Source organism: Homo sapiens, chromosome 4, assembly GCF_000001405.40.
Source record: "Homo sapiens chromosome 4, GRCh38.p14 Primary Assembly".
In the NCBI taxonomy this organism is placed as follows: domain Eukaryota; kingdom Metazoa; phylum Chordata; class Mammalia; order Primates; family Hominidae; genus Homo; species Homo sapiens.
This window is the reverse complement of record NC_000004.12, coordinates 33,463,621-33,535,709: the sequence shown is the minus strand read 5'-3', so window position 1 is coordinate 33,535,709 and position 72,089 is coordinate 33,463,621. Positions and strand designations below refer to the sequence as shown.

General features: G+C 35.0%; 1 long non-coding RNA gene across 2 annotated transcripts, besides 2 other annotated features; it reads right to left on the bottom strand.

Moving 5' to 3' along the window:
- Positions 11,909 to 12,511: an enhancer, noted in NCBI's record as "NANOG hESC enhancer chr4:33524821-33525423 (GRCh37/hg19 assembly coordinates)". NCBI's record gives its function as "activates a minimal SCP1, AML or CMV promoter by ChIP-STARR-seq in primed H9 embryonic stem cells {active_cell/tissue: H9 hESC(primed)}" and the evidence as "EXISTENCE:reporter gene assay evidence [ECO:0000049][PMID:30033119]".
- Positions 15,276 to 68,168, bottom strand: LOC105374391 (uncharacterized). 2 transcript variants are annotated; one of them, XR_925178.3, is made up of 3 exons: positions 67,980 to 68,168; positions 60,552 to 60,676; positions 15,276 to 15,396 (listed from the first exon to the last, which is right to left on the bottom strand). It is a non-coding gene; the product is annotated as an uncharacterized LOC105374391 (long non-coding RNA). The 2 variants fall into 2 exon arrangements; XR_925179.3 differs by lacking the exon at positions 15,276 to 15,396 and adding an exon at positions 57,695 to 57,893.
- Positions 41,312 to 42,511: an enhancer, noted in NCBI's record as "MED14-independent group 3 enhancer chr4:33494821-33496020 (GRCh37/hg19 assembly coordinates)". NCBI's record gives its function as "activates an origin of replication core promoter dependent on BRD2, BRD4, P300/CBP and CDK7 cofactors, and independent of MED14, by STARR-seq in HCT116 cells {active_cell/tissue: HCT116}" and the evidence as "EXISTENCE:reporter gene assay evidence [ECO:0000049][PMID:35650434]".
- Positions 68,169 to 72,089: the final 3,921 nt, after the last annotated feature.

The following is a 72,089-nucleotide window of genomic DNA, read 5'->3' as shown; positions in this document are numbered from 1 at the left end:
AAAATGAAAAGAAATAAAAATGCCCCGAAAAGAAATTATTACAGATCAGGTACCACATATTCTATTAAGGTCACTAAGTATGGAAAATAAAGCCGGTAACCACTAAAAGGGAAAACTTTAGACTTAAGGACACACTTTCAATTACAAAATTCATTTGGTGGAGGATGTGTAAATATAGCAGGTTTTATCAATGGTTTGAGTGTGATTCTTTCTTCATGTGTTCAAATATTAGAACATTACAAGAAATAATAATATAAATACTATTATTTAAATTCTTCTTAAACCTGAGTAGCTTGTAGAAGTATATTTTTTATGGTAATGTCCCCCCTTTTTTTAAGCTTGTAAGAAAATTTTACTATTGTCTTTGCTCACAGTCATCTTTTCTCTCCTTTCACATGAGTGTTTGGTTCATGCTTCAATTTTCTGCTGTATAAATTTAATAGATGTAAGGCAGGGTCACATTCTTATTCCCTACTACCAAAGTTACTTCTACACATCTCCCGTCTTGCTTTTAGAAGCACCCTGCCTTTTACTATATATCTGGTTGCTATATACATCTAGCTCAATGAGTCTCATTCTTAGGGTCAGAACAGATCCTGCATTTTATGGATGGCCATCAGTGGTTGTGTAATAGCTTTCCCTCCAGGAAGATATAGTATGCAATCACACATAACCAAGCATTTCTCTTTAGCTGGGCTTGAGAAACTAAATAAAGCAATCATATACAATTTTCAATGGCTATAAGCACTTACACTTTGACAAGAGGTTTTTATGTTTTCTATGCATTTTAATTTGGGAAAAGGGCATTAGAGGCTTTTAATTTTACATCATAATTATTGAACAAAAAACAAAATGAAACACGAAAGAGTGTAGCTCTTATTCTATGCTGAAAAAAGAAAATTATGGTTAAAAACACAGTTTTTTTTTTCTTGCAAGCTGTCCTATAAAAACTAGCAAGACTTAAAAGGTCATATATGTAAATAACATTTCCCAGAATTTGCTTAAGTCAATCTGCTTATGGTCTGATAAATCCTAATTATTTTCTTCTCTCAGATGCACGTTAAAGTGAAAAATTCCCTCATTTTATGATTCTCTGGTATCTCATTTATCCTTATATTTATATCATTTCTATAAGGCTTTGATTTTAGCCTAAATGTAGAAGAATATAAAATTCAGTAAAACAAGCAAACAATGATTTAAAAAAAAAATGTATTGTACTTGTGAAACTAAAATTATTTTTATAAAGCATTTACAATGGCAAGTCATAATAACATGGGTATAAATAGAACACTAAACTAGTAAATAAGACTGCAAGTGTCACAGAAAGTTTTTGGACGGACCCCAATTGATTTTAAAGAATAGACAGAATTTTGCTGTGCAAAGACAGAACAAGGCATTCTAGACAGGACACCTTGAATGTCCATGAGACATCATGATATGTTTAGAAAGCAAATCATTTTACGTGTCTTGATAAGAAGTGCTGTGGTAGAAACGCTAGTTGTCTACCAAGTATTAATTTCCTTTCTCTATTTGTTTATCAATGCTTTCTTTCTCTCTTAATCACTAGAATATCCGGTTGCTCTTTGTATTTCCGTAAGACCATATAACTAAGATTTGACCAAAGATATGCAGGTTGAGATGAGTTTTCATGCAAATTAAGCATGGGGCACAATTTTCTTTGCCTCTTCCTCAGTCTTGCTGCCTGGGATACAGGTGACTGGATTTTGTATGTATGTATGAGAAGTAAACTGATATCTGCTCTAAAAATTAGAAGCTAAACATAATTTTGACTGATACAAACTGCATATAGAAAGTAGTAGAAAGACCTGTTAAGCAAAATCATATGATGAGTTTTCTTATGTGTTCAAAATTTTTTAAAATATTTTCTGAATATTAGGGCATCACTAAGTACTTTTAAACAAAGAGATATTATGGCTAAATTTAAATTTTATAAATATTATATAGTAATAAGTGAAATGCATTACAGTATGATCATACTAGAAATAGGAAACCACATTTAAAAGCTAGTAAAGTAACCTACGTATATCCTTAGGTCTTTACTTGATTGGCTAGTATCATTCATCAAGATAAGTAATGAGGAGAAAGGTAAAGATTACAAAACATAATGAGTTCAGCTTTGGGTATTTTGACAGCGACCATCTATGGGATACTCAAGAACAGCGATACAATTCTTCCCAATTCCAAAAGAAAATTCTGTAGAATTAGTAGTCAACAAACTCTGTATGAAAAGATATCAGTAAAGTGACTAAGTATTTGACCTATTTGCTGAAAAGTCAAGCCAAACTTCTCTCCACAAACCAGAGAACTATTGATGATAGATTAAATTTTATAAAACAAAATAAGTTAAATAAACCCCTTCTTATCTCACTAGCATAGACGCACTAGAGCTAAAGTTCCCACTGCCTCCTTTAACTTACTAATTTTAAAGAATGGATCACTGTAATGTGGACATGGGAAACATTGAAGATGTTTTCCTACTTAGCCCGTAGTTCTATCCTGTAACTAAACTAACCTGTAAGAAAACAGTGTTCTCTTATGAGATCATTCTTAAACTCTTTATAACCTTCAGAAAGTGTGTGGAGAGTCTGAAAAGAATATTAAATATGAAAGGAATGCTGTGATAGCATAGATTAATCCAATAATAAACTTTTAAGCTAATGACTCTTAGAGTACAATTTAATAATTTAGTAAATGACTCAATTCCTATTCCTACAGACCTCTGAGATATAAATTTCAATTCAGTATTTCTCTGGCACACTAAAAGTAAAATGCATATGAAATTCGATGTTAATTTCTTATTCTAAAAGACTTTGCAATAGACCAATTCACTTATCTTCCTCTTCTGTGCCATTTATTTCAATTGAATAAATACAATACATTCTTCCCTGTTTTGATTGAATAAGTGAGACAGAATATGCCTTTGTAATTCTTGCATTCATCATAAGAATGAGTGTTTTTAGAAGAGACAAAAGAGAATCAATGCATTTATTTCTAAATTAACGGGTATATATTCTGGGTTTTTTAAAAACAAGGATGGGGGCTAATTAGTCATACAATAATTATTCCTAAAGTATAAGTATTATAGCTAATTTAAATTTGTGTTTGTATTTATTTTGAAATGTGAAATATGGTCACTGATCATCTACCTCACATTTATAAAAATATCCTGTGCAGAAATTTTAATATATATTATATAAACCCATAAAATAAAATATTATAAAGCCACTAAAATTATTATATAAATGCTAGCATATTTAATATCAGGAAAGCATGTTAACAGTTTTTAACATGCATAAAAAATGTATACATAACAATGTCAGCAGAATCAATTGCTTTTCAAAAAATACACACTTAATGCATACATACTTAAATTCAAATGTGTTTTCTGCACAGTTTTTGTTATCTAATTTTTGAGTACCTGTACTTTCTTCTATGAAGATATGTCACTTATGATACAAACTAAATTCACTTAGAAAACTGGACAAGACAAGGATGCCATCTCTCACCACTCGTATAGTATTGGAAGTTCTGGCCAGGGTAATCAGGCAAGAGAAAGAAATAAAGAGTATTCAAATTGGAGGAGAGGAAATCAAATTGTCTCTGTTTGCAGATGACAAGATTGTATATTTAGAAACCATCGTTCTCAGCAAACTAACACAAGAACAGAAAACCAAACACCGCATGTTCTCACTCATAAGTGGGAGTTGAACAATGAGAACATATGGACACAGGAAGCGGAGCATCACACACAGGGGCCTGTCGGGGGGTAGGGGGCCAGGGGAAGGAGAATATTAGGAGAAATGCCTAATGTAGATGACGAGTTGATGGGTGCAGTATACCACCATGGCATGTGTATACCTATGTAACAAACCTGCACATTCTGCACATGTATTCCAGAACTTAAAGTATAATAAAAAGAAAGAACAAAGAAAATTAAAACCCATGCAATAGATTTTTAAAACATACACTAGAAAATAAAATAAAACAAAACTGCTGAAAGCTCTGCTTCCAAAATACTTGAAGGAAATTTATTCAGATATAATCTAGTTGATAGGAAACATCAGGAAAAAAGATATAGCTTTTGTTATCCTAGGACAAGCCATAGTAACCTTTGCAGTGATATAACACTTAGACCTACCTATCTACAATGTCAACATAGCTCAATTGATGTCTTAAATATTCAGATGCATTTTCATATAACTCAACACATTTTGACTAAAGTTAATTTCAATAAAATGACAACTTATATCTGCATTGAAGTAATTAATTTTTAGATTAATTGTGGAGTGTCTTTCATGTGAGTCTAACTGTGTCATTCCAGTTTGTTTGTTTGTTTTGGCTTTTTTTTTTCTTTCGATGGGGTGTGGAATTGGAAGCTAGAGAAAAGTCGCAGTGGGCTATTAAGCATCTTCTACTTAGAAACCATGTTTTAGTTATCAATTGTTGCATAAGAAATTACTCAAGACTTAGTGTCTTAAAACAGCAATGTGTTACTATCGTTCATAATTCTCTGGACTGCTGGGTGGACTGTGACTCTGGTCTTAGCTAAGTGGATTTTGCTTGGAGTCTCTCTTCAGCAGTTGTAATTAGTTGTTAGATATGACTGCTGTCCTGCGAAGCTTTCACCGTGCGGGAAGGCCAAGGAAACTCACTTACCTGGCTGATGCTGGCTTTCAAATGCCTGCTCAGCTGCAGTTGTCACCTGGAGACCCTGTGCGTAATTTTTCCATGTGGCTTGAGCTTCTCAGAACATGGTAGTTGTGTTTCTGTTTGTTTCCCAGAACTGGAAATTCCAAGTAATGGAGGCAAGAAGCCACAAGCATTCTACGATCCAGCTTCAGTAGTGCTGCATTCTCATCTGCACTGCAATCTCTTTGTTAGATAGGCCAGCTATTTCAAAGTGAAAAGGGATTACACAGGGGGAGAAAACCAGGAGTGGATTATTGGGGAAGAAGGCAGGAAGAAAGGTGGCATTTTTGAAGAATACCTTTCACAGTCAGAAAATTCATAAGCCATTGAAATTGTCATTGACCAATGCCACTTTAAAAGGAATACTACTTTTAATAAAAATAAAACTCAATACTAAGAGGAGCTGCAAAGTGAATTGTTTCCTCAAAATGTTTTTAGCCCTGCCTATATTCCTTAGTGCCAATTCTTCCTTACTATTTCTATTTTCTTTTCTGCTTTCTTCCTATATTTATTTTAATTTAATATATGTTTTAATAATCAAATACTATGATGAAAAGTAAAGCATCTAGCAGGGTTCCTGAGAGATAAGTTGGGTTTGGTTTGGTTTGATTTGGTTTATGTTTATGTGAAGCAAATACGTCCACTGTAGTCACTATCAGTGTAAAACAACCATGTATTGGATGAGTGTTGGGGATGTTTAAGTCCCACATGCAATATATTTCAAATGTCTGCTTTATATTTAAATATTTCTATTTAAGTATTTTCATATTTCTACTTAAATATATAGTAGACATTTGAAAAATATTGCATGTGGGACTTAAGCATTCAAATTTTTCTACCAGAACTTTCTCCTCTTTTCAAGTATAATAATTAGTCATTTTCATGATTTGACAAGATTAATTGTTTCTCTTTCTTGATCCTGCCACTTGCCTTCTGGGATTTATTGCCTTTTTGGTTTGCTTTTGAAAACTCTGGCCACCCATTCCCATTCCAAATATTTGCCCTTCTTATATTCGTTCCTTAAACATAAATATTCTGTGGTTTTTTGTTAGTGACAAATAATAACTGGAGGAAATATTTACGATATAGCAGGACACAAAAGACACCAAGGTAAGTTAGTATAGTAGAAGTAAATTCATCAGTATGTGCAAGAGAAACATATAGTTTAATCAGATTTGAATGAGAGTGACAAAGACACTTTCATGAAGACATAATCAGGAAAAAAGTATGTAGAAACAAGGAATGGATTTTATTATTGAATTAAAAAAAAAGTGAGGACAGCCAAGAACTTAGCAGTGATTATAACGAGTAAACATTTTAGTTGCCTTGACAACAGAACCACTGCTTGATGCTAGTAATATTATGGTAATAGAAACCTAGGTAAATGAAGTAAGTAGCAAAGAAGAAATGGTTAGTCCTTGCTTGGGGAGTGGTCGTGGAGAAATTTGGAAGGATTTTCTGCTAAAAATCGTGTAGGAAGAATGTGACTACTAAAGAATAAACTTGAGACTGGCTGTGTAGGAAGAATGTGACTACTAAAAAATAAACTTCAGACTAGTTATTACAGAAAGAAAAAGACCTCCCATCCTCCCACCCACTCAAGGACAACTCACCTTTTCATTCTGGGTCAGTGCTAAGTAATACATCATGCACTTGTATTCATCCATGCTGCTGCCTTGGCTTGTTAAACAGGCATCAATACTTGGAAAGAAAGCCTAGATTCCAAAGACCAAAAATAGGAAAAATATGTATCCTCATCTCCTGGTGCTCTGTGTTGGAGCTCAGAGTAATGTAGGTTGTTGTTGCTTATGTTGTTCTTCTTTCACTATACTCGCCTTGTAGGACTGTCCTTCTACAGAATGGAATGTAGACAGAGTCTCAAGAATTTGACACAGCAAGCAGGAGAATGTGTGAGCATGTGTCTGTGGGACTCTGGTAAATAGAAGATTTTGCTAAGCTGAAAAATAGCATCCATCATGAACATCTGGGCAGTAATTTCTAGAAAAACTCACAGATTTCTAAAATTGTAGATCAATTCATGTTTTATTCTTTAATAGAGTTACTTCTAAAAAGTGGAGTGGATAATCTTTTAATGTCTGAAATGATCCTTGGAGGTAGATAATCCAAATGATGAAATGCAAAAAGTTATTTTAGAGGAGGAAAAAAAAGAATAATCCCAGAAGGCTAAAATTCAGGAGAGAAGGCTCCTTATTAAATGTCTGGCTCTAACAATGGCTAGAAGAAAAAGGTAGACACTAACAAGTCAGTATAAGGGGATCCCTCTGTAAGATTTTGCAAGTGTGAAGACAGAGAGTTGGAACATAAAAACAGGTATGCCAGAAAGGTAAATTTTACCTGTTCTCTAAAGGCAATGTATAAACCTAAATGTCAGAATCTCTGATAGGTTGTTGAGATCCTGCCTTCTACCTTTGTAGCCAATTATTTTTGACTGAGGAGATAACAAAAGTCCAGCTGGGGAAATGGTCTATCTCTTTTATGAAGGACTCTGACTTCATGAAAAATAAAGACAGATCTGACAAAAAAAAAAAAAAAAAAGGAGCCAGCAATAAAGCGACTCCACAAGCTAAAAATATGACAGAGGTGTTTTAAAAATAGCCTATTTTATTATTGACTTTCCTTGAGAAAGCTAAAGAAGAGAATGATTCCAAGGAAGTGTTTTACTGTGAGAATTCTGTTTCAAGATGTGTATATAATAAATATTTTTTGGTATGTGAAAGAGAGCTGAACTTAAGCACTGATTTTTGTAAGAGTAGTACAAATTATTTTGGTTAAAGTTAGTATTGAGACATTAAAGAGTTTTCTTAAACAACAGTGTAGTATTTCCATTGGTTAATGATAATTTCCTTCAAACAATTTGTCTTGAAACAGATGTGTGTCATTACGCCTGGCTTAATGAAACTCTTGTACAATATTGGGACGAGATGTGTGAGAATATAAAAAGTGTGCATTTCTGCATTTCCAGAACCATTCTTAATTTCCGGATACTAGAATTGCAATGGAAACCTAGAATGTAATGTAAAAAAATAATTTTTTAAAAAAAGAAAATGATATTCTTGCCCGTGATATAAGTGGAGGAGGCTGAACAGTTTGGCCCTTAGCTTTCTAAACCTTGCAGATAAACAAACAGTATGCTTATTTATATACAAACACACACATGCACACAAATGTGTCTATTCAAGTGTGCATGCATGCATGCATGCATGTATGTTTGGATAATTTTGGTATCTTGGCTATGTCCATAGTGTGTTTGGTTTCTGAGCTGGGATATGAAACAGGTAGGGTGCTGGAGCAGTATTTACAAAATTCTCTTGAGCAAAATGCTAAAGACAGAAAAGCATATTTTCAAGTAGAGACATTAAATAAAAAAACGGCAAAATGAAAATTCATTATATTGAAATGAAAGATATTAAAGCCAAGGTTAGAAGTGTCAGAAGCTTTGGTACAAGACTTGGGAAAGGAGCTGCTCTGGTAAAGATCATAGGGATGTCTGGTTTACAGTCTGGCTTTAAACCCTTGACCTCAGGTGGGTATGACAAGCAGCATGCCGAAATGTAAGAACTAACTGAAAAGATGAGGAAACAAATTAGGCACAACTGAGTGAAATTAAGTTGTCCACACCTCACTCCGAAGCAGAAGCGGGATCCACAGAAGGGACAGGAAGGAGGGAAACTCAGATGAAAAATTTCTCAGAATGCAGATCCTCGGAAAAGGGTAGCAGGCTGAGCTCTACCCAAGAGACTGATGATATGACAGAAGTATCCTGGCATCCTCATTCTGGGAGACTAGTAGAATGGATGATACAATGGCTTGGGGATGAGGATTAGCTGGAAGCTTTTGGTAGGGGTGTTTCCCTTACCTGAAGATAGCTAGCAACATGGGATTGTGTTACCAACCCCAGGGAAGTTAATCTGAAGTAGCTGAATTCTTAGCGATCACTTGGTTGCAGAGGAGACACCTTAAAAAAATGACATGCAGTCAAGAATTCTTTAATTATTCAAGTCTGGGGGGAAAGCCTATTTGGTGAACATGGTAATAGATTAGAAATGACATGCTGAGATATGAAAATCTGAACAGATTCCAAGTGTTGTGTAAATATATTATTTTTAGTCCAGCTACTAGAATAAGAAATACATTCAGATTTCAAGAGCCTACTTTATTTACCTCCTTTCTCTATGTTTTTTTTTCATCAAGAGAATTAAGAGATTAAGTAGACAGTAAGTGTTGGATATGTTTGCAAAAATTATAATAATAATTTGGATTTTTCCAAATGACCCAAAAAGTTTGTGTGACTAATTGGTAACACTATAGAAATTCTAGGCTGAGTATCAGAAACTTCTGGAATGAGAGACCTGATGTAAAAAATTATGATATTTGATTGAAGTCACATTTCAATGTCCTTTTACATTGATATTAGTATATTGAGTATTGAATAATAGAGTTAATATGAACACTCATGATGATAGGCTCAGAAATGAGGCTATGCTTCAAATGACTAAGATTAAGACGATGAAAAGTAACAATGCTGAAAAGAGAAGAAGAATGCTTCCTAATTGCTGGTATTGAGAATTTTGTGAGAAGGAAACAACAAAAAATTAATCTCAAATAGCAACATATTTATAAAAGGAAAATAAAAACATTTAAAAACAAAATATTTCCTTATCCCCATGCCTAAGCATACATTTTGGTCTTAAGTCTGTGCTTAAATATACTAATTTGCAGTTTGAATAGTATGAAGTTTCCATTGTAAGGGGGAATATGTCTTTTTAGGTACATTTCTAAGTTTTATTTTATTATAATCATTACTTAAAATATCTTTACAGAATATTTCAAATGAAGTGATCTATACTACATACCCTAAATACAGGTACAATGGCATGCTAACACAGACACACACACAAATCCCATATGATAATTGCCTGTTGATTCCTTTAGTTGAATCAGGAACAAGATAATTTATAGTTTGCATGGATTCTCCCTTGAATTTTTTTTCAAAAGTTAAGAAATATGAACAGCATGAAAGAAAGATATTCAGAACCCAGTGAGAACTTAGTTGTAGCTGTAAATATTGTAGTGAACTTAGAATGTACTTATAGCATATAAATGCAACCATTTAAAATGTGAGGCAAGGACCGTAAGATATTTAGAAATGCCATTTTATTCATTTTTTGTTTGTTTGTTTTGCAACATTACCTTAGAGACAAGTAAGTTTATATAGCTTATTCCATGATGCTGGATTTATAAAAAACAAATTTCCTATGATCTCAATAATAAATACATTTACTGACACTATGGGAGATATCAGATTGTTCATGTTTAAACAATTGATTATTTTTTGACATACAGAAATAGTTCATAGACCCAGAGCAACTTAACTTTAATAACTCAAATAGCATCCTTTTTCTTGATCATAGAGATTTCTAGAAATAATGACTTTATAGTGAATCAAAATTAAAGCTATATTTTAGTCGAATTATTTTTGCTAGTTTTTTAATGCAGAATAACAACACAGAGAAAATCTTGTCAGTTTTTCTGATTTAATGTAAAATGCTATGTGAATCAGAGGTAAAGTACAATGACTATACTCATTAACTTACAACAAACATATAACTTATTGTAATTTATTTAAAAAAATATAAAAGCCTCATTTTTCTAAATAATACTCTATTTCAGTGTCATTAGTCATCAAGATTTATTTACCATCTTTTTATTATTTGAATATAAGCAGCCATCCTGAATGTTGCATGCGTTCTGAATTATAAACTATTCATCTAGGGTTTCAGTGTACCTTACTGAAAAAAAGAAAGAAGCATAAACATTTTTTTCCTGGCACATGGAGTAAGTAATGTTATTCACTTTATAAATGAAATGAGCTACTTCTTGATTGAGCATTAAGTTGGTAAATAAAACTGTATAGAAGAGTGATGATTTATAGATGTTATGCAAAGTTTAGAAGTAACGGATGAAGTGAGGGGAATGCAAAATTCCATATCCTATTGTTCTGTATATTGCCAAGAAACAACTGTAAAAAAAGTTCTTCCTCATACCTGTTGATCTGCCTTGACTGTGATTAATAGTGATAATAATAATATATAATTATAGAGCATTAACTATGTTAGATATTTACTAAGCATTTTACATATATTAATTCATTTAATCCTGGCAACCACTCCATGTCTTGTTATCTCCAAATTATAGATAAAGAAACTAGACATAGAGAATTAGATAATAGACCGAGTTAGAATGGAGATCATTATTGCAAAAACAAACCAAAACACAAACTGGAACTTTAAATCTTCATAAGTATAAAATAAATATGGTCCTTGGACGAGTTAGAGGAATTCTTCCCTTGTGATCAATAGAAAAAGTTGATGAAGTCATTTTCTTTTTTTTTTTTTTTTTGAGACGGAGTCTCGCTCTGTCGCCCAGGCTGGAGTGCAGTGGCGGGATCTCGGCTCACTGCAAGCTCCACCTCCCGGGTTCACGCCATTCTCCTACCTCAGCCTCCCAAGTAGCTGGGACTACAGGCGCCCGCCACTACGCCCGGCCAATTTTTTGTATTTTTAGTAGAGACGGGGTTTCACCATTTTAGCCGGGATGGTCTCGATCTCCTGACCCCGTGATCCTCCCGCCTCGGCCTCCCAAAGTGCTGGGACTACAGGCGTGAGCCACCGCGCCCGGCCCGATGAAGTCATTTTCTAAAATAACATAAATAAGGAAGCTGCAGCAGATTCCCTCTGGGAGAAGTTTGTCTTCATATTTACCACAACCTGCTGAGAATTGTTCTGTTGTAAAGCTTGGGGCAAACTAATTCCACTATGACTTATGTTGCTGCTATTTTGACTCACATCACAATATGTAAGCACTTGAGTTTTTCATCCTCTACTATATTCTAAGTGTTTTACTACTTTGCACTTCCTTTCTCCTAGTCAATCCACTCTCTGTTCCCAACTTTCTCAAAATTTCTACTGTGCAATTCTAGAAGCCCAAAGTATGGCTGAAACATAAATTCTGTTTTGCAAGATACAAAGTAAAAATATTTTGCAACTACTCAGGTATCACATTATCAGATCAAAATTTGCCCAGGACAAAATTGAATAGATAATGAAGACATTATTCAATATTGTTAAAATGGGAGAGAGGGCAGAACTCATTCCAAACTCAACTACACTAAAACAGAAGGAAAGGGTATTTGAACAGTTAGGGTGAGCTAGTGGAAAAGTACTGAAGAACATTAAAAGGGAGGTTGATCAATGAGATGTGTTGAGCATGTTGAGTTACTCCCCAGTATGTAAATGTTTTTCTTTGTAATTAAGTCATCTGTGTTTGCTAATATGCACCCGTGGAAGTTAGGTGCCTACCCTCTCACAGTGACTGAGAAATAGAGGTATTATCTTCTTTGATGGTTACATTTCAAAGGGACAGCTTCCAGGTTCTTGAGAAAGACAATACAAGGTTGTTGTTTAAGTAGTACACAAGGATTTTATGAAGATCTAAATCTCAAAGAGGCAGAAGAATTTATCACTGCAAGTTTTCTGAAGTAGAAGTTCTAATAAAAGGAAGGTAAGACCTATTGGCAGAAAGAAACTTATCTAAAGTTTAATTCAGCCGAGGGAAACACAAAGGCCCTTGGGTCAGTACCCTCTCTCAGCCTGTTATGTCTTAAGTACAATCAGAGTTTTCTCTGAAGACAGGGAATGTACCAGGTTTTCACTGATTTCTTTCTCCATTCCCTGCATCCTGATAACCTTCTCAAGCCAATCAGTTGGGACAGTCATAGAGATGACCTTAATTTAATTTTTTTTTAGTTTTTATTATCTTGCTCCACTTCTTAAGATGATAGTGCTTTATTGTCTGTGAATGTGTATCAACTATTGTTTTTTATATTTTATCCTCTTTGGAGGAAAGTAAGCAGTTTTCTGTTTCACTGTGTTATTATTACTCCCTCTTGACCCAAATCAGAATCCCTCATTTATTTAAATATTTTCTATATTACTGTTACTTTCTACTTCCACTGTGCTAAGACATTATAAATAATATAAACATATTTAAAATATTTTTAATTTGATAAAATAAAATATTTTCAATATTGATTTTATTTATTAATGGTACAGATCTTTTTCCTACCTCAAAATGAACATTTAAAAATATTCTAAATTTTTTTTTAATCTTAGTTTTATTTTAGTTTGGTAAGGACACTACACATGCAATCCACCTTCTTCACAAAATTTTTAAGTGTACAGTTCCATATTATTGACTAGAGGTAAAATGTTGTACAATATATCTCTAGAGCTTATTCATATTTGCTTTTTAATTGCCTTACTGATTATGATGGTTTCACATACTTATTAGCATGAGCGACAGCATTAAGCATAGAGAAAGTAAATCAAATTTTTAGGAAGAGATATATGTATTTGTACCTTTATCTTTAGATGATTTTTTTGTTAGATCCAATTATTCAATTGCTTTTAGCTCAAAATGTTGCTTCCTATTGGCAGCTTGTACTAATAGTAGATAGACTATCTCCGCCATTTTCTTACAAGTTGATTTTATGTATCACTTCAGTGTTAACTTTATCAGAGCTTCTGAACTTGACTATGCAGTCAGTGAACTCCCCAACTCTAGTAGGTACAATTTTCACAGAGTCTAAACCATATGTAGTGAACTTTGCTTAAAAATCTTAAATGAGTTTAGCATATATTATACATCTATATTTTCCAAGCTCTACCTGCTGAGAGGGTCTAGAAGCAATGACACCGTAGTAGCACAACAAATACATCCAACACCACACCCAAGTCTTGGTTTCTAACACTACTCTCAAATAAAGGAGCCTGGGATAATGCCTGATTCGAGGATTGGGGCAGGGAATACGCAAGATGAATCTGGAGCATGTTATGATGTCAGAAAGCAAGCAAGTGTGCTAAAAACAACAACGTTTATTAATGGGGGTATGACAAAGGGGGCAACTATGAAAGTTTCTAATTGTCAAAGCTGGAACAATTTAAACAACAAAACAAAGAAAGAAGGATTGAATTAAAACAGAAGTATGAAGTAAATATTCATGTGTTCATAATGATATAAATTATAAAATACATAAGTAATTGGTAAAAATAGACAAATCTCCCATGAAAAAGAATCTCAAATACTTTATGTAGCTAATTCCCCATTAAGGTGATAGAACATAACTTTCCTTGAAGATAAATCTGCCGTTCAAGCTTCTGGACCAGCAGCAAAGGAACTAAGCAATACCATATAAGGCCCCTTAAAATACTAATTCAGAGGAAGAGCGATTTGCTAAACACAGCAGGATTATATTCTCTCAGATCTGTAGCAGAAATTGTACCCACAAAAAACACCAACAGCTTCACCCTAAGAGACACAAGTGGAAGCTAGAAGCCAGTATATGATAAACCAATCGCATAAAGGCCAGACCCACAGATGAGCCAAGATAACATTGTATCTTTTGTATGATGCTTCAAATGGGGCAGATTGAGTTATTTGACATTTGCCATGATTCAGGCTTCATTACCTACCTTGACTTCCTGGGCAGTTAAATGAAAGAAATGTCATGTGGGGACAGATAGTACAGCTACTCTGTTACCAAATTAGTATTTTGACTTGAAATTACAGATACCTATGTAAAGCACTCATACTTAGAATTCTGAAACTCAGTTTTAAGGAAATTTCTGAGGTAGAACACATTTTTATTTACTTGTATAATGTCAATGAGATTGAAAACACAATGGGTAGTAGTAGGTTTTATTATTTTTAAATTCTGTTCAGCTGTAGGGGGCCATAAACAAAGTTGTTCTAGTTCATGTTGACTGGTCCAAAGCTGAAAATTGCCTGAGATTTCTTACAAATACATCAACAATCTATATTCAATACCCAAACTGAATATTTACCAGTGTTACTCTATACACAAAATGAGCTCTAATTTCAAGCAGTGATGTGCAGAATGTAATTATAAAGTCTTGTCCTTTGTGCTCTAACATTGATTCCTTTGTTTTTTTTTTTTGTTTGTTTGTTTTTTCTTTTAGGTTTTCAGGGTTTATTTCATATTTATGTGGATGTATGCCTTTCAATTTCTATTTATAGTTTCTATTTATTTTCTATCTTTTGCTGTCCCTTGAATTCCTACACATTTATTATAGAATAAAAACTTTTATCTCTTCTAAAAAAAGAATGAGAAGTGAGGGACAATTGTCAGGTAATTTTTAGGAAAATGCCATCTAATCTTTTCCTAGCCATCTTGTGATATAATCTGAAAGTAGAAATGTTAACAGATGTCGTGACTCATGTCTAGTTTTGAATGTTCACCAACTTGTGAGCTAGATAATTACAATGAAGTTTGAAATGACTGAGGCATATAACATATATTTCAATTTAATGCCAGTTTTTAATGGTAAAAATTTGGTTCCACTGAAACTCCGTAATGCTACAGAGAGCTACTATTTTTCCAGGAAGTAGGTAAACAGCTAAAAGATATTTCTTTCTTTTTTTTTTTTTAGTAGAGACAGGGTTTCACCATCTTGGCCAGGCTGGTCTTGAACTCTTGACCTCGTGACCCACCCACCTCGGTCTCCCAAAGTGCTGGGATTACAGGCATGAGCCACTGCATGCGGCCAGGAAGATATTTCTTAATTGTAATTAAGATGTAGATGCATGCTGAAAAACAGCAAAAAAAAAAAAAAATAACAATGAAAGCAACAAAGATCATATTAGCTAAGAAGACTATATATGTCAGAGAATACTACATTTCAATCTTAATGTTTCTTTGACACTTTGTATTTCTTTTAGCGTGTTCCTTCCAGGTGACTGTAGTTGGCAGGAAGTAGGGAATAGTTTAATCAGTATTTTCCACTACTGTATTAATAAATAATTTTGTTAAAACCCACTCTCTGACTCCATACCCCTACTTCCTGAGCATTGCAGTGCTATGAAAACATAAGTGATTGGTTTTTTATTAGAGTGTTTCCAATAGGTTATGGTGTCTCAGCATATGAATGTCTTCCTTAATGAATGAGTCTTTTTATCTAAAGGGAGGATGCTAATTCACACCATATTTCTCTCTAAACCTAAGCGGCATGTATTAGAACTGAAGTGCTTATTGATTTAAATTTCATTGCCTGTTTATTATAAAATATAAAATAGTCTTGGCATTGTTTTTGAAATATTGATGAAATAGAATAACGTAGGCATGAAAAAACTAACATTATTGAAGTGCTATAATAAAATTTAATGTCACCTTAATGAACAAGATGAATTAGAAAGAGTGACCATATGGCTTTTACACACCTGTGCTCATCAGCATGTGCATATAAGGGGAGCTGCCAATACTTCAAAATAATTATTTTATAGGAAGAAAAAAAGTTAGGTATCCATCTATCAGGGATAATGCTATTGTTTAAAATGTGTGTGCATGTGTGTGTTGTTTTTTTTTTTTATTTTAGGAGGGAGAAAATATCTCTTTATAATGGCCTTTTGGGAAAAAATAATTTTAGACTTAGCAATTTTTTTGTAAAAGCCATATGTTATGATAACCTTTAATACCTGATATATAGAATATTTAACAGCTGGACTATCTAAAAGCTTTGTAAATTAAAGTAATTCCATATATGTGAAGTACAAACATGTATTCCAGATTAAGTCCAGATTATACGTCTCACTGAGGTTTTAGTTCACCTCCTAACAACAACATGCACCCTCCATATTATTATTTTCTACTGCCTTTCTTAATTTTCCCCCTCATTTATTTTACCATTTTTAACATTTTATTAATACTATTGTTTTTAATTTAGACGTTGAAGAGAATCAGTCGTCATTATAATTCAGTGGCTTCGATACACTAAACCTAGTCTCTCATTCCAAGTAACCAGCCAAGTGTGACAGCTCTCATTTTCAAACCTTGGATAGTCTACGTGAGAGCAATCATATGTGTCAGTTGGAAATCTCACCTCACAGCTATTGAACAGATGGATTTTAAGGGTATAGCTCCTTGAAGCATCTTGACAAGACAATCTAGTTTGGTTGTTAAGAAACCAGTGTCGATGTCTGAGCATGCCTGCATGGTTTTCTTCAAGAACCCAACAAGGCTTTCGAAATTCACTCAAATGTTTAAAGAACCCATACTATTAAAATTCCCTTTTATGTGTTTAGTAGTTTTCTGTTGCTGAGTAACAAATTACCTCATATTTAGCAGTTTAAAGCAACACAAATTTATTATCTCAGCTTCTGTGGTTAAGAATTTGGCGCATTTAATTTCAATCTTCGGCTAGGAGTCTCACCAGGCTAAAATCAAGGGGTCGACTGACTATCCTCATCTGGAAGCTAATCTGGAGAAAGGCCTACTTCTAAACTCTTCCAGGTCGCTAGTATAATTCATTTCCTGTGGTCATAAGAGGTCCTCTTGTTTGGCTAGGTGCTGGCCACGGATCATTCTTAGCTCTCAGAGGCTGATCTAAAGTCCTTGTTACTTGATCTTCTCTATCTCAGCAATAGAAAATGTTCTTCTCAAACATGAAATATCTTTGACTTTTCCTTCTGTGACCAGGCCTTTCTGTTTTTAAAAGGTCTGTGTGATTAGGTCACACCCACCAGCTAAGTTCCTTATCTTTAAGCCTACTGTGCCATATTACATAACCATGGGAGCAAAATTCATCGTATTCATAGTCATGAGAATTATATAAAGCCTGTATCAGAGGGGTTGAGAATCTTGGGGACATCTTAGAATTCTGCCTTCAATATTTGTAGATCAATGATCTCTATGAAAAGGAGTTCAGTTTTAACTTATTTGTATTACTTTATAGAAGGGACCTAACACACACACACACACACACACGAAACACAAATTATGCAACTGATGAAACTGATGAAGAATGTAATCCTGTAACACCAGTGCCATTGAACCAACACTTCACAATATAGGAATGTGTACACACACACAAATACACACATGTGTGCACACAAAAACATACACACACACCTCAGAGATATTAACAATATTTTTTAATGTCTTGGTGTTCAGGTTTATATCAATGTGAATTCTCAGTATGCATCAGCATAAAAATGAAAAAAACAAAATAGATTCAACATGTTATCTATACTTTTCATTAAAAAGTTATAATTTAACTACTTTTGTTAAATGAGAATTAACTGTTAACAAAGAAGTATTTCATAGTATAAAATATTTCATCCTTGGATTTCAGATCCAATTCAGCTGAATTCCTCCTATAGCCTAGGCCAAGTTTCTTTCTTTCTTTTTTTTGAGACAGAGTCTCAATCTGTCGCCCAGGCTGTAATACAGTGGTGTGATCTTGGCTCACTGTAACCTCCGCCTTCTGGATTCAAGCAATTCTTCTGTCTCAGCCTCCCAAGTAGCTGGGATTACAGACATGCACCACCACACCTGGCTAATTTTTGCATTTTTAGTAGAGGAGGGGTTTCACCATATTGCCCAGACTGGTCTCGAACTCCTGACCTCAGGTGATCCATCTGCCTCAGCCTCCCAAAGTGCTGGGATTACAGGTGTGAGCCACTGTGGCTGGCTGGCCAAGTTTCATACTCTCTCAAAGACTGGCTTTACTTATCTATAAATCTGGGACAATCAAATTATATTGAGATATCAAAATAATGCATATAAATCATTTAACAGAATGTTTATATGGTAGGCAGAATTTTTAAGATGTCTCCTATCACTTCTGTCCACTCTTGTGTGATTTCCTGCCCTTGAGTGTGGGGGACTTCTTGATGATAGAATACATCTGACTTAATTATGTTAAATTATATAGCAAAGAGAGTTCTCAGATGTAATAAAAATATATCTGGAAAATACTGTTGAGGAAAAGCAGAGTGTTGGGAAAAAAGCTGAGGCAGGGCTTGTATGTCTGAGATAATGTAAAAGAGTCTCGGAACATGTCCAGGGGCCAGGGTCTAAAACCCCTCATGGCCTTTGGAACACCAAGCTCCGTGCCAAAGGGTGGAAGGCTGCCCTGCCACACCACAATCTAAGTCCAGGGCATAAAACCTCTAGCGGCTTGGACGAAATCCAGGGCTCAGGGCATAAAGCCCCTCATGGCCTCTGGAATGTGTCTAACCTTGCTAGCTCCTTGCTTCTAGCACTCCCAGGCTCATAGATCGATTGTATCTTAAACTAGAAGAACATATTTCTCATTATCTCAAGTAGCAGAACATGTTCCATATGCTTCAAAGAAAATGCTAAACTGTCACAGCTGTAGATCATGTGCTTGATACAGCACTTTCTTTCAACCCCCACAGACTCACCACCTGCTTCTTTGTTTGATCACCAATAAATAGTGTGGGCTTCCAGAGCTCAGGGCCTTCGTAGCTTCCATACTAGTGTTGGCCCCCTGGTCCCACTTTATGCACTCTTAATTTGTCTTGTCTCATTCCTTTGACTCTACCGGACTTCATGGCCCCCACAGCCTGGTGTTGGGTCTGATCACCCCAACAAAATACCTTGATTCATATACCTGAGTTCATGTACCAAGAATTCAACCCAATCCAATCAGTTAAGTTAATGAAGGTGAAGAATATCTATGTGAGCCTGACCAACTTAGGAGAGGCATTAAAATCACTGCCCTTTCAAGTGTCAGAGATATACAAAGTATAAGAGGGTATAAGGAAGGGGTTATATTTCAAGGACATTTTACTTGCCTCTGGAAGCTGAGAATAAGCTCTGTATCAAAGCCAGCAAGTGAACAGTAACCTCAGCTGTACTACAACTGCAAACCACTGAATTCTGCCAGTAATAATGTCAACTAGAAAAAGGACCACAAGCTCCAGAAAGACACACAATTTAGCTGATATTTGGATTTCACCTTTTTAAGATCTTGAGGACAGGACTAAGTCATAAGTGACTGAACTTTTGACCTTCAGACTGTTAGTTAATACACAGGTATTGTATCAAACTACTCAGTTTGTACTAACGTGTTATAAGGCAATAGAAAGTCAATATTTTTTAGCTCATATCATGCATATGGTAAATTAATGTTATTATTACCAATGTCTTCCAAATTAATAATGCTATTTGAACTGGTTAGAAATTTTTAGAAAACATTGCATTTTTTTGTTTTTAAGTCAAAATCATTCTAAAAAATACCTGCCATAAGTTTTGCATTATACTCACAGAGTGGGCAAAGCAACAGAGCAATAATCAACATGTTCATAACAAGCTATGAAATCTATTAACTCATTATGAAAGCTCTTTGATTTTAATTAGCTTCACAGAGTTTTGAGACCTAAAGTACCAGTAATTTTGAGATTATGTTATGAAATTGTTAAAGAAGAAGGAAGAGGAGGAGTAGAGGAGGTGGAGAAGAGGGAGAGGAGGGGGAAAGGCAGGAGAAATGGGAAAAAGGAGAAAAAGGAGAAGCTAACAGTATTGTCACAGCCACAGACACCTCCAGGGAAAGAAGAGGTAAACCAAGAAGTAGATTATGTTGAAAAACACAAAGTAATTGAATTGGACTTACATGGCTTGAAAAGTGACTTCATAATATGATCTTTGGAAACTCATAACAAGGTCCTGTTTAAAATCCTTCAGTGTTTCCCCATAGACAACTCCCAGTGTTCCTAACATCTGATTTTGGATGCATTTCTATCTTCAGCTATTAGTTCCTTCCATAAAAGCTCTGTCAAACCAAAAAACTCTTCTTGATTATCTAAAAAGCATATATAACTATACCTCTCTAAAGCCTTTTACTCTTTCTTGAATACACTTTAAACACCTACTTAATAATACAAAAATCTCCAACTCTGCTGTCATCTTTTTTAAGTTCTCTACAGATTCTAAAGCCTGCCTTACTATTACACTATTATTACTATTTGAGTTTTAGGGCTCACCCTAGTGAATCTTAATTATTTGCAACTTTGTCTGTGTCCCCTTGTAAGCATTCGCTTGCACTTTTATTGCTTAGTGTAGTGTTTGCCATGTACATAAAGTCCTTAATAAATCTTCACGGAATTCATAAGGAAGGTTGAGACAATTTACCATGCCTGTGAAATGGCCATGGGATGCCATGCTGTGTAGACTCTACACAGAAACTTTCTCAAAGAAGGTGATAGACAAGCATAACAAAATGCCTCTCTACTTCAAACCTCATTCTCCCCAAAAGATAGACGATGTTTTGTTTTCTGATATTTTCCTTTGCCCCAGTTTTAATACAATACTAATTCTGTCGTAATAATGGAGACAGGGAAGTTATCTATTTTTACTTTAGATAAAAGGACAAGTTATTTGATTATATTTATTTTTTCATAGTATGAATTTTATCTGAGTTTCAGTTTTTTTCATTTCATAGAAGTCTGCTGCAATTTAAAGTTCACGGAAAGATGAGAAACTGAATCAGGAAAGGCACAGAATGTTATCATACAATAACTAATTGAGGCTCAAGTCTTGTAAAGGCCTTATGCTACCAGTAAAACAGTGAGACTGTGAGAAATAACAAGTACCACAAACTATTAATACCTAACATGTATATAGTACTTTAAAACTTACACATGATGCTGTCATTGTCAAAGAGACTCAGAAATGACAGGAAGAATATCTGATATTTTGTACCAACCCAGCCTCTGTTACTTTGAGTCTCAGCGTTCTGATATGTAAAATGAAGGGAATAGCTACAGGATTTTGACATTTTGCAGCAAGAAACTTACGTGAGTCTAAAACTTTCTACATCTGAACATGTAGACACTGAGAAACTTTATACAAATAGCAAATCCATAATTCAGATGTTTTTTCTTCGCTTCCCTTTAGGTCAGTGCTTTCTGGTCCCTCATTCTACCAGGTCTTATTCTTCCTAATTCATCAGTCTTGCTTCTTTAGGTGAAGTCATCACCCCACTCCACCCCTGTGAGGACAGCATTGCCTCTACTAGTAATATAGCCTCACTTTGGAATAACATTCACACTGTCTTTTCTGAGTGCAGGAGTTTATGTTCTGAAAGCCAGTCAGGCAAGAGGTGGTTAAATTTATCAATATAGACAATTCTGTTGGAGCTACCTCTGTTTTCAATTAGAAAGGGTTAAGAACTTTGCTTAGTATATCGTTATATATTTGATGCCTATCTATATATCTACCAGGTTAACTCTGTCTACTCTACATTTTCAACCAATAGGCTCCTCAAATATCAAAATAGATATGGATATAGAGATGGATAAATAACAAAGCAGTAACTGTCTTTAAAACTTTATAAAATTTGTTCATAGACAATTTCAGCTACTGGAGCCAGTTCTCAGAAATGAGCTCGATTCTTAATTTTGAGTAAGTTAGAGATTACTTAGTGAATGCAATTAGTTGGAACTTATTTTTATATTAACTTGTTCCTCTTAGTGGAATAGGAATAGTTTGTCAATCTAAATACTTATTTGAGAAAGACTGCTTTGTTTAGTGCTTTACATACAACAGGTGCTTACATAATATATGCTTATAATTAGTTTATGTCCAAACCACCAAGAAAAGGAACACACCTAGTTAACATACTACGTGCAAGCATTGGCAGCACTGTTTTAAATCCTACTGTTTGAGCAGATGATTGATTTGTGCCTCATTAAAAACAATTTAAAAGACTAGTTGCTCTGAGCAATTAACTTCACTGAAGCTTATCTTCATGGAGAAAAAATATTTTTCTTTTTTTCCAACAGGGTACATAAAAGGAATTTTTCTAAAACAGAAACTATGTTTACTGTCTTATGTCATACCACATTATTTTACTAACCCCACAAAGAATATAATGGAATCTGTTTATTCAGAAATTATATAATGCAATGATCTCTCGGGTCAAGCTTTAAGCATTCAATAATAATAATATTTTGTTTTCACTTCTATTCAATCATTTTACCAATTCTTACATCGATCCTTCAAAATAGGTGAGCAAAATAAAAGTTATCTCTATAATTATAAATATTTATTAAAAACACACTAAAATTGTAAATTTTAAAACTGAAAGGAACTTTAGGAAACCATTCGGAGAGTTATATAGTTTATGCATTTAAGTAGATAGTCATTGCTATGATAAAAAGAGTTGCCAGGGAATTAGTATTGAGAAACAAAATTTTAGTTCTTTTAATACAGTGATTAAGAGCCCAAGGTGAGAGCAACTAGAAGTTTGAAAAATAATTTAATCAATTTAGCAACCTTCACAGGAATCATTTTCTATATTGATTACAATTGTAGTTGAGAACATAGTGTTAAAAGAAAAACTTAAAACAATTAAACAGGGCTTCACTGAGCAAAGAAAGCTTTGAGAATTAGGAAGCTCTCAAACTGGAATAGGTTCAGAGTGATTTGGGGGCTGTCACATGACCGCAAAACATTTATGGACAGAAAAGGGAAGTGAGATACAGAAATAGCTGAATTGGTCACAAGTCAGTTTTTGGCGTCTTTGAATGTAGTTTTAACAGTTGGCTGTCTGCGACTGGCTGAAACTCAGCTGCTGTGATTGGATGAGATGTGGCTATTTGTAACAAGAGTAGGTTACAGTCTGTTTACACATTCAGTTAGGTTAGAGTTCACTATGTATGAGGAAATCTTTAGGCTAAAGTTAAAAATATGTAAGGAGTCAGCTTTAGGCTAAAATATTGAGACTTTGACCAAAACTTTAAGCATTGATGTCTTTATGTCACCATGATAAATGGACTTACTTGGTCTTAAACTCCACTGGAAAATAGCAGAACAGTGGGTTTTGTAAGGTGGGAACAATGGAAAAAAGGAAACCTGATTGATTACTTCAGGTAACTGTTTTGTAAGGATTAGAGCAGAGGGGATTTCTCTATTACACACTAATCTATTGTTTTCAGGTGAAAAAAAATTAACTGTTTTGGGATCTATCTGCTTCCTTAAAGTTTCAGTTTACTTATGTAGCATATAGTATTAGTGTCTCATTTTGGCTTGATCTGTGGACCTAGTGCATGAGTTCAATCCAAGAAAATTGCCTCCCATTATTTTGTTTAACAATTCCCAGTTTTGGCACTACTCCCAGTTACCTCATTCTGGGTTTCTGGTCTCCATCATTTTGGGTTTTGGTCTTACTTTGTCGTTTATAGGTTACAGTGTCCTCATGATTACTTATTTCTTTGAATTTTTGTCATTTCAATTGAAAAGAGACCGTTTGGCATTCTCTGCATGGCTGCATGTGAACATTAAAAACTTTTGAAAGAGTAAAGCACACCAGGGAGACTACTATTATAACTCTCAGGAGGATAATACCAATAGTTGGGAGTTTACTCTATAGCCAGGGTCCCCATGAACCAAACCAACTAAAATAAAGAATTATCATAATGAACCAGATGAAGAGTGTATTTGTTTTAACTGAGCAGCCCGTTTGTTAATCCCTTGCCACTGAGTCTCTGTGATACATGATGTATTCGTCCACGTGCAAAAGAAGTGTCAGCAACTGCACTGATTACTCCCTATTCAACCAGTAAAACAATTCTATTATCTAGCTCAACTTTAGCAAGAAAACTTAAAGAAGTCTGTTGTGAACGATAATCTTTGCAATAGAATCTGCTACACTGCCTATTACAAGGGATACATTTCTAATCATTGCCTCATTTGCATTTACTCCAAGTCATAAAAAAGGGACCTAATAAATGATGCCCATCCAGAAGGGTAAAGGCCTCCTTGCAACATTCTCTCTATTCTATGATGGAGTTTAAGAGGAGTGAATAAATATTCTGTTTCTGACTATGGAGAAACAAAGGTACCATTAAAATTCCTAGCCCACATTGAACATTTATATTCCATCCATCAAGGCCTAAGGCTTCCCCTGTATAAAATTATCTGTGAAATCCTCAACAAATAAAAATATACCCCATGGGTATACAAAAGGCCCCCTTTTCAGTTCTATAATTCATAGAATCATAAATAAGAAAGCAAAATTAAGAGAGAGAAGAGTTTCATGATGGCAGAAAAATCTTATCCTCGATCGTAGGAAAGCTGTTCATGTCTAAGATACTGTCTGCTTCTGGGGAGAAATTTGTCGATTAGCTTTACTTTAAGGTTTCTAATACATGCACAATTCCAAGAGTCTGAAGGGGCCGTACTGAGTTGTGAGATTACAGGACCAAGGTTTGAGGTTCCAAAATGTTGCTGCATTGTGGTGGCAAGTGCAGTTTTTTCTGATGGTTTACATAAAACCAAATGTCTGGGTTATAGATCCTGAAGGGTTTGATTGTCTTCAGTTGGTGGATCATGAAAGCTTCCTTTACCTAGTGAAAATACACTTTAATGTAATACATTAAAATCTTGCAACATTTAGTCATATCTGAAAGATACGTGAGGTTTTAATATTGGGGATAATTCTAGTGACAATTTTATAAGGGGTAAATTATATTTTCCAGTGGAAGTAAATCTGATTGTAATCAATCTGCAATACTTTTGACTGATGCAATCCAGTTGATTCAGTTATCTTTGTGTAATGTAATTGAATCTATAATACTCTATTTAATTGTTTTGCAATGAGTCTAGTGAAACAAGTACCTCCATCACTAAAGATTTCTTCAGGCATGCTCCATGAAGGAAAGATATTTCCTAATAACCTTTTACCTACTGTAATAGCATCAGACTTTTTGCATAAAAACACTTCTAGACAACCAGAAACCATTGAAATTGGCAGTTAAATAAAATCAAATATTCAAATAGTCCTTCAGGAGTTTAGCTGACCAAACATTGATCATTGGATCGATTGTGGTGACTGTTCTAAATTTATAAAAATGGTTTTTGACCAATGATTGACATTTGTTCATCTACAAATATATGATTGAATTAGGTAATATACTGGATTATTTTATCTCTGTTATGATGAGTCATGGAGCACAGAGATATTTATAATGGGAGCTTTAAAAACAGGATGAAAAAGAAAAGAAGACAGGAAGGAGCAGGGGGCCATATAGGTTCTCCATGAATTGATGCTTAAAATTAAATATTATCTGCTTAAATACCAATTTGGTTTCTCAAATTCAGGTGCATAGTAGTGTTTATTAAGTGGGTTATCATAGGATCATAGGTAATTTGACTTGGACCACGCAGTTTACACAAATTGCATATCTTAACAATTTTAATACTGGATAATTTAGCACGAAACTCTGGCAAGGTTTTTTCTTGGTATGCAATTAGTTCTTATCCTGCTGGGTTAGCCATTGTATAAACCAGTCCATCTCTACGTTAGAGTTCTGGGAATTCTCACCCAGTCCAAATGATATAATCCAAATTTTGTTAAAAATCTCCTTTCGAGAGTGATTGTCAGGGTCCTTTCTATTCTTTTCATGAACCTCCTTGAAGACACAACAGTTTAGGATTATAATTTCTTCCAAAGAGAGAGAGAATGCATCAAAATTAAACAATTAACAGTGTTCAGGACTTAATATGATTATGGTTAAAGATGCAATTGACAAGAACATTTGGGCTACAATAATTTAGAATAATAACCATAATTATGACTGATAACATATATCATGATGTATCAAAATTTTAGGACTCTCATACAATTTTGAAACATATAGTAATAACAAATCCATTAAAATATAACTCAAAGAATATTAAATATTATATTATATTTGACAATTCTTCCCATATCATTTAGCATATCATGTAAGACTGTTTATCTCTCTTTTGGATGCTGCAATGGTCCTCTTTAGTCCTCCAAAGTTAAAGTCCTCCTACATTAGTTTGAGGTCAAAAAAGATTTAACCTTGAATTTGAAATTGACTTGGAGAAGCTGGTCAAATATGTCAAAGATTTTAAACACTTAATCAAAATAGGATCACACACAAGTCACTATAAAATAATAACCATTCATTTTGCCAAAGTGATAATTATAAAATTTTAATTTTTAAGAAGCCAATATTTTATTTTATAGAGAATAAACTCAGTTTTCCAAACAATCCAAGACCTAATAAAAACAGCATTGGACAGAATTTTTGTCTCATTCACACCTCTCTCAGTCTTTTTTTTTTCCAAAAGGTTGATTTTAATGAAAAGGTGAACAAAAATATTTTAGTATGACTTACGACTACTACATGAAAATTTTGTTTAAAAGAGAAAACCAAATTTTATGTTTGTATTAGTGTATTATCAATACTAAAGCTAGTTTTAATAAAACTTTATAAACAAACTTTTGCAACCCCAGTTAGCTTTTTATCACACATTATTTCCATAAATCTTTTATAATCTCTTACATTTTTTCCATCCTCTTTTCTCACAAAAATAACTTAGCCTTATTGTTTTTTTTTATTTAATCAATTTGAAATAATCTTTGTATTAGTTCATTTTCACACTGCTATGAAGAAATATCCAAGACTGGGTAATTTATAAAAGAAAAACGTTTAATTGACTCACAGTTCTGCATGGCTAGGGAGGCTTCAGGACACTTACAATGGTGGAAGGGGAAGTAAACATCCTCCTTCACATGGCAGCAAGAGAGAGAAGTGCCAAGCAAAGGGGGAAATTCCCTTATAAAACCATCAGATCTCATAAGAACTCATTCACTTTCATGAGAACAGCATGGGGATAACTGCCTCCATGATTCAATTACCTCTCATCAGGTCCCACCCATGATACATGGGGATTATGGAAACTACAATTCAAGATGAGATTTAGGTGGGGACAAAGAGACAAACCATTTATTCCAACTCAGTCCCCTCTCAAGTCTCAAGTCCTCACATTTCAAAATGCATTAATGCCTTTCCCATAGTCCCCCAAAGTCTACCTCATTCCAGCATTAACTCAAAAGCCCATGTCTAAAGTCCCACCTTAGACAAGGCAAGTACCTTCTGCCTATGAGCCTGTAAAATCAAAGGCAAGTTAGTTACCTCCTAGATACAATGAGGGTGCAGGCACTGGGTAAATACACCAGTTCCAAATATAGAAATTAGCCAAAACGAAGAGGCTACAGGCCTCATGCAAGTCCAAAATCCAATAGGGCAATAATTAAAACTTAAATTTTCTAAACGATCTCCTTTGACTCCATGTCTCACATCAGGTCATGCTGATGCAAGATGTGGGCACCCACAGCTTTGGACAGCTCCACCCTTTTGCTTTGCAGGGTAGAGCCCCCCTCCCATCTGCTTTCATAGACTGCACTGAGTGTCTGCAGCTTTTCCAGGTGCAGGGCAGAAGCTGTTGGTGGATCTACAATTCTGGGGTCTGGATGATGCTGGCCCTCTTCTCACAGCTCCACTAGGCAGTGCCCTAGTTGGGGGACTCCGTTTGGAGGCTCTAACCTCACATTTCCCTTCTGCATTGCCCTAGCAGAGGTTCTCCATGAGGGCTCTGCCCCTGCAGCAAACTTCTGCCTGAACATCCAGGCATTTCCATACATCCTCTGAAATCTAGGTAGAGTTTCCCACCTATGTACCCACACGCCCAACACCACGTGTAAGTTGTCAAGGATTGGGGCTTGTATCATCTGAAGCAATGATCTGAGCTGTAGGTTGGCCACTTTTAGCCATGGCTGAGACATAGGGCACCAAGTTGCAAGACTGCCCAAAGCAAGGCCCTGAACATGGCCCATGAAACAATTTTACTGTCCTAGGCCTTTAGGCCTGTGGTGGGAGGGGCTGCCACAAAGGTCTCTGACATGCTCTGGAGACATTTTCCCCATTTTCTCAGTGATTAACATTTGACTCCTGTTTACTTATGCAAATTTCTGTGGTGGGCTTGAATTTATCCCTAGAAAATGGGTTTTTCTTTTCTATTATAACATCAGGCTGCAAATTTTCCAAACTTTTATGCTTTGTCATTTCTTGAACACTTTGCTGTTTAGAAATTTCTTCTGCCAGATACCCTATGTCATCTCCCTCAAGTTCAAAGACCACAGATCTCTAGGGAAGGGGCAAAATGCCACCAGTCTCTTTGCTAAAGCATAGCAAATATCACCTTTATTCCAGTTCCCAATAAGTTCCTCATCTCCATCTGAAACCACTTCAGGCTGGACTTTATTATCCATATCACTATCAGCATTTTTGTCAAAGCCATTTAAGAAGTCTCTAGGAAGTTTTAAACTTTCCCACATCTTTCTGTATTCTTCTGAGTTCTCCAAACTGTTCTAGCCTCAGGCTATTACCCAATTCCAAAATAGCTTCCATGTTTTGGGGCATCATTGTATCAGCACCCTACTCTCTGTGGCACAAATTTACTATATTAGTTCCTTTTCATGCTGCTGTGAAGGTATACCTGAGACTGGGTAATTTATAAAGGAAAGGTGTTTAATTGACTCACAGTTCTGAATGCCTGGGTGGCCTCAGGACACTTGCAATTATGGCAGAAGGGGAAGCAAACATGTTCTTGTTCACATGGTGGCAGGAGAGAGAAATGCTGAGCAAAAAGTGAAAAGCCCCTTATAAAACCATCAGATCTTGTGAGAACTCACTCACTATCACAAGAACAGCATGGGGATAACCAACCTCATGATTCAATTACCTCCTACTGGGTCCTTCCCACAATACAAGGGGATTATGAAAACTACAATTCAAGATGAGATTTGGTTCAGGACACAGAACCAAACCATATAAAACTTTAAATAACTTTTATACTACATGAAATTATTTCTTCTCAACAAACACACATTTTCATGCCTTTAAAACTTTCCTTGTCAAAAATATACCTTGCTTTCCTCATACACTCTGTATATAGAATTGTTTCTCTTATATTCACTAGTTTTAATTACTTATATCAACTACAATTTTTACTTTTAATAACCCTAATTATCAGTGAAAAAATCTAGAAAACATATGATTTAAACGGTTTTATATTAATATTTAAGGTTGAAAATTATTTCATATCATTCAGAAAGATATGTTTTCTCAATTTTTTGTTTATTAACAGATATAAATATATGTAGCTTTTTATACTATATAAAATGTCAAAGCATAAAAACTTAAATGTATATCTAATAATTAATGTTTCAGTATCTTAACTTGCTTAGAAATGACTGATATTTTATGATTATTTATTACTTAATTAAATATAATGACTTATTTCATTTTATTTATTTAAAATAACTAAAAATAATTTTTTACAATAACACAAGTATCATCTCTACTGTCTTCTTTTATTCTCCAGGGTTCCCAGTTGTCCATATGACAGGATAACTCTGAAGGACAGAGCTTGTCTGGATTCACAATTGACATAGCAGATATAAAGCTTAGGACAGAGTCTAGAGCTGTGAAGATGATGCCTGGAGGATACAAACCTTCCCACCTGGTCAGAAGGTACACTCAGGCTAGGGAAAACAGGACTTTGCCTTGCAGCTGGTGGCACATATGCTGAGGACATGCATGTGCCTCCAGGCCTCACCATGGCCACCTATCTAGAGGCTCAAAACCAAAGACACTAATCTCACAGTAAGGTGTGGGCAAGATGTTAGAGGAACCCAGTAGCCAGCACTTACAACTTTAGCTTATAGACAAATCAAGCATGTATCAAAAATATTACAGGAGCTGCAGTTTTATGACCCCAAAATATGTTTTAGGATAGCATAAACCAGTCTGACCATTAGGCCCAGGAAAAAAATGTCTAAATTATATTTAATACTGGCAATCTTGAAGACATTTCTGTTTTATTTTACCTACAATTTTAAAATTAGCTTTATTTACCAAATAATATCTGAAATCACATAGAACTACCATATACACATAACACATAAACATACTGACATACAGACACAGATAGAAATAGATCTTATAGCTTTCAATCAGATTGTGTGTTTTTTGCCAAATTCCAAATAGCTTTTCTTTTCCACATTCAGACTATCAATTTTTAAATTACCTGTTTATTTTCTTAAGCAATTATTAATTAGTAAATCATAAATTATCACTTCTAAATGGACAACTCTTAGGTGAAACAAGATGGAAAATTTATATGTCAAAAACACACAGCTAGAACTTTATGCCTAAATAGTATATCAGTTTTACCCAAACAAGGAAAGAAGGAGGTAAAGACCCAGTTAAGACAAGATGTCCTGAAAAAGCACCTTAAACTTAAATAAGACTTGTTATGTAAATTTAAACCAATGATAAGAGTTTCTAAGTGACTCAGTCTTCCCTCTCCTCCAGGTTCATAGAGGCAGACACCCTTACAAAGGGAGATTTCTTTTCTAGATGTAAATTTCTTTTACAAAAGAGTTTCAAAATATCTATCTAAGTCACAAAAATTTACTGAGTTCAGAGTGGAGACCCTTAAGGAAAAGGGCAAAGAAAACATTTTCTATGTCTGGACTCAGCATGAGTAGCTCCAAGAAAGAAGTGAGCCTACTTAACCTGAGGGCCTATCTCTTATAAACACTTTATCCTGCTTTTTTTTAACCTTTAGAGGGGAATGATAACTAAGCCAAAAGGTTAGTAGATTCCATTTTTCTTTGCAATTGGTTGCTTAAGTTTTTTGTTTTCCTTTTATAAAGTCTTTTAAAAGGGAGTTTCAGGCTTTTTAGAAGCTTCAACCAGCATCCCTGGATTAGCCTAATTCAGGAGATCTCATCTTGAAATGCATGTCTTAAAGTGCAACACTGCTCATATGGAATGTCCCACTGTAATTTTAAATTATCTATAGTAAAATTTTGCATTTTTTGTAAGCATTTGCTGCTTCTGGGGCCTAATACTTATACACATAAATGTAGGCATATCTGCAAGGTTGATTACTCAGTTCTTCAGAAATTAAGAATCTCATTTTGACATCAAAACTTGGATTTGGCTCTTAGATCCCTTTGAGCAACTTAGTCAATGATTTTTTCCTACCTAAGTACAGAACAAGAAGCAAAATGGATAAAACACAAAAATTCCCATGAATTTCTGAAAGCAAGAGCTTTCACTCCCTGCAATATTGCCATTTACTGCCATTTTTTTTTCTGACCCAGTCAGACATTCAAACTTCTAGCTAGACCCAATCCAGTTAACTATTAGATTTAATATGGTCCTGGACCCAGTGTGGTTTCTGTCCTGATTTCTGAATTCACTTCAAAAAATATTTGCTCAAACAATTTCAGATAGCTTAAAACACAAATCTGTGGAGCTTTACATATTTAATTAAGTTAAATATTTTGAGATGAGGAAATTAACCTGAATTATCTGGTTGGCCCTGATTCCAATTACATGTCTCCTCATAAGAAAAAAGCATTTGACAAGATCCATCATGCTTTCATGATTAAAACCCTCAGCAAAATCAGCATACAAGGGACTTACCTCAATGTAATAAAAGTCATCTATGACAAACCCCCAGTCAATATAATACTGAATGGGAAAAAGTTGAAAGAAATCCCCCTGGGAACTAAAACAAGACAAGATGCCAACTCTTGCCACTTCTATTCAACAAAGTACTAGAAGTCCTAGCCAGAAAATTCAGACAAGAGAAATAAATAAAGGGCATCTGAATCAATAAAGAGGAAATCTAACTGTCACTGTTTGCTGATGATATGATTGTATACCCTGATTGAAAACCCTGCAGACTCCTCCAAAATGCTCATAGAACTGATAAATGAATTCAGCAAAATTTCAGAGTACAGTATTAATGTATACACATCAGTAGCTCTCCTATACACCACCAGTGACCAAGCTGAGAATCAAATAAATAACTCCACCCCTTTTACAATAGCTCCAAAAAATAAAATATGTAGGAATATACCTAACCAAGGAGGTGAAAGACCTCTACAAGGAAAACTACAAAATACTGCTGAAAGAAATGTTAGATGGCACAAACAATTGGAAACATATGCCACGCTCATACATAGGTAGAATAAATATTGTGAAAATGACCATACTGCCAAAAGCAATCTACAAATTCAATGCAAATCCCATCAAAATACCACCATCATTCTTTGGAGAACTAGAAAAACAATCCTAAAATTCATATGGAACCAAAAAAGAGTCGGCATAGCCAAAGCAAGACTAGGCAAAAAGAACAAATCTGGAGACATCACAAAACCTGATTTCAAACTATACTGTAAAGCCATAGTCACCAAAACAGCATGGTACTGGTATAAAAATAGGCATACAAACCAATGGGACAGAATAGAGATCCCAGAAATAGAGCCAAATACCAATAGCCAACTAATCTTTGACAAAGCAAGCAAAATCATAAAGTGAGGAAAGGACACACTATTCAACAAATGGTGTTGGGATAATTGACAAGCCACATGTAGGAGAATGAAACTGAATCCTCACCTCTCACGTTATACAAAAATCAACTTAAGATGGATCAAGGTCTTAAATATAAGACCTGAAATTATAAAACTTCTACAAGATAACATCAGAAACACCCTTCTAGACATTGGCTTAGTCAAGGATTTCATGACCAAGAACCCAAAACCAAACGTGATAAAATCAAAGATAAATAGGTGGGATTTAAACTAAAGAGCTTTTGCATGGCAAAAGGAACAGTTAGCAGAGTAAACAGATAACCCACAGAGTGGGAGAAAATCTTCACAATCTATACATCTGACAAAGGACTAATACTCAGAATCTACAATAAATTCAAATTAGCATGAAAAAAGCAAACAATCCCATCAAAAAATGGGCCAAGGACATGAATAGACAATTCTAAGAAGAAGATACACAAATGGCCAACAAACATTTGAAAAAAATGCTCAACATCACTAATGATCAGGGAAATGCAAATCAAAACCACAATGTAATACCACCTTACTCCTGCAAGAACGGCCATAGACAGAACATCAAATAATAATAAATATTGGTGGGGATGCAGTGAAAAGGGAACACTTCTACACTGCTGGTGGAAATGTGAACTAATACAACCACTATAGACAACAGTGTGGAGATTCCTTAAAAAACTAAAGTAGAACTACTTTTTGATCTAGCAATCCCACTACTGGGTATCTACCCAGAGGAAAAGTAATCACTTTATAAAAAAGATACTTGCACACACATTTATAGCAGCACAATTCACAATTGCAAAAATGTGGAACCAACCCAAATGCCCATCAATCAATGAGTAGACAAAGAAACTGTGGCATATATACATATATATACACACACACACACACACACACACATATATGTACGTAATGGAAAACTATTCGGCCATATAAAGGAATGAAGTAATGGCGTTTGCAGCAACCTGGATGTGATTGAAGACTATTATTCTAAGTGAGGTAACTCAGGAATGGAAAATCAAACATTGTATGTTCTCATTCATAAATGGGAGCTAAGCTATGAGGATGAAAAGACATAAGAATGACGTAATTGACTTTGGGGATTCGGGCGGAAAGGGTGGGAGAGGGTTGAGGGATAAAAGACTACAAATTTGGTTCAGTGTATACTGCTCAGGTGATGGGTGCACCAAAATCTCACACATCACCACTAAAGAACTTACTCATGTAACCAAATACCACCTGTTCTGCAAAGACTTATGGGAGTAATTTTTTTTTTAAATTGATTTTAAAAATAAGAAAAAGCATCAGGCATTTAACCTAACTTTTCTCTACTAACTAGATCTCAAATCGTTGATGATGGAAAGTTTCTCTTTATGAAAGTATTCTAATAACTAAAAAACGAAGGCAATAAAAATATCACCATTTTGCAAACCCCTGATGAAATAACGAATCTAGGCAATGGTTGTCAATAGTCATGAATCCTCCAAAAATAGAGAGACAGACAACATTACCTGACTCAGGTGAGAAATACACTCCACCACCTATGAAGCAGTTTTGTCCCAAAATAGTAATATCTGATTACTATTTGGGACTATTTTTGTCCCAAAATAGTAATATCTGATTACTATTTACAGGAAATTAAAAAAAGAACACATTAAATCGTCCATTAAATAAAAAGCATTACAACAAGTGGTAGCCTGCTTTTTAAAAATTTAATTATGATGACCAAATTCTTCTTGATAAATGAACAAAACATTTCTTCGTATTCTCTTTGTGATTATCTTCATCTTAACAAATGAAGAAAGTCAATCATGTATAAGCAAGTTTATGGATGAATTTATTGTGTTAAGAAAGCAAAATGTACAACTTCATACAGGTCAGGAGTTGCCTGTCTCAGAAATATTTTCTTTCGTAGTGTTATCAAATTTTCATTCACTTGGAAAACTACAGCACAGCTGAACCAAGAAGTAGTTGGTCACTGCTTCTAAAAAGATAGCTTTAGAAGTTAGTAAGCAAAGGAGAAGCTTGATGCAGTTGAGTGACCTCAGAGGAGACAGATCACTGTGAGGAGCCCACCCTCAACTGAACTGGCAAGCCAGCTGTTCTCAAAGTGCTTCAAGACACATTGGGGGTTCTCAAGCAACTTTCAGGATGTCTATGACATCACAAAAAATCATAATAATAATGCAAACAGGTCACTCACAACTTTCACAGGCTGACATTAAGCACTGATGATGATAAAAGCAAGGGTGTTGAAAATTGCTGGCACCTTAGCACAAATCAAGGCACTGGCACCACCGGTATAGGTCATCATTACCACTGTGAACTCACAGTGGAAAAAAAAAAAAGGATGGTTTCATATAGGAATATACCTGATGAAACAGTGAACATTAGCAATTGCATGAAAGCTTGACCCCTGAGTTCATGAGTTCACATGAAGGAGTTGTGCAGCATACTGATGTATGATGGTTGCCTCAAGGAAAAGAATCTATGCTAACTGATCAGCAAGCTGAACTAGCAGCTTCTTTGTTCTCATAGAATATCCTTTTTACATGAAATAACAATTGAAAGACAAAGTATTAGTATTGAAAGTTGGGCATTTGGCAGACATTTTCTCAAAAACAAAATGAAACTGTTATATCAAAAAAAAATCACTGACATATTTGTTGATGGTGATAAAAGTCAAGCCTTCAAGCAAAAATATAGACACTTGGAAAAATTGTATCTGCCACTAAGAGCATGACAGCTTTCCCAATATGCACACAGCTAATAAGAAGGTAGTGTGTACTTAAATTTGTTGAGGGTACATCTTATGTTAAGTGTCCTTAACATACACGAAATAAAAATGAAAATAAAACACAAGGACACAAGGAAACTTTGGAGGTGATGGACATGTTTATCATCTGGATTGTGGTGGTGGTGGTAACAGGAGTGTATACATTTGTCCAAACTCACCAAATTATATATAATGATTATATGCAGGTTTTTGCATACCAATTATATCTCAATAGAGCTGGAGGGAAAGAAGACTTCTAATGAGATTACTGCTGATTTTAACAACTGTATTTTTTTGATGGTAATATAAAATGTTCTAACATTTAATTCCATGAACCAATATTTTCCATATCATGTATGAGCAGGAAAGATCCAAATGGAAAGCTAGACCAATGAATTTAAATACAATAAAGTGAGAAAAGTTTACTGATATGGTTTCAGATTGCAGAATGCAAACAAACTTTATGAAACTACCACTTGCAGAGATTTGGTGTAGTATCAAAGGGAATATCCACAATTATCTGAAAAGACTGTTAAAACACTCCTCCCTTTTCCGACTGCAAAAAACGGGTAAATTAAAAGGCAACTAGACATAGACAGAGAGGAAAAAACAAAAAAACAACAGTGGTGTTGAGTTAGAGTAACAAGAGATGTGGCCACAAGCCAAAGGATGCCAATAATGTACAGATGCAGAAAGTCACAGGGAACATAGTCCCCCTAGAGTTTTCAGAGGGAGTGGAGCTGCCCATACCTTGGTTATAGAACTTTGGCCTCCAGAACTGTGAGAGAATAAATTTTATTGTCTTAAGCCACCTAGTTTGTGGTAGTTTGTTACAGCATTATAGGAAACTAATGTGGATTCCTTTTGGCAGACTTTTATTGCTTTTAGGGTAAAGTTTGCGATGATTAACCAACAGCTGTATGGAGCCCTGCTTGATGCGTCCATTACTACCTCCTTCAGTCCCACCTTATCTCACCTTCTGCATTTCAGTCTCTTTCTTGTTAAGTTCCAGCCACATTGGTATTCTCTTGATTTCCTAAATCTACCAAACTCCACTCTTCTATGGAAATTTTCACTGTTTTCGCTTCTTTCTTCCCAATATGATTTTTTCATTTCTTCTCTTCAAGTAGTTTTTTCATGATGATTTTTATTTCCTTGTCTTACTCTTCATCCCTGTACATATTTCAATGCATTATGTTATGACAATGTAGTAAGGTCAAATGTATTTGATAATAAAGAAGTGAGGAAAACCTAACAACTATTATTGTCTTTTCTGCATGAAGAAAAAAATGAGGCAGTCAAATATTTGGAAAGGAAAAGGGAAGAGAAAATAGTTGTTTTTTCCGTGTACCTAATTTGTTGCCAGGTGTTCTTATTTCTGAGTAGGCATGAAGTACTAGTATTTAGGAAAAGAGAGTAGAGTTGTTGGTGTGGTGATATAGATATTTTGGGGACAGGTTGCTGGGAAAGAAAGGAGGAGACTAGAAAGAATCCAAACACCGGGAGCCCAAAGCAGATGAAATGGCCCATAAGTAGAGTTTTTGTTGGGGAGAGAAAGAATAAGTAACAATAATGCCAAGATATAAGATGTTTGTTTTTTTTACAATTGACAAAAAATAACTGTTTATATATATATTTATACACACACACACACACACACACACACACACACACATATACATACATAGAGAGGAAAAAAAAAACAGTGGTGTTAAGTTAGAGTAACGAGAGATGTAGCCACAAGTCACTATATACACACACACACACACACACACACACACACACGTTACAATGTGATATTGTCAAACATGTATACATTGTAGAAAGATTCAACTAAGCCAATTAACAAATTCAACACTTCACCTACTTACACTTTTTAGTGAGAATGTTTAAAATCTTCTCTTTTTCTAATTTTGAAGTATACATTATTATTAACTAAATTCACCATGCTGGGTGATGAAATAGATAACTGAATCTTCTATTTCTTTTCTAACTGAAACTTTGTACCCTTTGACAAACATTTACCCTTTCTCCATCAACCTCCCTCAATCCCCAGCCTCTGGTGGCTACCATTCTATTCTCTTTTTCTACGAGATCAACGTTTTTAGATTGCATATATAAATGAAATCACTCAGTATATGTCTTTCTTTGCCTGGATTATTTCACTTAGCATAATGTTCTCAAGTTCATCCATACTGTCACAAACGACAGAATTTTTTAAGGCTGTATAGTATTACATTGTGTATATATAACACAGTTTCTGTGTATATAACGCATTTTCTGTATTCATTCATTCATTGATGGACACTTAGGTTGCTTCCATATCTTGGTTATGGTGAGGATTGCTGTGTATGATGTTGAGTGCTGAAAATTTGAACTAGATCATACTTCTCCCAAGTGTCCATCTAGGCTTTATGCTAGGGGAAACTTCATATTATCTTAATGCATCAATTAACTATCTTGATTTCATTTTAGCAAGAACTTCGCTCTATTTTACAAGAATCCATGGTGGCACACTACTCATTAAAACTTTTATTTGTCAAAACTACAAGTCTTCCTTCTGCTCTGTGAGGATATCTCCTAGAATGTCCTTCAGAATAAACATGAAATGAAAGAAAACTTCTGGATAATCAAGATAGTTGAGGAAATTATCTCTATCTGTACTTAAATGGCATTGAACTAAAAAAAAAGAGCAACCTATTTTTTGGCAGTGTTATAGTGTGTTCACACTGTAACCTTGCTATTGTATAATTTTACTGGATATTATTTCTTAAAAATTAGTAAAATGAATTGAAAAAAAGTCCTTGTATGACCATGTATCAGTTTTATAGTAAAGGCTATATAAGCCAGTAAATTGCTAGAGCAAATGTTCCAACTATGATATTACAGAGATGACTGGCTTCAAAAGAAATTTGAAATATAAACTTAATTCTTAATGATGTCAAGCTTAGAAATATTCCAGACTTGTCAATTAACTCACTAAAAGGCAAACAGGTAATAAAAAATTAAATTATATATATGTAAAGCAAGACATTAACTCAGTTCAACCACAGATGTTTATTTACTATCAACTATATATCAAACATTAGACATTAACAATATTAATGAATAAGGCATGGACTCTGCTCAGGGTTTTATATGGATACAATCAAGGAGGTAGATATTTGGAGGCTTAGTTAGGGGAAGTATCAACCTTAAAGCTTATTCAGGTTGGCCAAATTCATTTTCTTGAGATTTATTACGGAAGGACCTGGATTTTTGCTGGTCTTCAACTGGAGGCCATATTCAGTTGCTTGAGATTGCCCAAAGTCTAGGTAGGACATGTATTTTCTCCATCGACTATTTACAACATGAATGTTTCATTCAATTCCAGAAGGATACTTTCTTTGTTCCCATGGAAGAACTTGGCCATCTATTTTATTAGATCAGGTTCAACCAGCATAATGTCTCTTTTGATTTAACTCAAAGTCAAACTGTTTAAGGACTGCAATTACATCATCAACTTTTTTTTATGTTTACCATGTAACATAACCCAGTCACAGGAGTGACATCGATCATATGCATACCTGTCTTACATAGACTCAAGAGGATGGGAATATGCAGGATGGGTATACCAGTAGATAGTAATCTTGTGAACCATCTGGGAATTCTGCCTACTACGACATTTTTGGCAATATTTAAAATAGCTCTGTGAAAGTTCTGGTTTGACAATTCTGTCATTTGTGTGATCTCTGGGTCTGTTTTTATCTAACTTTATATTTTTCAATAATTATATTTTTCTCTTTCTTCAAATATCGCTTAATTCTTTATCATATGCTTACTAATATGGGTGCAATATTGTTGAGTTTCTGGATTTTTCTTTCTTGAAATACTGTTAACTTTTTTCTGGCAATCAGTTAATTTGCTAGATGATAACCTTTATATTTGCCAGGTTTGTTTTAGGACTTTATTACAGTGAGTTTAGAGAAGATCTTAATCTAAAATAAGAGTATTTCTATCCATAAGTTATGATGTTCCTGAGGTTCCAGCTGATTTCCTGTGAGTTTGTTTCCTCTGGCTTATTGCATCGCCAATATTTCTAAGCATTGTCCAAACTCCAGAATCACCACTGGGCTCATAGTCCCTGCTATGGTCTGAATTTTGTGAACCTCCAAAGTCATGTGTTGAAACCTAATTACCAATGTAATGGCATTAGGAGGTGTGGCCCTTGAAAAGTGATTAGATCATATTGGTGGAGCTCTCGTGCATGGAATTTGTGGGTCCTTAAGACATATTAGACGTAGGATAAAACATTTAAAGAAGACCAGAGACAAAAAGGATAGAAAAGAATGAAGTGTGGATAACCCAAAATGAAAATTTAGAGAATCTTGGGTAAATAACTTGAATTATATTATGATTAGTTTCTTCCTTTAATACTTACATTCAAAACATGACAAAGGGACCTCATATTCTAGAAAAGCTCATGGATACATTCAGTGTTTTCCAGTGCCTACCATATATTTTTCCAGGTTTTTAAACTTCTTTTATAACAAAGTATGTTGGTCTAATAATAGCTACTCATACATAGATAAACTGGGAAATTCCTGCAACACTACTTTTAACATTTATTTTTCTGTAAATTTAGTAGACTGAATTTTAAGTAAAGATTATTTGTACATTAGAGCAATAAGGACCTAAAGTATAAGAACAGAGAAATATTAAAATAATTTTTTTTAAATAATAAAGCATGTGAACCATAACAGAATAGAGTAGGTATAGCTATAGTAACATAAAAGAAAAGTCTAGGCAATAGGTATTACTAAAAATAAAGGAACATAACAAAAAAACTAAAACTCTATCCTATATTATAAATATAGCACTTTTCTCCATTTTATGGATATAATGCAAATCCAGTCAAAACCACTTGTGCATGTGTGCACAATTGTGTGCATAAATTGAGAGGCTGATTTTAAAATATACTTGAAAATCAATAACCACAAAGATAATTTTAAGTTAGAAAAAAATTGTTTGATGGCTTACATAACCACACTTCAAGAATTATTATAAAACTACAGTAATCAATGCAGGATGGAAGTGGAGCAAAGGTGGACACATATATGAATAAAAGAGATGATCAAGAAAACAGTCAAAAAAAAAAACCCTCAGGTACATGAGGTCACTTGATTTATAAAAAGGGGTCACTGAAACTTTGAAACAGATTTATTTTAATGGTTCATTTGCATTTGTGTATTTTTGTTAAAAAGTAAACCTTCACCTTCCCTCATACTATAAATACACAAAATTATATTGCAGATGGATCATAGTAATAAAGATTCCAGAGGGTGTTTCCTTGTACTTTATTAATGAAGACACTATTGAGAGAATTAAAAGCAAGCTACAAGGTAGGATAATCATTTCAATACTAATATCTGACAAATGATTCGTATATGAACCCGAACATACAATAAATAAATAGGCAATCCGGTGTAATTTGACTGATACCATTCAACAGGCAGCAGTAAGTAAAAGGAGTATCTAATTGCAGTGAGGAGTATCTAATTGCAGTGTGTATATGAAAATGCTGTCACCAGGAAAAACTAAGCTTAAACTTCAGAAAGTTACAAGATTAAACTATTAATCTCCCTGTGACTAAAATGAAAATACTGATAATACCAAGGACTGGCAAGAGAGTGAGGCAGCTGGAACTCTCATATGCTGCTGGTGAGAAAATCACTTTGGAGTCCTCCTTGACATGATTTACTGGAGCTGAACCAATAGTTCAATGACTCAGCATTTTTACTCCTAAGTATATGACCAGTAGAAATGCACATATATGTTCGTCAAGGTCTCTTCAGTACATATGCAGTGAAAATGAGTGCATATATTTCCCACACGAACAGGAAGTTAATAGAAAGCATATACAAATACTAAAAAACTGGAAAAAACTCAAGTGTATGCCCATCAAAAATAGAAAAAATAAATATAATATGTAGTAGAATATTAACCCACACAGAAAAAAAACACTACCATTATACACAACGGCATGGATAAGTATTAAGGATAAACTGTTGTGCCAACAGAAGCAGACAAACCATCATACACCTAATAATTCATTTCTACAATGTTCAAAAACAGGTAATGTAATCTACAGAGATAGAAATCGATGTTCATCTTGGGGGATTAATAATTAGGATGGTGCTTAAGAGACTTCTGGATGTTGCTAATGTGCCTTATCTTTGTCTAAGTGGTGATTAAGTTTACGTGCTTACTTTTTAAAAAGTTTTATTTTATTTGTAATAGTCACATAATTATACATATTTAGCATGTATAATTACATAATTATCAAATCAAGGTAATTAGCATATTTTTCACTCTAAACATGTATATGTAGGGATAAAATTCAAAATCCTCTATTCTAGCTATCTTGAAATATGCATCATCATTAACTATAGTCACCCTACTATGTAATAGAACACCAGAACTTAATCTTCCTAATTCTAACTTTGTACCCATTGACGAAATTCTCCTCATTCTTTCTCCCTTCTACCATCCACAGGCTCTGATAACCACTATTCCAGGGGTCTCCAACCCCCAGGCCACAGACCTATACCAGTCTATGGCCTGTCAGGAATCAGGCTGCACAGCAGGAAGTGAGCAATGGGTGAGTGAGCAAAGCTGCATCTGCATTTACAGCCACTCCCCATCACTCACATTATTTCCTGAGCTCCAGCTCCTTTCGGATCAGCCATAGCATTAGATTTTCATAGAAGCACAAACCCTATTGTGAGCTGTGCATGCAAGGGGTCTAGGATGCATGATCCTTATGAGAATCTAAAGCCTGATGATCTGTCACTGTCTCCTATCACCCCCATATGGGACAGTCCAGTTGCACGAAAACAAGCATAGGGTTCTAACTGATTCTACCTTGTGATGAGTTGTATAATTATTTCATTATATATTGCAGTGTAATAATAATAGAAATAAATTGCATAATAAATGTAATGTGCTTGAATAGTCCCAAAACCATCCCTACTCCACCCTAGTCTGTGGAAAAATTGTCTTCCACAAAACTGGCCCCAGATGCCAAAAAGGTTGGGGACCTCTACAGTATTCTAATTTCTATTTCTATAAGATCAACTTCTTTAGAGTCCACATACAAATGAGATCATGAGGTGTTTGGCATTCTGTCCCTGCCTCATTTCACTTAACATAATGTCCTCTAGGTTCATTCATGTTGCCGCAAATTATAGGATTTTCAGGCTGTCTTCTAATTGAACAGTATTCCATTGTGTGATTTTATGTGTGTGTGTATATCACATTTTAAAAATCCATTCATCTGTAAATAGGTGCTTCAATATACTAGTTTTATTACATATATATATATATATATGTATATATAAAAGAATGAAATTGCTGGCTCATATGTGAGTTTATACCACAGAAACAAAAGGATCATATGAGACTATTATAAACAGCTGCATGACAACAAATGGAAAAACCTAGAAGAAATGTATAAATTCCAGGACACATACAACTTACCAAGATTGAATCATAAAGAAATAGAATACCTAAACAGATCAATAACAAGTAAGAAAATTGAAGTAACAGTTATGTTTTTTCAAGTCTCTCATCAAAGAAAAACCTAGGGCCTGATGGCTTCACCTTTGTTTTCTGCCAAATATTTAAAAAAAATTATACCAATTCTACTCAAACTCTTCCAAAAAATTAAAGAGGACAGAATAGTTCCAAAGTTATCCTACAAGGCCTGATACCAAAACCAGACAAGGACACAGCAAAAAGGAAAACTACATGCTAATATCCCTGATGAACATGGAAGCCAAAATTGTCAACAAAATACTCACAAACTGAATTCAACGGCAAATTAAAAAAATTATTCACCATGATCAAGTGAGATTTATCCCAGGGATGGAAGGATGGTACAACACACACACATCAATAAATGTGATATATCAAATTAACAGAATGAAAATGAAAAAGAAAAAGTGTATGATCATTTCAACAGACACCAAAAAAGCATTTGATAAAATTCAATAGACCCTCATGATAAATACTATCAGCAAATTGGGTATATAATAAACATACCTAAACACAATAAAGACCATTTATTCCAAACCCACAGCCTACATCACATTGAAGAGGAAATATTGAAAGCTTTTTCTCTATGATCTGGAACAAGACAAGAATACTCACTTTTTCCACTTTTATTCAACATAGTGCTGGAATTCTAGCCAGAGCAATTAGACAAGAGAAAGAAATAAAGGATGTCCAAATTGGAAAAGAAGGAAGTCAAGTTGTTACTGTTTGCAGAGAACATGATTTTATATATATATATATATAGAAAACTCTAAAGGCTCCACCAGAAACCTATTAAAAATCAATGTAGTAAAGTTGCAGGATACAAAACCAACACAAAAAAATCAATAACATTTCTATACACCAATAGTAAATTTATATGCTTACTTTTAAAGTATTTGTCCTTAACACAGGTAAATTTTAATGTATATATTCATAAAAATAATTTTATATAACTTAAATATATATTTATATTCATCTAACCAAATATTTTTAAGCATTGTGTAGTACATTGTATCATATAATTTTAAAAAGCATTATGTAGTATACAAAACCAAAAGGAAATTATAATGATAAGAATAGTGAATAAAATTATACAGCTCCCTTCCAAAAATAATAATAAAACATGCCACAATAAAAAACACACTAATATACACATGCATTTGAATACCATTCTTCCCAATCCTGAAGACAATATTAATCAAGGTGATGGGGAGTTCCAAAATTTACGATCAGATATGCAGGGCTGTTTTTTTTTTCCTAGATCACTGGTTTAAATGTTCCTGATATGCTAATAAAGAAAGTTCATTAACTTCCAATAGCTGTTTGGTGTTTTATGTAAAATGAAATGATGGCCTCAGCTGACACCATTAAAAGCCATGTCTATAATTTACATTACAAGAATAACTTTCCAGCCTACCTCTTCAGAGGCCAAAGATAAAAAGAGCATTAAGATAGCAGAACTCTTTGCTTTTAACTGCTCTTCTATACCTGATGTATTATATAATATAGCAGGATGATGCTATAAAGCTAGTGGTTGTTTAAATAATCATTTATACCTATCTGACCATTTCTATTTCAGGCAGGTAGTCTTTTCTTTTTATCAGGCTCAGTTTTATTAATATAAACCAATACCGAAGGACGGAAAGCTATGATTCGATATGCCATTATATACCAAATTGTCAGCAGTTGTCAAGGCGTATCAGTTCTCTCTCCTTCTTCATGTCTCCACGTAGAGGGACTTCTTTTAGTGTAACAAGTGGGCTTTGATCTGTTCTGCCTTCCACCCCAGGAAGAAAAGACTAATTTATTAAATTGTAACATACGGCTCAGCAACTTCTGTGCCTATATTTTATGCCCTGGGGCCAGCAGAGAAGATACATCTTTGTTTTGTTGCTCCAAACTGTAGTAAGTTTACATGACAGGCTCTGCCTTTGTGGGAAGATTTGAGGGAGTAATTTAGCTGGAGGGCAAATAAATAAGCCCATCTGGAAGCCCCTAAGCCATATTCTCCATGCACCTTTATCAATAGTAAAGATATTTTTATCTCCACCTGCCTGACTCCTGTATGTTTTTCATAACTGTTCCTATTTGTTTGAGTAGAAAAAGTATGTCCTTTTGGAGCCCCTAAATCAAAAATATTATGAAATATTATAATTTAGGGGCCTAATTTTTCTTAGTGCTACTTTTCAATGTATTTGAGGATTTAGCCTCAACACAACTATGCTGATTGAATGGAAGGCATTAAGAACCCAAAGTGTGAGCAAAAATTATGCTTGAAATTTCTCATTGCAACATAAAAGACCACCTGAAAATTGTGCAATTCAGGCGAATCTCTGTACTTTCAGTACATTAAGTAGCCCTAGTTTGAACTACTGTTTCTCTCTTGATGATGGTAAGGACCTTGTGTAGAAGATGCTCAGGCTGAATTTTTCTGACCCTGAAAGTTTACCTCTGTCTGCCTTGCATACCCTGTAGGAGAAATTAGCTTAAGCTTAAATGTATTGTGACCAAGATGAATAGAGTAAAAGAAATCCTTGCATAGGTGCCAAATTGAATAAATTTAATGGAGAATTACAGAATAAATAATATCCAAAAGTGTAATAGGCTGTTATTTTTTATTCCCTTCCAAAGTTAGTTTTACCTAATCCTAGGGAAAATGTACGAGTTTTTTAAAAACTCTACGTATCCTGATACAGTTTATTCATAAAATCAAGCACTATTTCAAGAGTGTTTTCACTGCGGAAACGATTATAAAGTAGCCTCTCTTCTAGTATTTTATAAAACTCTCAACTGCTGCTATTCAAATTACCTAGCTAATTAGGTCTTCAATGAAAAGGTGTGTAAACACAGTCATTTTTAACCTTAAAAATAATTTCTAACTCCCCTGGGTGCTGTTAAAAATACAGCTAATAAAAAAATTGCTTAAGCTGTGTGAGGATAATGCAGTTAATCAGAGATCTCTAAAAAAACTTCTAGATAGAAGCACTGAACTGTGCAAGCTAATGTGAAAATATTGTAATCCCAATGCATTTGAATAGGGAATTTAGTTCTTTAACTTAAAAGTAGGTAAGTGGTACTTGTATCATTACATTAGTCACATTAATCATCACATTTTCATACGGAGAAATATAGTTAAGCACAGCAGCTGGTTAAGTTGTTAGGGATAATGACTTGCATAACATTTTAAGAATGTGAAATAGTTTTTCTATTAAAAAATTAAGGTGACTTCTATGTATCAACCATGCTCCTCAGAAAAAGCCTGGAAAACAAAAATTCACAGTGGATTCACCCTGCTTCTCCTTCCCTTCCTCAAGTACATCACCATGCCATTGTAGAAAGACACCAGGTCATCCTTCCCAGGAGCCAATCATTTAAAATAGCCCTGCAGATTGATCCCTTAACTTTAAGTTACCACTTTGAAAGAAAAATCTACGTGACTGTTACCTTTTGCTCAGGATATTCTGATTGCTGTAGAAATGGCTATCTTCACGTTCTAGAATTTTTATATCGGGAATAATTGGAGGTATGGTGAGCATAATATAACGAAATTAACCTATTATACAAAGGTTTTCAAACTTTTGGAGTTTCATAAGTAGTCTTCGTTTCAATAAAAATTAATAATAATAATAGTAAGCTTTGGAGATTTTCTAAATGCTGAAACGAGTTGATGAGTGTTTTAATCTATGTTTTCTAGCTTTAATGTGATAAAAGAATTGGCTGAAAAACACTAGAAATGACCTCAGAAAGGTTCAAGAACCCAGAGAGTCCTGGCATGGAAACTGAAGAAAGGTAGAACACAGCATGTATTTTTAACACCCTGCTGGACTCAGATACTCCTACCAATAGCAGGCAAAGCCAATAGCCCTAGAAAACCTCCTGCTGAAATGACATCTCCACCTCAGTTGAAATCCAAGCACTTCCTGTGAATAAGTATCTTCTTTCAAAAATCAGAGTCTGAGTAGGAGTATGAGATTTGCTGAGCCTTCATCAGAAGCACGCCAATATCCACTCAATATAGGGCTCTCCCCAAATAGATGGTCTGCAGGCACAGATACCAGAAACAAATTCTAAATCAAAGATCATGTGTGCATTTTAAATATTAAGATGTTACACCAACTCGTTATGATTAGAACCTCTCTCTCTGTATATATATATTTGAGATGGAGTCTAGCTCTGTTGCTCATGCTGGAGTTCAGTGGCACAGTCTAAGCTCACTGCAACCTCCATCTCCTGGGTTCAAGCAATTCTTCTACTTCAGCCTCCCGAGTAGCTGGGATTATAGGCACCTGCCAACATGCTCAGCTAGTTTTTGCATTTTTAGTAGAGTTGGGGTTTCACCGTGTTGGCTAGGCTGGTCTCGAACTCCTGACCTCAGGCAATCCACCTGGCTCAGCCTCCCAAAGTGCTGGGATTACAGGTGTGAGCCACAGCACCTGGCCAGAACCTATAATTTGAATCATTTTAATAGGATTTGAGTATCACAATATATCTGAATAAGCAGAAGAGGAGATGGCCAGTTTAGATATCAAATAAGTAGGGAGGTTCTAGGAAGGGGAGAAGAGTAAAGTGTCAGTTTCGACTGGGTGTGGTGGCTCATGCTTGTAATCCTAGCACTTTGAGAGGCTGAGGCTCAAGGATTGCTTTAGCGCAGGGGCTCGAGATTAAAGGCTGCACAACATAGGAAGACCCTATCTCTACAGAAAATAAAATAAATTAGCTGGGCATGGTGGCATGTGCTTGTAGTCCCAGCTACTCAGGATGCTGAGGGGGGAGTATCACTTGAGCACCAGAGATCAAGGTTGCCCTGAGCCGTGGTAGCACCACTGAACTCCAATGTGAGCAACAGAGTGAGACCTTCCTCAAAATAATAATAATAATAAATGTGTCCTTTTCTGAGAAGTTAGAAGTATTACAGTGAAAAAAAAGCAGCTGAAGCACATTTTCCCTCATTCACATTGATCTTAGATCTTACCACTAGTTTCTCTCTAAACAGGAAAATCTTCCAGGCTGAATCTGCTTTGCTGAGAGATGTACTGTAGCTAACTGCCTAGCTTATTGTGCCTGCTCAGCTAACGAGTTAAATTGAAGGTAGATGCTGGAGTAGCAGGGAAAGTATAAAAGGGAGTTTCTTCCTGTGTTTGATGTAGCTATGATTATGTATGATGTGTTAACTTAATTGTATTAATGCCCTCATTCTTCTCTTTTCCCTCTAACATCTTGGAATCTCAAAGCAACTTCATAATCTGGCTTGGCCATGTGACTTTAGCTAATGAGATGCTAACAAACTTAATGAAAAGAGAGACTTCAAAAGGTATTTTTATGTTTTTGTTCATTCTCTTGCTTTTCTGCTGTCACTACTTCCCAGCCTAGACAACTGTCAAATGAGAGACAACGTGAACCAGTCCCCCACATTACCCCTGGAAACAGTCAGCTGACTACCAGGCCTGTGAGTAAGTCCAACTGACATAAAAAGCCACCCCCAAGCCCAGCCTATACATCCTCCATTAGACTCTTGGGTTAAAGAAAGACTTATTTTTTTAAATCATTGAGATTTGGGGAAGCTTGTAATACAGCTTTGATATGCAAGAGATAGCTGATACAATGGAATTTAAGCAATAGTGCCAATATGTTTTGTAGCATAAACTAAGAATTATCAATCACTGATGAGTACCAGAATGACCTGGAAAGTATTTTGTTGTTGTTGTTGTTTTATCTATTGATTTAGAGGAAAATCTTTTAAAAATATACTCAGACCCCTTTCTGACCTCAAATCACTTGTTCTAGAAATGAGGTACATATTTTGTGTGTCTCAGCTTACCCAAAATATGGAGGCCCACTGATTTAAATATACTGTTGTTTCAACAATTGGAAGGGAATATCTCTAGAATGTTTACACATTTTATCACTATTTTAATCTGCCAAGAAAGAGAGTTACCCCTAGGCCATAATTTATTATTCTAATCTGTGGATACTGGTCATGCAGGATGTACCCTGAAAAGTCAGATGATCACAATGGGCTTAAGATACTTTTCTTGGAAAAATGCCACCCAGCAACACACTGAGCAATCATTTCCATCTTCTTGATAAAGATGCAAAGGAAATATGGATGCATTTAGCCTGGTCCACAAGACTACCACAGGAGTTCCCTTTCTGCACAAACAAGTGAGTAAACCAAAGCCCAAGCAACCTGTCTGCAGGCCAGAAAGTTATCATCTTTACTGCCAATGTTCCTAGTCCTCAAATATGATAATAGCATTCTACCTCATCTGTTTCTTTTCCTGCTGTTCCACTTGCTGGGGAAGGGGCGGGGGTTCATCCCATGACTGGTTCCTTTTAATTTTCCTGAACTCACAGTGGCTTCCCTGACATTTCTATGAAGAAATCCCTGCCCCCATTCTCTCTCCCCGCCACCACTATACATCTCTGTATTCCAAAGTATTTGAAGTAACTTTATTTTGTTTCCTTTATAGCTATTAGCATTGATATGGTGATTATATTTGTAGTATACCACTTATCATAAAATCAAGCATTTAGCATTTATGGGATACATACGTGTGTGTGTGTGTGTGTGTGTGTATGGAAATCCTGGAAAAGCCTGTTTTATTTATTATTAGTTAACAAGTCTTATTATCACAAGTCTTTTATTATCAGTCAGATTATCAGAAACTGGAATATCAAAGCCAAGTAGATTTGCCTGAACCCATCAGTGAAATTCGTGTTTCCCTTGTGCCACATATCCTTAATTACTTTTGTATGAACTATGCTTAATTCAATAGAAAAAAAAGTTTCGGGTATCCAGTAAGATGAATCAGGAATGAAAATGATGAAGATATGCCCAAGAGTCCAAGACATACCACTTAATGGCTCTAGTCATAACTGAATATATTGTGATTTGAAGTTCACATTGAAGGCAGAATGTGGTGATGGTCAGTGGCACCACAGTCACTTCCAGAAAACCTAGGTACTCCTTCTGACCCTGATGCTAGCCATCTGTGTGTTTATGGAAAAATCATTTAACTTTATTTTCCTCATCTGCAAGATAATAGGAGAACTAGTTGATCTCAAATTAGCTCATATCCTGTTAACGCTTTCTCTAGCATTTGGTCTTGGTCCCTTGCAGTTAATTTTTCATTGGTTCTGATAATAGTGCTTTCCTTTAGTGAAAGTGGCAGCAGGAGGTGGCAGAAAGGCCATGGGTTTTAAAGTCAAACAGATTTGTGTTTGAATTCCAGCTTTGCCCTTCCTGGCTGTGGGCTCTTGGCCAATTTTCTTATCCTTGCCAAGTTTTAGTTCACTCAACAGTAAAATGATGATAGTAATGTCTTTCTCATAGAGTTCTGATGATAGATGAAATGACACGGAAAATGCTTGAAAACATTGTATTCGGTCCTTGATAAATGCTAATTTCTTTTTCTCTGGCTCTTTTGGTATCTTTCTGAAGTCCCACTCTGTTTCCTTCAGTGCTTTTTCTTTCTCTACCCACTCCTACATACAAATATTTCCCCAGTTCAGTTTTATACTCCTTTCCAGAGATAAGTTCTTCTGAAATCTTCCGCTATTACTGTGCTGAATGCATTTAAGTAAATATTGCATGGCAAACCTCTCATTTGGACTATAATGACAAAATTTAACTGTGCTCTATTAACAACCATATAGCTATCCTACTCATTCTTTAAATCCATGAGAGACAACATGAAACTCCATAAACCTGCTCTCGTTCTTGTCTTTCCTATTTTAGTTTCATGTTGCCACCATCCTGCCCAGAATTGAAACTTCGGAGTAATCATTAACTCTTTTATACTTCTCTTCCCCTATATGTAATAAATTACCATTGACTTTTCTAGGGCCATACTGTTACTTATTTCATCCTCTTCCCTTCCATTTGCAGTACTGATCTCATTCTATTCATTAATCACAACACCTTCAACTATAACTTATGAGGAATCAAACACAAACCAGCTGAAATCCAACTCAAAACAGAAAAAAAATATTTTTTTAATTCCATAAATCAATGTAAAAAAGAATTTTAAGTTCTGGATTTTGCTTCAGGTAATCATGAATCTAGAAACCCAAAATGATCACTAAGACTCTCTCCCTTTGCATTTCCCTTTTTTGCTTTCCTCTTCCTGATTTAATTCATCAGCAGTGTTTCTCTATATGGTAGCAAAGATCTTAGCAGCAGCACTAGGAACATATGAAATGTATAACGAAGATTCCAAAGAATGAGTCACTCAAAATAATTTTAATAAATTCTCCAAAGAGATTCTGATTGCCTTTCTATTTCTCATTTTTGCTTCTATCCTACACAATAAAAAACAATACATTGTGGCAAAAAAAGAAAAAGTCTACTTTACCAGAATCACAAAAGTCTACTCTACCAGAGTCACAAAAAGTATGCCAAAGAAGAGTCTTAATTAGTTCATGTACCTCCAAATTTTTGCCACTCCAATCCATTCTCCCTGTGGAGGAGTGAGTTAGTCCAGGAGTGTTTCTCTATGAGAGGTCCTTCCACATGAAAATGGAAGTATTACAGAGAATGAAACATCCTTCCTCCAAAAAAATGACTTACTAAACCTGATACCATTTCTGAAATTCCTCCTTTGAAAATCATTTGATGGCTCCCAGATTTCAGCTGAAGAAAAATTTTTAAACACCCTTAATTGTGTTCATGTCATCTGCTCAACCAACAAATGTTTTTCAAATGCTCTTGAGTGACAAGCGTTGTTTTAGACACTGAGGATAAAGAATGACAAGGTAAATGAAACTGTTGCCCTGATGGAACTCACATTTGATGGACTAATCTGACTTTACCACTTCTTATACTTTTCCATGAAGATTTCTATCAGTCCTCTGATATAGCACTCAATATTTATTCTCTCAATCTGTTTGGGGGCTCTATGTCTTTGATGATATCATTCTTTCAAAGTCTCTGTCTCTTACCACATTATCTGTTAAAATATGTATTTATTTATTTATTTATTTATTTTTGAGATGGAGTTTCGCTCTGTTGCCCAGGCTGGAGTACAGTGGCTGAGCTCAGCTCACTGCAACCTCCACCTCCCAGGTTCAAGAAATTCTCCTGCCTCAGCCTCCCCAGCAGCTGGGACTACAGGTGCACACCACCACACCCGGCTATGTTTTTTGTTTTGTTTTGTTTTGTTTTTTTGTTTTGTTTTAGTAGAGATGGGGTTTCACCATATTTGCTGGGCTGGTCTCGAACTCCTGGCCTCAAGCATTTCTCCTGCCTTGGCTTCCCAAAATGCTGAGATTACAGGTGTGAGCCACCATGCCTGGTTAAAATATATATTATCTAGCTTTTATTGTATAACATAAACTTCAAAATCTTGGTGTCTTCTTGCAAGAAACATTTATATTTTTTCTTCTTGAGTTTGGATGAGTTGTGGTTCAGCTGGATTTTCCACTAGGCTAAAGGTTGGGTTCAGAATTACCTCACTTGTCTCATATGGTGACTTAATGGGCGTGCTTCTCTCATGGTGATGGCAGAAGTCCAAGGGAGCAAACACTGTCATATCAGTTTATATAATGCCTACTGGCATTCCAATGACCACAGAAAAGCATATAACCAAGCTCAATATCATTGGGGCAGGTAAATATACACCATGTGCTCTAGAGGGAGGTACTGCCAAGTCAAATGTCAAAGGATGTGGATATACAATTATATCATAGAGAAGAGAGTGATAAATTGGAAAAAACAATAAACTTCACCATGAAATCCAATACATTCTTCAAGACCTAACTAAATACAAATTTCCTTTTGCAAATATTTTCAGTCCTCCAGTCAGAAAATTTCTTCTCTCTCCAAAGCACTTTGAACTTTAATGAGTGCTCTATACTTCTGCAAGGTATTATAATTAATTGCTCACAAGTTGTACCTTGAAGGGCAGAAGTTTATTTATTTTGTACCTACTACAATGCCTAGAAGATTTTTTACCTATAACATGTGCATAACTTTAGCATAGTAGTCAGTAAAACTTTGTAATCAAGCGCTCCAGCTATGGAAATCGACTCTGTCACAATGAAACCAAGCTCCACACTTAGGAGTTGAGAATCCTTAAACAAGAATAGAACCATCTCATCTCCTAGCATGTTAAGAAGACATGTAAATCATGTAAAGCACTGCCTAGCATATAGGAAAAGCATAAGGACATATACATATCATTACCTTTTTCTGGCCTCACAAATGATTGCCAATTTTCACTCACCTCTAAAATCCTAAATTAGCTGAGCTTCTATTAGTGCAATGAAAAAATTATCTTTCCTCTATGGATTGCTGCTTATTGACATTTTTCATAAAAGCTGATATCAAGTATTATCTGTCAGTGATAAACATTATTACACAACTACTTGGAACTTTCAAAAGTGTATCTATTTTTTTTATGATTACTTGTTCTTACCTTCAACTATACTTTGCACTCTGAAACAGATAGGGTAGGGTTAAAGTGACCTAAAAAAAGTTCTTGGATAGAGAAACTAGGTCTGAACTGGATCAACAAATGATACATTTGACCTCAAACATTTGTACTGTAAACTCCTAGGAGAAACAGTCTTTTGATTGCCTTATCTTAGATGTAGATGCTTAATCTTTCTTTATGTCAATAACTAGAGGTCAGGTATAAACATTTGGACTTATGAAAAACTATACAAGTGCAAAGTGAACTTACGAATATGCTGAGTTTCTAAACTGATAATAGTTCCCGGCAATATCTATTTGGAAGATTTATATCAGAAGGAAATTTTCAAAACTTAAATGCATTCTCTAAAAAAACTGAGAAAAACATTGTTTACTTTATCCAAAATATTGGTTCAGAATTATCTTAAATGTACCATGTTATTTTTAGGTAAATACTATTATTTTATTTCTGGGAGTATGGTATAAAATTTGCTTTCTTTTTATGAATAAACAGAACTCATTATTTAGTCTGTTTTGAAGTAACACAAATGATTATGAGATGTTGTTCCAGATACAGAACTTGTTTTCCACATTTCCTATAACTAGTCTAAAAATATAATATGTTCCAAAGCCTTCTAAAGTCAATATGCTAAGTGTCTTTCTTTGTTCTTTCATTTAAATTCTAGCTAGAAAGTCTTTTTAGTAAACTTGCTATAACTGCAATTTTAGGTGTGAAATATTAATGCAACTGAAAATGAAACACATATTGTTTATTAATAAACCTGCATGTGTAGGCCACATTTGCATAACTTGATTTAAAATAAAGAACTGTCGTCTAATTGGTATTCTTAATGAACAATAAAACCAATGCAGGAGTCAAAAAAGGGATGTGTGTGGAGGGTTGGGTGGATATAAAAGCTAGGTAAAAATAGATATGAACCCTTCAGATCCTTTAATAATGCATAATTGCTTTTTTAAAATTGCATATTAAATCTATAGAGATAAGCCATTAGTGATTTTGTGTTTGTGTGTGTAGTTTGTACATGTCACACTCAGCATGTCCAAACCTTTGTTTCCTTTTATTTTTTTTTCTTTATTTTTACAATATTGCTCTTTATTTCTGCAGAAGCTTGAGATTTGGGGAATGGTGGTGAACTGATTTGAAAACCTTGGGTGTGGTGACCAGAAAGAAGGGACAATAATACAATCTCTGAGAACTGAGTGGGGTTTGATTCACCTCCTTGCCAGAAACCCTAGTAATTGAGATGCAGGGAAGATGAGAAGGTGACAGGTACAGCGGCTGCTTTAACTGCCTGGATAGTCTACTATGTAATGCTTTCAGATAAGGCAAATCAGAATTCACTCATAGGTGATGGCATTAAAGTAAAACAGTTAACACTTCTGAGTTTCCACTGTGTAATTAAATATTGAGTATCCATGCCATATACCATTTAATCACTAAAACAAAACTATTATGGAATGTGCTACCCTGCCCAGAAAAATTCACATGTTGGAGCTCTGATCCCCAGTGTGACTTTAGATGGAGATAAGACCTTTAAGGAGGTAATTGAGGTTAAATTAGGTCATAAAGGTGGGACTCTAACCCAATAGGACTGGGGTCCTCATAAAAAGAGAGACACCAGGAGTGCATGCACACAGAAACGGCTGTGGAAGGATATATTCCGTTGGTGTAAACATAATTGTGTTTTTTTGCCATTACTTTTAATGGGAAAATATGCAATTACGTTTGCATCAAACTAATAGTAAGAAGGCAGCCACCTGCAAGCCAGGAAGAGAGGCCTCACTAGAAACCAACCCTGCTAGCACCTTGATCGTGGACTTCCAGAATCCAGAGCTTTGAAAAAATAGGTTTTGGTTGCTTGAGCCAGCAAGTCTGTGATATTCTATGATGTTATACTGAACTGACTAATAACAGCATCAACAGAATGCTACTATTACTCACATTTTTCAATCAGGGAAACTGAGCCTCTGAGAAATGAAGTAATTTTGTTCATATTCAGGAGATGACAAGGCATATATTGAACCTGGGTTATTTTAATTTAATGATCATGATTTCATTTGCTTTGGAAGTCTGCCTATTATGGGTAGATATGTGCAGTAGTACACTGTCACTGTTTATCATTTATAACATAAATTGGTTAACTTTATGCTCCTGAAAAAAGGTTTTTGTCATTACATAAAAATCAGACAAATCAGAAAGTAAATCCAACCTTCTTTTTTAACCCTAGATATAGTAAGCTTTATTTAGTCACCGATTTAATACTGTCACTTGACATATCAATGAGACTTATAATGAACAAGCTGCTTATTGTTGGTAATGTACTTTTCAAATAGTGGGTCCTGGATTCATAGTTTCTAAGTGGTTATGTGAAACAGCTTCAAAAAGCTCTTAATATTCTGTCAAATATTTATTCAATTGGAAATATTTGAGTTTCAATGAGTAGTAATTTATTCCATTTATATTCTGCATGTGCTCATTTTAAACAAGAGTTAATTAGGTATTTCAGAAGATGTAGGAATATGAGCCCTTGAGAAAACGATGGCAAATGAAAGTGCCTTGCAGCAACTACATCTTTTTTTGCCCAATTCAAGATTAATAAAATGGAGCACTATATCAATGAGGAAATTTATCAATAATGTGAAATCATTAAGTGAGAGGTATGGGCACACATACTAGGAAAGGATTTTGGGATACTTGTTTTCTATTTTCCAATGTTCATGTTTTATATAAAACCAGCAGAGTAAATTCAGAAATACCTAGGAATATGTAAGAAACATCCCATTATTTTGCTACCAAGTGCTGTGCACAGTAATTTAATAATACTTCCAATTGGCACAAAATCAGTTATTAATGACATACAGTATCTTCCACACATGTGACATTACAGAGACAAATTTCAGGCAACCCCACATAGGTTCCTTGAAGCTAAAGTCACCATTTCTGTATCCTAGACATTTATAAACTCTTCTTTCTTAAGACCATCGAATTCAGACGTCATCTTTTTCAGATTTTGCATCACTTACTTTATTTTTTTGAGTTTTCTCTTTCATTAAAGTTGGTGGCAGGTAGACTACTGTCTTCACCCACACTCCTTTTTAGGAGTTCTATATTAAATATAACAGGTAATTAGAAAATACAGGCAAAAAATAAACACTGTGAAATTAAAAGAAATTCCTAAACCTTCACAACGTTGTTGAATTAACAAATCCTTATTTTTGTTGCTATCTTACTTCTTAAAATCAGGGGTCCACAGCCCCTGGGCCACAGACCAGTACTAGTCCATGGCCCGTTAGGAACCAAGCCACACAGCAAGCAGTGAACAGCAGGCAAGCCAGAGAAGCTTCATCTGTATTCACAGCCCCTCCTCATCGCACACATTACTGCCTGAGCTCCAGCTCCCATCAGATCAACTGCAGCATTGGATTCTCACAGGAGTGCAAACTCTATTGTGAACTGCACATGCGAGGGATCTATGTCATGCACTCCTTATGACAATCTAATACCTGATGATCTGTCACTCTGTCCCATCAACCCCAGATGGGAGCATCTAGTTGCAGGAAAACAAGCTCAGGGTACCCAACGACTCTGAATTATATTGAGTTGTATAATTATAGTAATAATAATAGAAATACAGTATACAATAAATGTAATGTGCTTGAATCATCTGGAAACCATCTCCCCACACCGGGTCCCTGGAAAAATTGTCTTCTATGAAACTGGTCCCTGGTGCCAAAAAGGTTGGGGGCTGCTGCTTTAAATGACAAGGAAGCCCAATGTCTGGTTACTTCCCTTTTTAAAGTTTAAAAATATAAGTACTTCATGTCCTTGCATAGACATTTACTTTTCTGTATTATCAAGCAGTAGCATCAAAATCACTATTTCATTTTTCTAAAATGCTATGATTCAAACATAACAGGGTTGATTTTACAATGTATTAAGGTTTTAGGGGCAAAACCAGTTTTCAGAAGCTTGGAAGCAGCCTGGGAGACGATAAGGTGTTACAGCTTTAGTCTATGCTCTGTTCATACGTGGAATTCAGACGTGTCTCTATATGTCTGGCAGCCTGATCCAGAAGTCAACTGTAATAAACCCCTGAGGAGCATCCTGGGAGAGGGCTCATCATAATGGAAGAGTCAGGCAGTCAAGCGTGGCTTAGTGAAAAAGCTTTCATTATCAGTCAAGAGAAGCAATTCTGAGTACAGCATGATGTTCATCACTAATATTTGTCTTTGAGGCTAACCACCCATGAACCCTTGTGTCCTATTATGGAAAGAGAGGCACACATGAAAAATAAAATAGGCTGTTATTCAATTAGCACTCTGTATGATGCTGTGACATCAGCTACTTTGATACATGTCTGTAAATGGCAGAATAATAGTTTGTCCCCTATTGTGTGGATAACACAATGTGTATTAAGTGCTGAAAGTACTCAGGAGAACCCTACGACTTCAGACCACCTCACAGACTTTGACCCATCTATAGGAGTAAGATCTAGTGGAAGATAGTATTATTCAGAAGTAGTGTATCCAGAATGTCTCTACAGATGGATACAGCTATAGAATAGACATAGATTATAGAATAATAGAAACAGCTATAGAATAGAAACAGGTCAATCGATAGATGGATGGATAGATAGATGATAGATAGATAGATAGATAGATAGATAGACTGTTGTTTCTGTTTTTTTCAGGAGAATCTTGACTTAAGGCAATTTGTTGGACATGGTAAGCAGGATAACAGCCTACCACAGACATCTACATCCTAACTCCTAGAACCTGTAAATATGACAAAAGGGGCTTTGCAGATATTAGTAGGTTAAGAATCTTGAGGTGAGCAGATGATTCTGTATGAATCAGATAGGCCCAATGAAATCACAGGGTTTTTTTTTTTATATAATTGACAGAAGGAGGCAGGAGAATTACAGTCGGAGAGGAAGGTGTACCAAAGGGCAGTAGAGGTTGCTGTGATGTAATTGCTCACTGATGGCCATGAACCAAGGAATGTGGATAACCTTTAGGAACTGAAAAAGGCAAAGAAACAGATTCTTAGCTACAGACTCTAGAAAGAATGCAGTCCTGCTGACACCTTGATTTCAGCCCAGTGAATTTCACTTCACTTCTGACCTCCAGAACCATCAGATAATAAATGTTTCCTGTCTTAAGCCACCACATTTTGGTAGTTTGTTAGCTCAGCAAGAGAAAACTAATACACTAGAAATACTGCAGTGGCAGATGAGGACAAGATCTTGCAAAAGGAAATGGAAATAGAAAGAAAGGAGAGAAGGAAAGGAAGGAAGGAGAGAAGAAGAAAGGAAGCAAGAAAGGTAGGAAGAAAGAAGAGAAGGAAGGGTAGAAGGGTAGGAAGGCAGGCAAGCATGTAACTGAGAATGATATGAGGCAAGAAGGATGAGTGAGAAGAGAAGATAGGACAAAAGAAGCCCAAGATAGACACATGACTAGAAATGTTTACCTTAGAGTTGTAGGCTTTGAGCTTCACAGAAGTTGAGCTATTGTCCTATGAGTTCAATGTGCTTATAGCTCCCACTACTTTCTCTGAGCATTATAATCCTGAATCCCCTGGGATACTCAGTGAGAACTAAATATGTTTCATTTTCCACTCTTGCTTCCTAGCCTAAAATATATATTAGAACTTGATTGTGGTATTTCAAAATGTATACCTACGTTAAAACATGAAATTGAACACCTTAAATATACTATGTATATTTTACTATGTAATTTTTACTATGTAATTTTTACTATGTAATTATACCTCAATAAACCTGAAAAACATTATTACTTTATCTCATTATTCTTCCAGCAGTCAACAAATTTTAAAAGAACAAAAAACGATTCTTTCTTGCTTTAAAGTATACTGCATTATTTGTGTAATAATTTTCTCCTGTAGATAAGCCAGGAATTTCCCCAAATTTAAACAAAATAATAACAGACAGTTTTAATGTTTTAATATGCAAAATCCTACATTTAATAAACAAAATGCATTTTTTCATTTGTGTTTAATATCTGAGACATTTCATTATGCTACAGATTGTTCAAACTTGCACTGTCTTTGCTACAGTTATTTAGCAATTTTGAAATCTTTTCAACTCTATAAAATGTGTCTGAGGAATAGCTTTTCATCAGTTTAGTAATGATCCCTATATTTTCCAACTCTTCATTTTTATGCTATTTTTTCTGTTTATATATTTAAGACAAAGTGGTTCAATAAATTTCATTACATTGTCATATAAAACTAAGACAAGACCTCTGCTTATCTAATGCTCTTGAAAATTGATTTAAGTCAAGGACTGGAATTCAGAATGGTGCCACAGTTTTGAACAATATTTTCAAAGATTTCTTCAAGGTGAGAGGGTGAGAGTGTATGGAAGTACAGTGAGTAGCATGTTGGAGTGAAAGCAAATGAGATTATGTTATCAGAGCTGAATGATAGCAGAATGATATCTATTACAATACTTTTTTTGTGAAGAGCTGACTATTTTGCGGTCTTTACACATTATTCCAGCAAGCAGTTTTAGCCCTGTGGCTCTATGGGCAGAGAAAATAATTGGCAAGGAAGACACCATTTTCTCATTCTTAAAGAAGATATCCTGTTCCCAAACGGAATTGCCTTCTGTTTCTCTTCTTCTATTGACTACTATGAAAACATCACATTGGAAAAAATTGGTGCCATCAGATCTTACGTTTGTAAGATCTGATTACAAACCTAAGAGTTGTCTCTTCCTTCCATGAACATGTAGACTTGCAATTAGTGTTGATCAGTTTCCAGGACATGATAAAATTGTGCTTTCCAATCTTTTTGGAAGCTAAATATGACTGTGTGTCTTGCTGAGGCAAATGAATATGTATGAAAGTAGTCATATTACTTCTAAGAAGAAGCTTTAAGAGCGAGCAAGTGACTTACCATGTCCACCCTTTCTGTATAAGTGATACTGGAGCATGTATCAAGATGGAGGACCACTGGAAACTCATTTTGGACACAGTAACTTAAATGAGGACTCCTTATTACAGCAGCATGTATTAGTATATCTGAATAGAAGCATAACATAAATTCAGATAGCATTATGTTTCTCTTTTCAAAATTCAAGATATAATACCGTGGGAGACAATTCTTCATGATGTCTCATGTTTTTGCATGTTTGTGAGCAGAGGCACTGGTTTGTCTTTGTTCTAGATTGTCTTTTCAAGGTTATTTGTATAGGATAGCCTTGGAAGACAGAAATAGTTCTCCTTTCGGGCAAAAGGGCAGATCTGCTAAATAACCTACTGCAAAAGAATCAGGTTCTGTAACATTGCAATTAATCAGTTGTGAAGCAAAAACGTTGCATGTGCAGTATCAAGTAGACACCTCTGTGTTATTCTCGTGGGACCTGGAGAAAGAGGATGGGACCAAGGCAAACACGATACTCATAAGCTTATGGTGCTCTAATAAAGTTATTGTCTCTGTAAGTTCTGCCTCTTCGTCCAGTAACCATGGCTAACTTATTAGTGTAGAAGTAATCTAAAATCTCAGATCCTTCAAAGTTTCTTGACATGATACTGGAAGATTTTCAAAAAGTGAGAATATAAACAAAAATCCAATTTCATCATGTTAATGCAAGGATAAAAGATGATAAGAACAAATTTGAAATAGGAGATAGTTTTGTACAAAGAAGTTAGCATATAATCCTCATAAAGCTTAGAAGTTTGCAAGTATACAGCAGAGTGCATTACACATAGCAGGTGTTCAGTGAATATATGGCTTGAATTAAGTGACTCAATTTTATTACTTTAATAATAGAATTTTAGTCTTATTGAGCAATTTATGATTGCATATAATTATTGTTTTGGATTTGTAGAAATGACAGTAAATCACAATGATTATTTGCCTAATAATGGTAAAAGGAAAAGCCTACAGTAAAAAAACAAAAAGTATATACGTATTTATATATTTATATCAACTTTACTATACTGATTTATATATCTCTAAATCTTTTAGCACTACACATTGATAAATTATTAATGATTAAAATTATTATGATTATTAAAACACATGGAAAGCCATCAGAGTGAAAGAATGGTTTCAAGCTAATGTCCAAAAATTTAATGAGTATAAATAGTAATAAAAAAATTAATAAATATGATTGCATTAATAAAGGTGGAATTTATAAAGCCCCTTTAAAATTGCATAAATATTTGCATATATTATACAACATATTATTCACATCAAACTTGTGAATTATAATCAGTGCTGTAGTACCTATCAGAAAGTATACAAATAAAGGCTCTGCTACTCAAAAAAAAAATTTATATTTCAGATGCAGTGGTTTATGCCTGTAATCCCAGCACTTTGGGAGGCTGAGGCAGGGGGATTGCTTTGAGCCAAGGAGTTCAAGACCAGCCTGGGCAACAGACAGAAGCCAGATCTCTAACTAAAATTTTCAAAAAGAAAAAAGGTAATAATTAGCACTATACTAATTACTCAGGACTCCCTAAGTCGTAGCCCACCGATCTTTATGCTATACATTAATCTCTGCATATCTATGAGATTTGTCACACAGATGCCTTGTATAATTGCACCACTATCATAAATGAGTCTATGAAATATCACCTTAGATCAAGATGACCCATAATTAAATTCTGAATAATTGAGAAATGTTTTCTTTACCAACGACATTAAAATGTGTTTCCAAACAAATAAAATGCTAAGATACTCAGGAAGAATGTTCAGCATTCAGACACTCAATTATTTTATATTTAATAAATGGAACTTTTTTTCCTGGGGATGGTGGAGAGGACACAAAACAAAATAGAGGATTTCACAATATGCCCAAGATTATTGGTTATTGAAAACGAATGGTTCAAACTGCTCACTTTGTTGGGCAGTTATGATCAACAGAGAAGCTTACTGGAGACAGAAATATGTTTTAGGTTTAATATGAATTGAAAAACTCATATAATTTCAATACTCTTCAAAACACAAGCAACCCACCAAAGGACAAATGTGAAACATATGCAAGTAAAATAGACTATGTGAGTTGCACTAGACAATTTTTTCAACTCTAAACCCAACTTAAATATCATCTTCCTCTTCAAAAAATGAAGGGTAGAAAATGTCCATGCAATATAATGTGTAGTCTCTGCATTATTTCTCAACTCAGTGCACCTAAGCCTCTATATGTGTAACTGGTTTCCAATTTAGTAACATAATGAAATTCATAGAATTTACATCTCATTTATTTTGAAACTTTGCCCATAAATGATTTTGTATACAAAGATGCAAATCCCCCCCCCAAGTTTAATGCAGAGATTGAGATTATTGTAAGAATTTTGCTATCAGATATGGTTTTTTCTGTTGTTACTTTGCATGCTAAAAGAAACCCAGTCATGTCATGTAGATAAAGCTAGTAACTATTTTCATTTTATTTCAAAGGTTAGAACATTCCAAAGATAATTTATGTGAATTGGCAAATGTTCTGAGGCTTAGTTATCCTGTAGAGTAACTGAGGTGTTATCAAAGACATTTTTGGTTTTTCATTGGCTTTAGCATTTTCCTTCTGTGCTTTCTTGTAGGAAGCAATTTTAACCCTATTTGCTTGTCAGTTTTAGAGGCTATTCATATATCTGTAAGTAAAGATGAAAATCAATACATTTAATAGTATTCTTGGCCTTTACAATTTGAAAATGATAGAACTGCACTGAGATGGAGATTGCAGAGTTGCTGAATTATTAAAGCTAAATTGAACATTCAAGCTAAAAGTATCATTATTCCAAATCATAATAATTAAATTATTTGTAATTGTTTTCAGCCAAACTACAACTTCACAAGAAACCTTCCTTCTTCCTTCCTTCCTTCCATTTTACAAGTTAGAATAACATATATTATTAGAGTCTCATGCAAATTTAATATAAATTTTGAAGTTTTATTACTTACACAAATAGTGGTATATTTCAGTGATTTTCTTCTTTCTTTCTTTTCTTTCTTTTCTTTTTTTTTTTTTTTTTGAGACGGAGTCTCGCTCTGTCGCCCAGGCTGGAGTGCAGTGGCGGGATCTCGGCTCACTGCAAGCTCCGCCTCCCGGGTTCACGCCATTCTCCTGCCTCAGCCTCCCAAGTAGCTGGGACTACAGGCGCCCGCCACTACGCCCGGCTAATTTTTTGTATTTTTAGTAGAGACGGGGTTTCACCGTTTTAGCCGGGATGGTCTCGATCTCCTGACCTCGTGATCCGCCCGCCTCGGCCTCCCAAAGTGCTGGGATTACAGGCGTGAGCCACCGCGCCCGGCCTATTTCAGTGATTTTATCCTTGGAGTTTGAGGAAGAATGGACTTGTAAAACCACAGGGGAATGATATTCTCTTTTGGGGCTTATCTGGAAATGTTGAACACTCAAAGCAATGATAGAGGTAGGAGGCAGAGAAATTCTAGGCAGACAGGGGTGGGTCCCCAGTGAAAGCCCACCTTCAAGCCAAAGTAGCATGAAACCCACAGCCCAAAGTGAGAACTTCCATTCCTGTTTGCCCACTCTCTCCCGATTGGTTCTTTCTGAAGACCCCAGACTCTGTCAGTACAGAGGAGAGATGGCTTGACTTCAGAGGAGAGATGCCTAGACTTTGGGGAAAAGAGATGGCTTGACTTTGGGGAAGAGATAGCCAGACATAGGGGAGAAGACCACCTGACTTCAGGAAAGACTACCTGCCCTTCCTGTCCCCTTTCCAGCTCCCCTCTCTGCTGAGAGCCATTTCCACTGCTCAGTAAAATTATCTGCCTTCACCATCCTTCAAGTGTCCTTGTGACCTCATTCTCCTTGGATGCCTGACAAGAGCTTGGTACCCACTGAGTGCAGGTACCCAAAAAGGCTGTCACACTACCCCTTTGCCATTGCCAGTGGAGGGCAGTTGCCCCACGTGATGAGGTAAGGAGCCAACTGAGCTGTTAACACATAGCCATCAACAGACAGAGGAGCTAAGAGAGGACTGTAACACTCCCTCTGGGGTTCCAGGGTCACAGGCATCCTCAGCTGGCACTGCCATGGGCCCTGCATGGAGCTCGCTCCCACCAGTGTCCAGAGTGGTTGGCTGGATCCCACACTTGCTCACTCACACCTGGTCTGGCCATGGGCCCCACACACAGCTTGCTCCCACCAGTGCCCGGAGTGGCTGGCTGGGTCCTGCCCTTGCTTGCTCATGTGATCCTTCCTGCAAGGAGCTGAGTGCGGTGGGCTGAGTAAACATTCACCCTTGTCATGAGTCTGACAAAGGAGCTGAGAAAAATCCTACATTAGCAATATTTGAAAAAAAAAAAACTTATAAAGCAAAGAGCTTTTATTTATGCATTTTCCTATATTGTTTTATATGCATTGTGACTTCCTGATGTTCAATTTTACTGATTTCCATTTTTTTTTCAGCCACTGGAAAATTACTCACTATGCCATTGGCTACATTGCCCAAGTGCTTGCTGATATTCAGTTACCCCTTTCACTACTACGGGACATTGACCCGCACATTCTTAAGGATTTGTATCATGCACCATTTCATGTGAAGTTCTGTCCAACTGACATAATTCCTGTATCATTTAAAAGTAATCGATGTCAACAACTAAAAATACATCATTTGGTATTTTTTTCACATTCTATAGCTCCATATTGATCTGTCCACATATATACATGTAACATATCATAGATAACTCACCCACACTCTCATATATACATTGTCTCTATTAGATTTCTATTCTTTCACACATAATAGAAAGCGCAAGTAATAGTGACTACTCACAGATGTTTTATATTTTTATCAAATAACAAGACTTTTGGGTATTGGGAGTTCAGAGTGGATGCACCAGCTCAAACATATAAATGCCAGGGTTTTCCAGTTTCTCTTGCCATTTTATTCACTGTCAGTCCCAAGATGGCCACTGAGCAAGGTCAGTAAAGCAAAAGCAAAACTTTCTGAGAAATACAGTATTTCTGCTGACATCTCCTTTGTCATAAAATGTGTCATGTGTCATTGCTGAGGATATGGAAAGTTTACCTCTTACAAAAAGTTTCTGATAAAAATTATTCAGGTATGTGGACCATAAGAACAAAACAAACAGTTCTTTCTCTCTATCCATCCCCTTTCCAACAAACACAGGAAAAGACAACAAAACAAAAACACCACCATCACAAAACATGATATCTATAAAAGAGAGGTAGGCAAACAGCAGATCTAATCCAAAGACAAGAAATGGCACAGTGGCAGCTAATTAGCAGGATCGAGGTGAAGCAGTCTAATTCGGATAAGGATGAAATGAATTCATTGAAAGATGTCTTTAAGAAAAATAAAACAAAATGTTTTATTAATTTTTTTTGAAAAAAAAAACTCCATAAGAGAAGAAACAATCTTCTAATTAGACAGAAAGATAGAAAAGGCAATTAAAAATGTAAGGTGAACAACAAGCTGGGAAATTCAGTTAGCGTTAAGCTAAAGCATCATGCAATTTTGTGCAATTCAAAAATGTAACACAAAGATTTTTTCTAAAAAACAAAGCTAAGCTGAACCTATGCTCTTCAGGACTTAGAGAAAAATAGTAAGAATCAATATATTCCCAAAATACATCTACAGATTATTTTGTCTTATATAATTATTTTAAATGTTTTAACAAATGTTTATTTATTTTTTCTTTTGCGACAGGGTCTTGCTCTCTCACCCAGTCTGGAGTGTAGTGGCGCTATCATGGCTCACTGCAGCCTCAACCTCCAGGGCTGAAGCAATCCTCCCATCTCAGCTCCCAAGTATCTGGGACTACAGGTGCGTGCCACGATGCAACGCTAATTTTTTTTTAATTTTTAGAGAGATAGGGGTGTCTTGCTACATTGCTACATTGCTATACTCCCCTCTGCCTCCCAAAGTGCTTGAATTACAGAGATGAGCTATGCCTAGCTTGTGTTTTGCATTTGACTACTTTTAGAAGGAAGCTATTTTTCTGGAGGCTATTGTTTCTAAAAATAAAATTCCCTTATCTATGAGTTGAGTTTGGGCAGTCATTTTACAAAACGACTTCGATTATATAAAGTTCCTTTTAAAATTAGCACAAACAGATGTTGCAATTTGGGTTAACTATGTAAGTTAAATGAGCAAATATCCTTTACCCTGATATTTGACATGTTGGTACATACACAAAACAAATTATTGGAAGTATAGAACAGTGCAAAAAGATCTTTAGAGGATTGCTGTCATAACAAAATATGTAAAACATTTCCACTATTATTATAATATGGATAAACAACATGCACATTTGTATATCATAATACTACTAAGGCAGTGAAAATCAGTTCACTGACCACTACACTTATCAACATAGATGAATTTTCAAATAATTTAAGCCCAAATGGAAGTCACAGAAGAATAGACACAACATATGTCAATATATAAAATCAAGTAAAACTAATACGCTCTTTCATGACACAGAGTCATGAAAACCATCACAAAACTAAAGAGAAAAAGCAAAATAGAATTCAGCATAGTAATTATATCGGCAGAAAAAAAGAGGATAGAAAATTGTATAGATGATTTTTAGCGTATTGCTTCAAAACAATAGGAAATAGTTCATAATCTTATTTGATTCAGCAGAAAATAAAAAAGAAATCTATTTCTTTTAGGGTGAGGATGTCTCAAATCCCAATTAAGGGATTGTCTTTAGAGCTTGCCCTAATGGTATAATAGTACACACACATACACACCCACAAGAACACACACCTCATATTATACACATACACACATATATTACATTTAAATAAAATTTATTTTCAATAAATGATGTGATTCATGGATTTAACATAATTTTATGCAAATAATTCATAAATTATCTTGGAACAACTTATTAAATAACCATATAAAATTATATTTTCCAAATGCTAAACATCATATTTATGGATTATTCAGGGTTATATTAGCATCAGTTTACTTGTTGACTCTATTAGACATTTCATAGTCCCTGAACTATTGCAGCTTTATAATATACTTTATATTAAAAGCTATGTTTGCAACTATGAATTGCTCTATTATTTTTTCAATATTTTTAAAGGTTGTCTTGCTTGTTTTTAAAAATAGCCCATTGTTGTTTTCTTGTTATTTGTTGCTGTTGTTGTTGCTTTTGTATTTGTTTTTGGCAGGGATTTAATTCAGCTGAACTTGAAATATAATTTGTCAAGATCAAAAAATATAACCATTTTCTTGGCAAATATTTTCAGTCTTGTGCCAGACATATTAAAATGATGTCAGGCCGCCATATCTAATTCCCCACCCCCACCCCCGCATTAACTGAAGCCCCTCTTACAATATCGTAAATTACTTTTCTTCAAAGAATAATGCTTACCAGTTACATTTGGTATAATGTCATTGTTAGCGCAGGAACGGGAGGAAAAACGGACGGAGGCGGCTCTACAGCAACACAGGTTTACCGAACAAACACCCGCGGAGGGGGACACCAACTAAGGCCAGAGCCCGCCCCCGCTTACAGACTGGGTAAGTTTAGGTCCGGGTGGGAGAGATCTGGGCTTGTTGTGAAGTGGGGTGGGCAGGGTGGTTAGCTGTTGCTAAGTGAGGAATTTCCTGAGATCAGGCGGTTGGGCTTAGGACTTGCCCGGCAGGATGTTTCTCACAGCCTGAGCCCTAGGGGAATTTTCCACTCTGACCTGGGTTTGCAAAATGGCGGGGGTTTACAAAATGGTGCAGCTTGGGCTAAGAGTCATCATATCCTCAGACCAGATAGTGAAACATCCGTTTAATGCAGCATGAAATAATATGTCCAAATAAAAGCCATTATAATTGTATATAAAAATTCTACATTTATCTATGATATGAAAAGGCGTTCACAAAGAATATTGACCAATAAGGAGAAGAGCTAGGGTGAAATTTATAATAATCATGGTAATAGGAATAACATTTTGTGAATGTATTATCTTCTAGGTCCTTGCAATTTCTTTCACCACTATCTAATTATCCTCATAACAATTTTATGAATATGAAACTATTACTCTTCCCTTTGATATATGGGAAATATAAAACTTAGACAATATAATTTGTCAAGGTTTTGGGGCAATATTTAGAAGAATGGCCCCCATGGTGAATGTTTCGTATCAAGTCCTACTATTCTTTAATTTGGTTCAATAGTCATGTAACTCCAATAGTGTTTTAAATCTCCTGGGGGCTCACCTTCCTTCTCAATGAAACCGAGTGAATAGAAGTTTCTTCCAAACAGCTTATTGTGGGTCTAAATAGTATAATGTCTGTCGAATTTTAGCTCCATGACTCATATTCAGAAAGCACTTATTAAATGTAAAACTCCATATGGCCTTAAGTATGATAAAATTTTTACTCACGTTTTTCGTTTTTGTCCCTATCTTGTGAACAAGTATGCTCAATGGTTTCTCCTAGTGTAAATGTGATATTTTATCTTACCTCTTTTTACTGATTATATCTTTTGATAGTCTCTTATGAATTTTAATTCTTATATTCTAACATTAAATCTCCCTTTATTCTTTCTTATTATCTTCTCGTATCTTATTTCATGCAATTCAGATATTAATTCTAAGAAGATTTCAAAGTAAAGGCTTTCCAAAACTTAGTTCCTACAATTGTGGCTTATTTATTTTTAAGTAAGTTCTCTCTTTGCATTTAAATGCCTCTTTCTACTTAATTGAATGATTCCAGTGCAATCCAACACTTGTGTTTCCCAGTAAACAAGATGTTTGTAACACCCTTCACATTCTACAGGAATGCAATTATTAGTCACTTCTCAGTTTTTAAGCTTGATATCTACTTGATCAACCAACTTCCAGCCAATTTTCTGGTATCTAGGTTCAATCAATAATACTTTAATAATATTTATTATAATGTTACCTGCTCATATGTAATTCAAAATGAAATTAAAGTCCACTGTGTGGCATATATTGAATGTGTTAGGAAAAGAGAGATGAGACTAAGCTACTTTATTGTATATGCAAGTTTATTCTCTTTTATATGTTACAAACTTTGTTTGGAAGCATGATATCACTTTTTTAGTTAAGGATGCAGTGCAACTATCAATTACCTTGGACTGTATATAATCTATGTTTAACATAATGTTATTTTAATCACAATACAAAAAATTAAAAAGAATAAATGCCATTCTTAACAAGTCACATTAATTTTTTCAAATATATTTGAATAACCTTGGTCTGGTTTTCTTTCTCTCCATACTTAGTTTCCAGACTGTACTTAACCAAAACCAAATTTTTAAAGATCATAATGAAGGAGATTTATATTTAAAATACAAATGGCTGACATGAATGTGACATGTCAGCATTTTCATGACAAGCCCTCACTTGTTAGAACTGAGCAAATTGTAACCCCTGGGCTCTTGTTTTTTGCATAATATACTTTTATATGTGTATATGTATATATATGTCATTATATATAATGATGTTTTATGTTGAAATATTTATGTAACAATTATTTAGAGCCTACTATGTGATATGAATTGTACAAGGTATTTAGAAAAACAGATGGATAACACATAGCACCTCCAGAAGTCATAGCCTGATACAGAAAACAAATTTGAAAAAATAAACTACAATATAGTAAAGTATGATGTTATAAAAGAAGCACATAGTGCAATAGCATAAAGAAGACAAAAATTAACAGCGTTTTGAAAAAGAGAGGGGATTTCACAGGCTACAGAAGGTGATATCAAATTATGAGAATAATTTTAAAGTTCAATTGGTGTTTTCTAGTATAAACAACAAGGAGGGGCGAGCTGGTAATTTAATTATTCCTTAGGCAATCAAGAATGGATTCTGATCATTTTCTCCCTGCTTTATTTATTTATTTATTTATTTAACTCGGTTTTGGACTGCTCACATTTGTTGACTAGAAGGTGTAAATTTTGGCTTTTCATTTATGTCTATACAATAATACAATAATAGCTTTTAAAATAAAGAAAACATTTATAGGTAAATCTGATTTTGTTTTCACATGGTTTCAAACAAGTTGCAGAATGGTTTTCACTGAATTAATGAATCATTTTTAAATGTGGTGGATATAGGAGCAAATTAAATCCAACAATATGTTTAAAATATTGTTTAATCAGAATACATCTTTTCATTTATTATAAACATGTATAAGATGTTTCAGGATTTGAGGGCTAATCAAGGAAAAATATAAGACCATGTGTGTGCAGTAGCACACACAAGCTTTATGGGACAGTGCTTTGACAAGCTGATTTGCAGGGGAGTCCCTCACAGCTGATCTATTCAGAGGCTATGGGGTGGGGGCAAATAGAAGAGGAGTTGAGTGAGCGGACTCCAGGGTGTAGAAGAAGATTAGAGAGGAGGCTGATAGGTTTAAGTGATGTCACTCAGTAGCATGGTGGGGAGTCTCAGGGTCAGAGGGGCAATGACATTGTCAGAAGGGCAATGACAGCTTGGAATCTTTATATAGCCCTGAGCTTATTTATTCCCATCAGATTTTGGTTGAGGTTACATAAGGTATTCAAAACAAGTAGGGTCTAAATGGCTAAAAGTCTCTTTTTTTGGTCTATTTTTAAAGTGCCTTAATGTATAAAATGTTGAATTTGGCAGTGGTGGGTTTTTAGTTACGGATCTCAGCCTGCAATGAAGAAATAAGTATCCCAGGGCCACAAAGAGGCAATTTTGACTCACTTATATATCAGAATGCAAAACAAAATAATATTGAAATAACTGGAAATATCAGTTAAAATTGGCACAATAATGGGGCAAATTAAGATCATCCTACTGTTAAATGTAAATCTCAGAGATTAGCAGCTTCTAGTAATAAATTCAATTAACCACAGCTTTGAAAAATCCCATTAAGATAATAAATGTTTAATTAACATTATAATCTTAATATATAGATTAAGTTTCACATCGGCATTCCAGAATATGTTTTGTCAAATCTTTGTATTCAGTGAAAACATCTGGTATTAATAGTACAAAAAATGTATATTTGATTTCTGTTATCAACTTATAAATAGGTATAGGTCATATCCATTTTCTTATAGTAGAGCTACTATTATAAAAATATTCATATATTAGACGTAAAAATTATGTTTTGATAACAAATTAAAGTACATAGTCAACCTCTAATGCATCAGAGCCAAGAGAAAATAATTTCTTAATCCATGTATTACATTTTTAAAACATAAATGGAAATCTCCCCATTTTATCTTTTTACACAAACATTTAAATATCTCTAATTTGAACACTTTGACAGTAAATGTTTGTAGCAAATTACTCTCAATGAAATTGAGAAAGTGCTAATTTAAATCATCCCGAACAACTGTCCTTTAAGCAGGAGAAGAAAGATAAAGAATAAGGGAAATGAGTTTCAATCCACCACAATTATTTATCTATTCTTTATTGAGTGAGGATCCATTTGAAAATAGATCCCCTATATATTCCGCTTCCTATAATAACAAATAATATTC